The following is a 72089-nucleotide window of genomic DNA, read 5'->3' as shown; positions in this document are numbered from 1 at the left end:
TCCCCAAGAATGGTGGCAGTTTCAGGGATCAGGATAGCTTGTGACAACTAGAAGTACCCACTAGAAAGTCAAGAAAGGCACAGATATTCAGCCAAGCAGATATATACATATATATATATATATATGTACACATATGTATGTATATGTGTGTATGTGTATATATACATATATGTGTGTATACATTATGTATAATATAATATTAATTGTTATCAATCATATATACATATATTTTATATATAATATATTATATATAAATGTATGTTATATATAAATATATCATTATAATTAATTGTGATCAATAATAATATAGCTGAGAAAATTCAATATTAATTATAATCAATAATAAATATAATCAATAATTAATTATTAATATACTATGATAATCTCATATATATATATATATACAGGTCTGTTTGTGTGTGTATGTATGGAATTTAATAAATACACTACAAAAGAATAGAGGAACTTCCAGGGCCCAGAGTTGGGAGGTATCTCTTTGCCACATTTTATCTCTACACATGTCCCTAATTGCAACTGTATGATGTTCATGGGGATAGTACACACCCACCTTGGTGGGAATGTTTTATACCAACTGCTCTTGCTTCATCTTTTCTAAATTATTTTCTAAATTCCTTTTCTAAACACTAGTGGAGTTCACCTGGTTGATAGATAACGGGGCGCACACCAGCTGGGCTATGAGCCGTATTAATAGAAACCCTAAGGGGGTGATAGCTAGCCAACTTTGGCAAAGCAACCTGCCTCAGAGAGGGTACTACACTGGAATGTTACAGCAGGAAGGAATATTAGAGGTCATCCTATCCAATCCCCTCATTTTGCAGATGAGAAAAGCCAGGCTTAGCAAGGTTTATTGACTTCCCAATGTTTCACTGGCAGGAAGTGAAAGATCTGAGATGCAAACACAGGATTTTTGCACTGTACCACGCTGGGTGGTGCAAGTGGAAAGAGTGCTAGGCCTGAAATTGGGAAAACTCACTTTCAAATCAAACCACTTATTAGCTATGTGACCATGGGAAAGTCACTCAACCCTTGTCTGCCTCAGTTTCCTCAATTGTAAAGTAGAGATAATAATAACACCTACCTCCCAGGGGTTTTATGGGAATTAAATGAAATAGTATTTGTAAAGTGCTTGGCACATGCTTACTGACATGTAGTAGGGACTCAATAAAGGCTTGTTTCCTTCTCCCCCGACATCTGCATAGCTCATATATTCCAACCTCAATTTTTCACATAACAAAACTAAGGTGCCTCATTCTTCTCACCAAACTCCTTATTCCTGGTTATAACTTTTCAGAAGAAGGGTAAAACCTTAAAAAATGTTCTTGAACTTCCCACATGACAAGTCAGAAAGTGTGGAGTTAGTTATAAGAGCACTTATACAGCTGTACTTCTCAATGAATGTGTCTGGATGATCAAAAGTATAAGTGAGTAAAGCTCTTTTAATTTATATTTCTATGCTGTGTTTGATTCTTGGCTATTTGGCCATGCCAATATGATAAAAATGATAATCCTATCAAAGTTAATTGCAGTTTAGTGTTATATAAGTCAAATTATCTATTTAGATACTTTATAAGACTTGATAAAATGATAACATTCTTTTGGAGAAATTAAAGATGTATAATATCAAGCTAAGTAATGAAAAGAAGTAGAGAGGCAGCTAGGTGGCACAGTGGATAGAGTTCCAGCCTTGGAGTCAGGAGGACCTGAGTTCGAATCCAGTCTCAGACACATAACACTTATTAGCTGCGTAACCCTGGGCAAGTCACTTAACCCCAATTGCCTCACCAAAAAAAGCAAAAAAAAAAAAAGGAGGTAGAGATGGAGGGGGAATAGCACTTCCATATCTCAAACAATATTATAAAGCAGCATTCATTAAAAACCATTTGGTATTGATTTTTTAAAAATAGAGAGGTAGAGCAATGCTTCAATAACCCAATGTTTGATAAACTTGAAAACATGAACTACTTACAAAAGAATTTTCAATTTGAAAAAAATACCTGCTGAGGCAACTGGAAAGCAGGCTGGCAGAAAATAGGTTTAGACTATCATTTTATACCATATTCCATAATAAATTCAAAATTGACATATCACTTAAAGATATTACCATAAAATAGAAGAAAAACAGATCCATATACCTTTTACAACTATGGGTAGGATATATATATATACACATATATATACACATATATATATATATACATATATATACATACACATACATACAAACATACATACATTCATACATATATATTTACACAGACAAGACTGAGACAATTACAAAAAATAATTTTGATTGAATGAAGTTGAAAGGCTTCTGTACAAAAAAAATAAATCTTTAATACATTTTCTTAACCTAGACGTACTAATTTTGTTTGTGCAGAGAAGCTTTTCAACTTCATGTATTCAAAATAATCTCTCATATAATCTCATATAACATTTATATGTATGTGTATATATATATATATATATATATATTTATATATAACACCAATAACCAAAAGCTATTCGTCAATAGATAAGTGATTGAAAGATAAGAACATATAGTTTTCAAAAGAATTGTAAACTACTTTTATTATTGTCTAGTTATTTCAATCATGTCTGACTTTTTGTGAGCCCTTTTGAGAGGTTTTCTTGGCCAAGATGCTGGAGTGACTTGCTATTTCCTTCTCTACCTCTTTTATAGATGGGGAACTGAGCCAAACAGGGTTAAGTGACTTGCCCAGGATAATACACCTAGTAAATATCTGAGGCTGGATTTGAATTCAGGAAGATGAGTTTTCCTAAATTCAGGCCTGACAATCTAACCACTGTGTCCCCTAGATGCCCTTAACAAGTTATAAGAAGTGACAAGTGTGATAAATATGTGGCATATGTTTTGGAAAATTTCCATGTACTCTATGTAAAGATACCTTTCTAATTCTTTTACAGATATAAGGGATCCAGGAGCATGAAACACTGATGTATTGGTCAGTTTTGCTTATTTTTTCTTTAGTTTTCTTTAGTTACTTTTTCTTTCTCTTTTTCTTTTAAAAAATCTTCATTGTAAAAAGACAAAAGACACCAACAAAACCAGTTTTTAAAAGGATGAATTTTATTTTCAACTTGATTTGAATTTTTAGAAGTTTAGAAATAATTCTGTCAGAAACTTTGAGGCAAGGACTGAAAAAGTATGCTACTTTTTGTATTAAAATTTATTAATTAAATTTAAATAATTAATAAGCAAATATAATTACATTGACCTTTAATGTTAGGTTTGTAATAAATCGTTTAATATTTGTATTTGCCATTTAAAACTTTCTTAGTTATGAATCATATGCTCTTAAAGCATGTCTTGTTACTGGTTCTAGATGACTTTTGGACTAAAAGATAATGGGATTTCTCTTTCCTAATTCTGTTGTGCTAGTTCTGGGCTCTGCCTCTATGTCCAGAAAATACTATTTAGGTCAAAGTATGGTTTGGAGCAATGAACTTAAGGTCTCAGCTCAATTCCAGGTCAAAATTATCATCACTAAAAAGAACAGGTAGTATGAATGTAAGAATTGGAAAGGAACATAGATTTAGAGCTTAAAGGGACCTGAAACATTTTCAGATGAATTCACCGAACCCTACAGAGGAGAAGACACTTGTCCAAGGTCGCACAGTTAATAAGTGGCAGAGGCAGATTTCCAGCTCAGGACTTTGATTCCAAATCCAGGCCTCCTTTCACTATACCACATCATAAGTATCACTAAATTCAGATTCAGACTTTTTTGACACATATGATGTGCAAGGGTCGATGATAGGTGCTGAGGGGATAAACATAGCATAGTTTTTGCCCTCAAGGAGACTACAGTCTAACTAAAGAAGAAGCCTTACAATTTGCGTGTACACGTGCAAATATAACAGAGCAGGTGGTAGTAGTATAGTATAGTAGGAGAACTGTGAACAAATATTATTATTCCCATTGTACAGATGAGGATCTAGTGGGAGATGATAGTCCCCTACGGTCAGACTATATCTGGGGTATTGTGTTCAATTCTGACTATTATATATTAGGAAGAGAAATGGCACAGCATAGTGGCTACAGAACTGGCCTGAAAGCTTCGAAGACCTTGGTTATAATTTTGCTTCTGACACGTACCCACTGTGTGACCCTGAGCAAGTAATTTAAACTCTCAGGGCTTTTGACCAATGGTTCGCAAACTTTTGGTCTCAGGTCTCCTTTTACACTATTAAAAATTATTGAGGCCCCCTGCCCTCCAAGAGCTATGTTTATGTGGGATGTATCTATTGATAGTTACCACTTCAGAAATTAAAATGTCTTAACATTATTATGAAAATATTTCTTATCTCTTGGACACTGAAAAGATCTAGGGGCACCCAAGAGCATTTGGACCACACTTTGAGATCCAGTGCTTTGTACTCTGTAAGACTCTTGAGTTGCTGAGAAGATGATAACCTATATTGTCAGAGGAAGTTTCCACACTTGGGACTTCCCTATATAAATTAAATCATAGATCCAATCCCCAAAATACTAGATTTCAGTAGACACTGGCACTTGTCTAAAAGAAGGCAACTATTCTGGTGAAGGGCCTTCAGTGCACGTGATGTGAAGCTCAACTAAAGGAACTGGCTATTTTTAGCCTAAAGAAAAGAAACCTCAAGTGGGTCATGATAGTTACTATTAAATATTTGAAAGATTGTCTCATGGAAGAAGGATTAATTTGTTCTACTTAGAAGGTTTAACCAGAAGCGGTGAATTGAAGATATCAAGAGGCAAATTTAGGATTGATTTAAGAAATGTATTTCAAAAAATTATCTGTCCAAAAGTAATATGGCCCCAGGAAGCACTAGGGTTCTCTTCATTGGAAGTCTTTAAGCAAAATCTAGAAGAACAGTTGTTTGGGCACATTGTAATGGAGGTTCTGAATTGAGTACAGTTACAGTAGATGGTTTCTAGAGTACCTACCAATTGTGAGATTGTCTAATATTGCTATTGACATCTCAAAGGTCACTCCTTTCTGGAGAACGCCTCCTTAATTCAGGAGCCTAGGAAATCCTTCTCCATTTTCCCCTCCCTCATTCCAATGCTTGAAGCTACTTTACTCTTATTCTTTTTCACATCTCTCATCTTCCACAGGGATATCCCTAAGTGATGGATTTATAAGTCCAAGGCATATAAAGTAAGCTAATTTTCTGAAATCTTGGAAAAGGAAGAACCACAGTGGTTTCTGTAAGCATATGTGTCAACAAGAAAGTGAAGGGGGAAATATTTTAAAATTGTCCTCTTTGTTTTCTAATAGTGTCCCTAGTCATCAGTAACCTTGCACACAGAGGCCTTAATTAGTAGTCTTGTCTCCATTTTAGCAGCTGAATGTTAGAAGATACATAAGATTGAGAAGCATTAGTAAATCCTTGTTATACGCCTTACTCAACAGCAACAAACATGCGTGGGCATTTCGTTCTTTGAGAAAAATTTAAAAATACCAAATTGTTTTTAAATATAATTTTATTAATAGCATTTCTCTAGTGATTAGTCTTCCTAAAATATTATGATAAAAATGAACTTCTCTGTAATCCTGAAGGGTCCTGGAGAGGAGAAACTTTGTTTTGTGTACTGCATAGGACTGTAGAGTACAGAAGCCATGGATAGGTTATGATCTGAATATCTGCTTTGATGAGACCATAGATTCATTAGCATATTGCAGTTTATGGTTTAAAAAAGATAGTTTTGTACAATAGACTTGGAGGCAGAGGACCTGAATTTAAAATTATGCATCCTTTTCCAAGTGACTTAATTTTTCTGGGTCTCAGTTTCTTCACCTGTAAAATGGGGAGGAGCCTGAAATAAGTAAGCTGTAAAGTCCTTTATAACTTTAAATCTTAAGACTCTGGCATGTCTTTGAAAGCAATAGTGAGCAAACCAATACTGAACTGAGAAACTGAAAATGATAGCAACTGAGATACTGAAAGACAAGTAAACACGTAAGGATCTTTTTTAATGTCTATAGATCATGAAAATAATGAAAAATGAAGACTACTTTGACCACCTCTCTTCTCCCACACTCCCATCTTGAAAACACTGATAAGACATAATTTCAAGAGATTTCTAAGTGTTTGTGCATTTTTCCCCCTCTCAGAATTAGACATGAGTTAATAAATGAATCCTGGAAAAAAAAACCCAACTCAAGCAGTCTCACAATCTCAGCTTCTTGAATCTGAACTCTCATCCTACCACACATCCACATCTCCATCAGCACATCCAAACCACAGAAGGTATAGTGATGTGACCTTAGCCTGTCTGGGCCTCAGTTTCCTCATCTAGATGGATCTGTTGGACTAGTTAGTGTCAAGTTTTAACAGGCTAGCTCTAGACTTCCTGGAATTTCCTATGTTGGGGGTGGGGCTGGGAAGGGTTTGAAAGGGTTAGCAGCATTCACAAGGCACAAAACTGACTCTAATGACTTCCTTCCCTTCTATCAAGCTCTTCTGATCAGCTGGATCTAAATTTTACCTGTAAAAGGGAGGCATTCACAATTTGTAGCAGGAAGGTGCCACATTCCTTTTGCATGTTTTTGGCTATCTCAAAAGACATCAAAGAAATTGGGATACTTTGTCTTCTTTAGAAAATCCCTGTTTCCTGGAATCATAATAACTCTATCCCCTTTAGACAAAACTGTTTATTCACTGCCAGCCTGGCTTTGGCTCTAGCTAAGGATCAGGCATGCATTCCATTCTGGCAGCAAAGCTTGGCTACCTGGCGACTTCCAAACTCTCCCAAGTAATTAAGACCAAACATTTTCTGCCTAAAGTTTTTGGTATCTAAGTAAATTTGATGTGCTTGTTTCTAGTTCTTATCCCTAAATTACTTATCCTTTGAGCTGATAGCCAGTATCATTGTTCTAGAATCTTTACATCATCTAGTTTCTAATTCGAAGGGCTACCAAGACATGCTTCTTCCAGTCCCTGCTCCCCAGAGGTTCAATACAGAAGCTATAGGGCATCCTCAGCCCACGTGAGAAAATTTGGAGCAGGACCCCAAAATAACAATGTATAAATGCTTTATTACCTTAATCGTAGGATTAGAAGTGAAAGCCTGCCTCAGTGACCATCTAGTCTAGTTCCTTCCTTTTACAGATGAAGAAACTGAGGCCCAAGGAAGTTAAATGAGATTTCCAAAGTCGTGTTAAAAAAAAGAACAATAAAATGCCACTACTAATAACAGGAATAATAGCTAGCATTTTAATGGCACCTATTATTTCATAGGTACCCTGCTAAGTATTTTGCAAATATTTCATCTGATTGGTATAGTAATCATCAAAGAAATGCAAATTGAAAAGGTCTTTTGCCTCCAGAGCTAACACTTATTCCACTATACCAAAATAAAAACAGCTAAGCACCAACAAGATGTCAAGATATATTTTTTTTTCAAGTGGTAGTACTTTAGAGGTGAAATATGGATGTCCTCATATGTAAACGCAGAGCATCCCAAAAGTTTTAGTCCATTTTAAGCTTTATGTCAAAAGCATAAATACTGAAAACTTACCAAAAGTCATTAGAAATTTAGTTATTTATATTTCTTTAAACCTTAGTTTTGTGAATTTTCAACATTTTTCATTTTCATTTTTTTTCAGTCTCTCTTATTCAAGATGGTAGATTTTGAAGAAAAAGTCAACTGTGTTCTCTGGTAAACTGAACTCAAGTCCACAACAGAAGTAAGAGCAAAGTTCATTTCCTGTTATGTGGAGACTCCCCGCAGAAATTCAATTAACAACTGGATGAAAAAATTCAAGGAAACTATCTTAATTCACAACAGGCTGACACTTTGGAGCTACCATGTAAGCAAAGAGACTCTGGCTGAAGTTACCTAGAGCTATGTGTTGCATAAGATGGTGGTGATGTTGAATTTTAATAAGAAACATATCAGTATTTAAATTTTTTAAATAATTAATCTATCAAATGTTTTTTTGTGAGTTTTTAGCACTTAAATTTCTGAAGCTGTGAAAGCTTAAAACTGAAATGATAAAGACTCTTTATAGAGCACATTCAACTTCATTCAGTTGCCCACATTTTGATTTAGGAATTTTTTGGGGGAAAGATTAGTCCTTTAAGATTGTCTCCAATTTATTCTGTCTATATCTTATTTGTACTTTTTTTTTTTTTTGCACGTTGTCTCTTCCATTAGGCTATGAGCTTCTGGAGGACAGGGACTTGTTTTTGCCTTTCTTTGCATCTTCAGAACTCAACATAGTGCCTGGCATACAGTGGATGCTTAATAAACATTTGTTGTTCACTTAACTTTTGGTGGGAGATCACTGTTGTGAGGCAGGTGGGGAAGGTACTATTATCCCCATTTTACAGATGAGGAAACTGAATCCTTGAAAAGCTGAGTGACTTGTCCATTGGTACACACCCAGTATGTGTAAGAACTGCAATGTAAATACAAACATTCTGAATTATAGTCCAGAGGTCCTTTTCCCTAAGTGAGTCTAAAATTAGTCACCATTACATAGTGCCATAGCATTTACAAAGTCTTCTGCACACATTATTTTATTTGCTCCTCATAAATCTATGAGTTAGGTAATAAAAGTGTTTTTTTTTCAGATGAGGAAACTGAGGCTTAAAGAGTTTGTAAGTGGGGCCAAAGAGTCTGTAAGTGGGGAATAAGTCTTCTGGTAGCAGTTCCTAGCTCTTCCAATGACTGCCTGTGTGATTCTGGGTAAGTAACTTAACCCTGTCTAGAGCTCATTTTCCTAATCTGTAAAATGAAGATGAATTTCAAGGCCTTGTCTAGCCCTGATCCTTTAATATGACTTTCTCAAGGTTAATGAATCACATAGAGTCAGGAAGAATAAGGTTTGATTTATGAAGATGAAAATTTAATATAAAAATTGACCAACAAATCTACCCTCTTTAGTCTACAGGGTGCACCAGTGGTGAATTAATGTCATTGTGGTAACTAATGAAGAGTGTTATTAATCCATTATGACAAAGTCTTTAAAATTCTGAAGATTCTCCATTTCCTAAGCACTTTCGAAGGTTTCACATTATTTGCTCCTTGATTAAAAAATAAACCTGCCATTAAAGGAAGCTCCTAAATTGTCTAATCCTCTTAGAGTGATGGATGGTCTAGAGTGAGTAAAAACAGTCTGAAAACAACAATAGCTATTAACTGCTGCAAAAGAGAAGTTAAATAAAGTGATTTCTACAAGGGTCATTAATACCATACACTTGCTAATTAAATGACTGGAGCATAAAACATTTTTTTCTCTTTGCCCCAGGAGCCGGCAGGCCATGAGGTTGTTTTCTAGACATACCTCAACTGCTTTATTTGGGATATTTCGGAATAGCTCTTCTAGGGAAAGTTGCCTTCAAAGAACTGTCTATTTCCTCTTTCTGAATGACTTGCCAGACAACATCAGACTCATTCAAGCTGGGGAGAGAATCCTCCTCCTTTCTGAGAGAAGCTTGCTTGCTACTTCACTGATCACGATTAGCTGTCTACTTTGTCCAACTCTTTGTGACCCCACTTAGGGTTTTCTTGGAAAAAATACTAAAATGGTTTGGCATTTCCTTCTCCAGCTCATTTTATAGATGAAGAAAATGAGGCAAAGAGGGTTAAATGACTTGCCCAGGGTCACATAGCTAGTAAGTGTCTGAAGCCAGATTTGAACTCAGGAATCTTCCTGACTCCAGGTCTGGCATTCTAACCACTTTGCCACCTAAAAGAATGAAAAAGAAAAAAAACAACTTCATTCAGTCATAAGACTGGGTTTAGCTGTCCTTGACTGATTGGTCCAAAGAGTGAAATTCTTTATATAGTGGTCCAGCATGAGCAGTGACCCTAATACATATTTTACAGAGTCTGACAATTCTCATCTGCTGTTTTCCTTCAAGCCTTATGTTACACTGCTTCCCTTCACACATTCCTCATCGCATCCTTCTTGTCGCAGTGGCCAGAGTGCTAGACTTGGAATCAGGAAGATCTGAATTAAAATCCAACGTCAGATACTAGCTGTGTGACCTCAGTCAAGTCACTTAACTTCTCTCTCTACCTCAGTTTCCTCATGTAAAATGGGAATGATAATGGCATCTAACCCACAAGTTTGGTGTGAGGATCAAAGGAGATAATAATGCTTTGAAAACCTTAAATTGCTATGTAAATGTTATCTATTATTATCATCCTAAACTCTTCAATCTCCCTCATCCCCATTAAAACAAAACAAAACTGTTGTCTGTTTTTTTTTTCATTTCTACCACCACAACAACTCCAGAAGCAGCTCCTTCCTTTGCCTTTACATGGGCACCACCACCCTAGTTCATGCCCCCATGGGCCATTGTCACCAGCCTCTTGCTTGGTCTTTCTGCCTTCACTTTCTCTACTTTTCAACCCATCCTTCATAGAGATGCCAAAATGATATCCCTAAAGCAAAGATATGGCATTCCCCTGCTTAAAAGCTCTTCTGACTCCCCATTGCCTCCATGATAAAAGTCAAATTCCTCAGCTCGTGATTTAAAGCCCTTCACAGTCTGGCTCCACGCTGTGTACACAGTCCTCTCTCTAACCTGAGTCACTCTACATTCCAGCCAAGTGGGTCTACTTTCTGTGACCTAGATACAACATTCCATCTCCCTGCTCTGGATTTTTGCATTGGCTATTCCCCATGCCTAGAATTTACCCTTTCCCCTCCTCCTCCTCCTTCTCATCTTAGAATACCTTGTTTCCTAAACTTCTAAGGGCCAGTGCCTGGTTTCTTTCAGTCTTTGCATCCCCAGCACCTTGGTACAGTGCTTGGCACATATTAGGAAGATTATTGGTTGATACTCCCTTGATGCACAGCATTTTCTGTCTTCCCCACATTTGCTCACATTTGTGGTTCCTTATGCTTCAAGTTACTTCCATTAACGTTCCTCATCCTTCAAAGGCCCTGATCAAAGGCCTTTTCCCCATAGCATCCCTTGATCTCCCTTCACCTTCAAAACCCAGTGCAAGATAAGGCCTTTCAACCAACACCGATTCCTCCTTCTCAAGAAATCTCAGAGCATTTTGTTTGTGCCCTTTCCACCCATTCACCCCTGCTCTGCTGTTATATGTGTATATATATACATGTATATATATATATACATATATATATATATATATACATATATATATATACATATATATATACATATATATATATGTATATATATATATATATAAAAAGTGTACATTCCTTATTCCTTACTATTAGACTATAAGCTCCATGAGGGCAAGAACTATGCTATATTTATCCCTTCAATACCTAACACAATCTCTTATATATAATACACATTAATAAACATGTGTTGAATTGAATTATATTTAAAATATGGTGGAGTGCAAAGGAGCCTAGATCTGGAAGGCAAACACCTGGGTTGGAAACCTATTAGCTGTGTGACCTCGGGCTAATCACTTCAGTTCTCATCCAGCCTTCAATTTTTTCATCTGTAAAATGATGGTTAGACTAGATGACTTCTAAGGCATCTTAAGTTCTTTAAGTTTTAAGTCTATGAGCCTTTCCAATTCTTAAACTTGCATTCTTTTCAGTAATGACAATTTTGGCATGGAATTGGACTAAGACCTTATCATCAAACTTATTGCTCCGAACAGCGTTTACTAACATAGAACAGAATTACTGCAACGGAATGAGAAAAGACAGATGTTATTATCTATTAGGACCAGAAGTACTAAAAAGACAACCTTTAAAGACATGTAATAGGGCAGCTAGGCGGCACAGTGGATAAAGTGATGGGCCTGTAGTCATTAAGACTCATCTTCCTGGTTTTAAATCTGGCCTCAGACACTTACTAGCTGTGTGACCCTAGGAAAGTCTCTTAATCCTGTTTAACTCAGTTTCCTCATCTGTAAAATGCACTGGAGAAGGAAACGCCAATCCACTGTAGTGTCTTTTCCAAGATATAAAGAATCAGACATAACTGAAAACAACTGAACAACAACAATAGGTAACTAAGAATTTTGAAAAAATTGCGGTTTGAAATTTCAAATGAGTTCTATTTGGGTCAAGTTCATGAACAGAAAGAGTAATAGAGTCTTATGTTTATGCACAGTGGCTTTGTGAGGTTCAAATGAGATAACGGCTGTAAAGCACTTTACAAAACAAGGTGTTACATAAATTCCAGTTATTATTACGATGATGATGATGATGATGATGATGCTCCTATATTATACACTAAGACTCCAGTATGGTGATGACATCATTCCCTGAGCCTTCTACTAAAGTCCTGCTAAGCTCAAGAAATGTTTATAGAGTAAAATGAAGGTGTGGGGATAAATGTTTAACAACCAGGTTCCCTGAAGAGAGGAAAATAGTGCAGGCTTTTAAGTTTAATCTCCATTATTAACACTTTCTTAAGTCTAGCCAATCAAGAAAACATCAAACCAAAACTGATTTGTTTGCAGTTGCCAATTTTGGAGGTGTAAATACTCACACTGAAAATGTAATTGATTAGAGCCTCAAGGATAAACAAGACAAATTCAATTCTACAAAGTGTAATAAACATTAAATACTACCTTCTTGTAAGACACTGTGAGAAGCCCTCGGGATATAAAAAACCAATATGAAACATTGTATTGTACTTTGCCCTCATGAAGCTTCAAATCTGTCACAGAATGGGAATTAACTTATCCTTGGCAGAATTTTTTTTCCTTAGAAGGGAAATAATAATGCTGTTTATCCCTCCCCTTTTCCTGTCTCCCCTCACTCATTTCTTCTCTTTCAGTTCTTAGGGAAAATTTGGTAAATGGCCAAAGGTTATATCAAAAACTTTAGATTTTTAGGGGTCAGAGGACCTTTTTCCTGACAAAAAAAAAAATTAAAAAAAAAACCCTAGAAACTAAGTTGCTTTCTTTTTATAACGTTTGCCAACCCTGGCAGTTACATTTGACAAGATTTCCCAGTTCTTTGAGACATGTAAGAGAAGGGGAGGATACAGGCGAATTGAAGAAGTCGTAAAGAAGACAAGTGGGGAATTCTTGCAACTTTCTTTTCTACTAGGAAGAGAAGAAAATGTGCATATAAGGACGAAAAATGGTGTATGCATATAGGATTTCACTTTACTTTTCTTCTGCCAGATATTGCTTAATTACAAATCCTGTGATCCTACAACTTTGATGAATGTTTCATTAGATCAAAGATTTAGAGCTGGAAGGGTCCTCAGACTTCATCTAGTTGAATTCCCTTATTTCACATGTGAAGAAACTGAGGCCCAAACAGGGTTGGTGTCTCACCCAGGATCATACCACTAGAATATGGCAAAGCCAGGATTTGTATCCAGTTCTCTGACTTCAAATACAAGCATTGTTTCTTTTTGTCTTTTTCTTCTTCACTGTACCATGCTGGTTCCTCCACCTAACCCTATTTCAGTATAATCCATAGGTTCTCACCACCCTTAATATTGTTGTTTAGTTGTTTTTCAGTCATGTCTGACTCTTTGTAACCCTATTTGGGGTTTTTTTTGGCAAAGGTACTGGTGTGGTTTGCTATTTTATTCTCCAGCTCATTTGACAGATGAGGAAATGAGGCAAACAAGGTTAAGTGACTTGCCCAAGGTCATATAGATAGTGTCCGAGGCCAAATTTGAACTTGGATCTTCTTGACTCTAGACCTTGACACTCTAACCACTGTGCCATCAAGCTGTTCCTTTCCCCAATTCTTTGTTATTTGGGAAGATATTCCTTAAAATTTAGCTCTTTATTACAAATTACCTTGAATCCTTTAGTAGATATTAAATGGATGTTGCTATTGGTGTTTTCTATTAAGTTTATCTTCATTAGATCTTAAGCTTCTTAAAGTCAGGAGTCATGTTTAAGGTTGCTTCTGTGCCTCCCAGAGGATCTAACAATATTAACCATTTGGAAGATGCTCAATAAGTGGCTGTTAGTTGGTCATTGACTACCCTAACTAGGAATGAGGTTTTCCTCCTAAAAATAGGCAACAAGAGATGTACTGCAGAGGCTAAGACACTTGTCACCCAACTCTGAGTGTTTTTCTAAGAGGTAAATTTTAATGGCCACTCTACTAGGACCTCCAAACATGGTGGTCATGCATGAAAAAGACCATAGTACCACACGTGTTGTAATAGAATGTTGACTAGGAAGAGATCTGGACAGATAGAATTGGAAAGAATAGGAAGCCAAAGGACATAGGTCCAAATTCTGGCTCTGGGCTTAGAGAGGGAGCACATCCTACTGAGAAACCACGTGTTGTAGTGGAGAGCATGCTGTATTTGCAGTTCCTCATAATTACCTCTCCATCTCCCAACTCTGGGCATTTTCACTGGCTATCCTCCATGTATAGAAACCCCTCCTTCCTCATTTCTGTCTCTTGGCTTCCTTGGCTTCCTTGATCTCAAAGTTCCACCTTATGTGGAAAGTCTTTCCTTAACTTTGTCCCTATTTATGCTGTATATATCATTTATATAAAGTTATTTGAATGTTGCATCCCTCATTAGACTCTGAGCTCCTTGAGAGCATAAACTGTCTTTTGCCTTTGTGTCATCAGCATTTAAATCAGTGCCTGGCACATAGTAGGTGATTTGTTTTTTTGTTGTTGAGTAGTGTTGTTTCAGTAGTGTTAACACTTTGTGACTCTATTTGGGTTTTCTTGGCAGATACTGGAATGGTTTGCTGTTTCCTTCTCCAATTCATTTTACAGATGAGGTAACTGAGGCAAACAGGGTTAAGTGACTTGCCCAGGGTTACATAGCTAGTAAATGTCTGAGGCCAGCTGTGAACTGATGAGGATGTCTTCCTGACTCCAAGTCTAGTGGTCTATCCATTGTGCTACTTAATTATCCATAGTAGTTGATAAATAAATATTGACTTGACTTCTTATTCTCCACTCATCTTCCCCAGGATGTAAGTTATTTTAGGATAGGGGCTGTTTCATTTTTGTCTTTGTAGTCCTAGGATTCATCACGGTGCTTCATACCTGGTAGGAGATTAGTAAATGCTTATTAATTTGATCAATTGACTCCAAGGATGGCTTAGAAAAATTGAGTTTGATAGAGTAAGAAGCATTTTTATCTAGAGCAATTTAATGGGGAAAAAAGACAGCCAACTGTTGATGCGAGTTTTTCGATTAGCTCAAGATTTCACTTAGCTGGGCTAAGCTTTCACCTTATTAATAGACAGATGCTTAATCTTTCAGCCGTGGCTGAGTTGAATACATGTGAACTCATTCTAGGCTAAAGGTATTCTCCTGGGCTTCTGCTTTTTGCAATGTCTGGGAGAATCATTTGATTGCTAACCTTCAGATCTACATAATGACCAACCATGCTGTTAAGGGAAAAGTTTCTTCCAACTTACATTGTTGGAGAAATTTCTAAATTTGAGTTGTCACAATATAAGAATGGCCAGAGGTTTCTTAAAGACTCAAGAAGTACTTTTTTGTGCTATGCCACCAAGTAATTAATTACTTCTCCTTAATAGTTATTTGCAATGCCAGTAGCTTGAACTTGCTAACTGTCTTGGTCGGACTTGCTTAATATTTAGAAAAAACTTTTTCATTCATGCCTTTCTCTCATAGAGGCTTAAATTCTACCAATATTAGATGTTGTTAGTGGTGCCCATGGTATGCAGGGAAGAGAACTCTAATACAACTTGGGGAAGAATTGAAGAAGCAGTTATCTAATTGGGCTTTAAATCTACTTTAGGACCTAGAGAAACAGACTGGATAATTATGCCACTGAGTGCTTCGTTGGGATAACAATTAGCCCAGTGATTTCATTGGTGGAGGGAGTACCCCAAGAGAAAAATCCCTCTGCCAGTGAAGGCTGGCCCCTTCTCTGCAACTTAGAGCCTTAGAGTAGTTGTACTTAAATGACTTGCTTCTGGTCATGTGACCAGTATGTGTCAGAGGTCAGATTTGAACCCAGATCTTCTTTTAAGTCCAGTTTTCTATCCATTTTGCCTCATTGCCTGTTGTGTATGTAGCCCTCTTATTTTCTTTCTTTGGAGAACCGATGTCAATGTGGGGCAGGTCATGGTTAAGACGACCTAAAGGCTAACTGATGCATTGCCATGAAGCTTTTTGAATCTTATAAGAAAACTTCTTAGGCTAGCTGGTCTTCTCCTGACATCTATAACCTATATCATGAGCCATATACAAAATATTTTCAAATGTATATGTATCTTTTCTCAACTAGAGTTTTTTTAGGAGACGTGCTATGCCAAATTCAACAAACGTCACTAAGTGCAGCATGATACAAGTGGAAAATGGGCTGGCTTTGGAGTCAGAGGACCTGGATGCAAATCCCAGTCCCGTCCTTTACACCTTCTGCTATGGGACCTTGGACATGTCATTTTTCTAAGGCCTCCATTTCCACAACTAGATGATTTGGGGTAGACTGGAAAAAGCAGTTACAGGGATAAAAGAAGGCCCTGTGATTTCAATGGCATAGAGAGCTCCCCAAAAGAAATCCCCAGGCATCCTCGGGTGATATGATTCTAAATCCAAGATCCTCCCTCATCTACTCAAGCAATGCTGATTGGCTCCCCAATAAAACATAAATATGACAGATGATGTTCCCAAGAAGTATATAGTCTACTGGAAAGAATTAAAAATACACAAATAATTACACAGGAGTAGATATAAGAGAAAGTGATTAAGTCTGATAGAAGGTTATGGCAGTAAGTAATGAAAAATCTGAGGAAAAAGAGCCCAATTTCACCTGCAAGTTGGGGGAAGGGAGGGATTGTTTACAAGGGAAGATGTATGAAGGAGGTGGCACCCAAACTGGGCTTTGACAATAGTAAATAACATAGATAAAGTGCAAGTGTCCATTTCATTCATAGGGACTAAGGAGAGCAAAGGCAGGGAATCCAGAGAGGGCAAGATGAGAACAAGGAATAGAGTAATTTAGTTTAGTGGAAATAAAAAGCATATATGAAAGATAACAGCAGAAGAAAAGGCTGTGCAGGTAGTTTGGAGCCAAAAATAAAAAGTGTTGCCTGAAAATCCAAATCAGTGGTTCTCAAAATATGGTCCTTGTAAAGATGTGACCTTTTCAAAGGGGTCCAGGAGGTGAACACTATTTTTATAATAATACTAAGATGTTATTTGCATATTAAAATACTCCTGAATCTGGATTTTCTTCATGTACTTCAGCCAAAACAATATATCATAACTGACTGAATACAGAAATAGGTATGACAATCCAACTGCCTTCCATTAAGTGGGACATTAAAGAGAATTGCATGTGAAAAACAATGCCATTCTTCTCATTAACTTTTTTAAAGAAATTATAGCCATTTTCATAAAAATGTTATGTTGACATGTAATGGGTTGACTATTCAATTTAAATGAATTAATATTTTAAAAGTCAATCAGTTTTCATTCCTAATGTGTTAAATATTAATAGATTTAAAAATAAAAATTCTTTGGGGTCATCAATAATTTCAATTTTTTTTTTTTTTGGTGAGGCAATTGGGGTTAAGATTTGCCCAGGGTCACACAGCTACGAAGTGTCAAGTGTCTGAGGCCAGATTGGAACTCAGGTCCTCCTAACTCCAAGACTGGAACTCAATTTCAACAGTTTTAAGGGCATCAGGATTCCAAAGAAGCACAACCTATGGGAATGAGATAATTCTACTTCTCATTTGCCCCAAACTGGCTCTAAATTGTCCCTGCACTAGAAGGCTTGAGTTTTAGTTTTTATTCAGATGCTTTAATACTTCAAAAGGGCCACTACTTCTTTAATGTGGATTCTCCTTCCAACACATTTAGCATCACCCTCTAATCTAATTAGTTCACATTATGACTTTGGTCAAGTCACTTTTTATCACTGTGTCCACTTCCTTATTTGTAAAAGGAAGTGGTTGGGCTCCACCTTTAAAATCCTTTCCCTTACCAACCATTTATTTTCCTAACTCAATTTCTATGATATTTTCTAATTTTCTGCACTGCCCATTTCATTCTGCCAAGCACTTCCTGCTCCAGGTGGAGATAGGATAAGCCTTGATAAAACGTACCACCCTCTATCAAAATGGAGGCTCATCAGGAAATCCCAGCACAGTGTTTTGTGAAGGATAAAAAGGTAGAGACAAGAGGACCAAACTCTGTAGTCTCAATTTAACTTCATTCAATTTTGATTCACTATGATCTTGGTAAATCCAAAGTGTCCCTCTACCTATAAGATTAATGCATGCTTTATTATCCCAAGGATATTAGGGGAAGGAAGCAATTTGATAGTATTATATGTAAAACACTGTAGTGAGAAAAGCATTTCAAAATTCCGGGTATAATTTTCATAATATAGGATAGCCTTGTTAAATGAGATTGTGAAGCCAGCTTCCAAAACCTTCACTGGGGTTTCAAGCATGGAATAGACCAAGCAGCAGCTAACTCTCGGCAAAGCTCAAAAGAAAGGATCCCCTCATTCTTAGGAATTCCACACTGCCTTCCTTAGCCGAATGACCCTGAGGGGAAGGAGGTGGTGATGGTGGGAGGGGGGGAAATCACTTAAGCCAAGTATACCTCAGATCTCCCAAATGCTAAATGAATACAATAGTTCCATCACAGCATTGTCATGAGACTGTTGTGAGGATTAGGAATTGTGTATAAAGTAGGCAATGATTCTGTATTGCAGGTCTCAAAATAAGACCCTCCAAAAATAGTTCTTTTAATACTGTCTTCCTGAAGGTTGATGCCAAAGAACTTATTAGCACAGGTAAGCCTACTTCATTAAAGTAAGGTGTGAATCTTCCAGTCTGTCAGATTGAATGTTTGAACTTCAAAGCCTAACTCTGAACCTTTAAAATGTTTACACTTTTCAGATACTTTATCCAAAAAGGAAACACCTTATTCCTAGGTATTGCTATTTAAAACATTAGCTTTCCTCTACTTGCCACAAAAATGTTTTGTTCTAAAATGTTAAGCTTCTGAAACTACATCCTGGACTGTGCAATTGCTACATGAATATTTAACTTCTGAAGTACGAGGGTATAGAAATCTTTATCAACTAGTATTTTAATGTTGTTTTCTTATCTACATTCTTCAAAGTACTCCAGTCAAGTGTGCAGCTGGCCTAGGGCTAAGCAGATTCCCAGTTCCCTCACTATGTGACCTGGACAAATCAGCCTTTTGCTTGAATTCTTCCCTTCCCCTAACTCACAATGGGTTGCCAGGTGGCCTCTCTGGGAGAAACTTTACAAAAGTAAAATGAGGAGATACTCAACAAGAAACTTTAAATTAAAAAACCTGTACCTTCCTCTTACCACCCTCTTCCCTTTAAGAGAAAAAAAAAACAGATTGAAAGACAAATAATAATAATAATAATAATAATATAATAATAATTATAATAATAATAATAATAATAATGAAAAGACAGTGAGGCTGTTTAAAAATATATTTTATGCCCAACTTTTGTCCACTGAAGCCAGAGTGTAGATCTCATGAGATAGGTTTTTCTACTAAAAACTCAAAATGATGTTGCTTCAACAGGGAACTTGACCTCTTCCTCATGCTAGGGGGGAAATAAGAGAAAAGAAATATTCACCATTTTGGTGACTGAATCAAGCTAAAGCTTGGTCAGGGCTTAAGGGGGAAGGGTTATGCATGCCTCAGGAACTCAGACCCAATTTCCAATACCTATCCTCACAACCACCCCCTCTCCCTCTGAAAGATAGAGAAGAACAAACAAAAACCTCCAGAAAAACCAATCATTCTTTGGCTAGTGTGGCCAAGCACAACTGAGAAATATACTTTCTGCATGGTGCACTGGAGGCAGCTGTGCTATGACTCAAGGAAACAGGAGGCTTGGAGAGAAATGTATTACCACTGACTTAATGTAAATATTAGAAGACGTGGAAAAGAAATTGGCTTGGGTGGTAAAGTGAGTGTGAATGAGTCCTGAAACATCATGCTACAAGGCAGAGAATCATTCCAGCAGAGTGGGCAATGATATTCCCCATTCACCTTTCTGGCATGATACTCACTATACAGAATCTAGTTGCATCTTCTGGTTTTGAGGCAATTCCCTTTCTAAACAGGATTTCTGAAAACAGAGTCAAGTGGGCAAGATAACACAAATTCATGTTTGTATAATAAACAATGGAAAGATAAAGAAATTACACACATTGCTCTTTATACCAATATTAGCAAAGTAAAAGGTCCTTTGGCCTTTTGGGGGGCATTATTTCTGGTTCATCCATAATGCATTTTTTTAGAACCCCAACCCATCTTGTTCTAAAGTCAACCTGGTTTCTGCTGGGACCTTTTCTTTTTCGTTTTTGTTCACACCATGGTCATAACTTTTAGAGATGCTGGCTGGAATCGCCGAATCTTCTTCTTTAGGGCCTTAGAGGCCTTGATGCGGCAGATTTTGGGCACTGGATGGTGAGATGACTTAGAGGCAGCCTGCGCCCTTCCTGGTTGCTGTACGATGGCCTTGGGCCAAATCAGCTCGCTCCCAACAGCTTCCTCATAGTCTAGGGTGAGGCTGCTCTCACTGCTCCTACAGGCCCCCTCTGAGTCACTGTCCTCAGATTCACTATCCCCAAAACAGTTGGCTGTGTAGTCACTGACATCATCTTCACTGGTTTCGACTATGGTGGAGTGGAAGAGTGAGGCACACTCAGCTGAGTATTCTGAGTGGTCTGACTCACTTTTGGCATAAGCATTATGGCTATGTACCTTGGGCCTGGACCTTGTGCTCACAGTCCGGAAGATGCCAGTTCTCCTTGCAGGTGGCCTGGGCAGGGCTAAGCTGGTGTCAGCAGAAAAGCTGGTCAGGTGGGTCTTAGCCGAGATCTCCACAGTTGACTGCCATTTCCGCTGCTGCTTCTTCTTGGCACCCCCGTTGGCTACCATATTGAATTGAGCCGCTTCAAAAGAGTACAAAGGATGTGCTGAGGCTGGGTAAATCTCAGATCGGGACACCACTGTTGGGATGTGAAACTGTACAGGAAAGAGGCTAGATTCAGAGCAAGACCGACCAGTCACTTCCCCAACAAATGTTGGCCTCCTCACGAGGTTCTTTCCTCCTTGGGACCTTGGAGAAGGGTTCCACTCTGAGGTCAGTCGGGACACTGCATGCATTCCCCGTGGCCTCTCCACTAACAGTGGCTGCTGCTTCCCAAGCCTCAGCGCCTTATCACTGCTCCTTCGTTTGACCTTCAAAGCCTTTGCCTTGGGATTGCTTGCTTTCAGCCTCATCAGGTGGGCCTCTCCAGGGACAAATTGAGCATGGACAAACTCACCCGTGACAAGACTGGTCCCCTTTTTGCCCACCTTTCTGGGTGGCAGGATGACTTTAGCATTTGACCTTTGGGGAGCCATGTTGAGATGTGATTGGTGCACCTGGGAGAAGGAAGGTGGGTCCTGCTCAAGACCAATGACCCCTGGCTCTTCCTGAGTAGGGGCAGGGCTGACCTCACCAGGGAAGCAGCTATTTGTAGCCAAGGATTCCAAGCTTTGCTGGCTGTCGAGCTGTTCCACATCTAAACAGGCTTCTGCGGCTTCTTGCAGTTTTGTGCTGGTCCCATCAGGCAGCTCTCCCTGAACCCTTCCTGCTTTAGCCTGCCTATTTTCTGGAGAGCTGACCTGCTTCTCTAGCTGGCTGCCACTGTTCACTCTCAGCCCGCTGAGGCTAGGAGCAATACTGAGCCTCTGCTGAGATGGGGGCACCTGCCCTTTCGCTGATCCCCTTTCACTCACACTGCCCCCTGCGTATTTCCCTCTGTCCCGGGTCAGCTGGAGCAGCTTGTCAATATAGCCACCAGGAGGAGGAATTTCAACAATCGGTTTAGTCCTGATTAAGCTGGGTCCTGACCTACTCAGGATGGGTTTAGTAAGGGGCAAGTGGTAGTTAGTCTCTAGGGTTTCCCTAGTCAAAGAAAACAGGGGGCTCTGCAAGGCCACTGCATGCAGAGGACTTGGATAGGGGTATATATCATTGCCACTCTTGGAGATCAAGTCACTCTGATACTTAGGGTCCACCACATGGAACAGAATTTCTGTTCCATGGCAAAGAGGTGACACAGACTTCGGATCAGTGGTTGTCTTCTGAAGGCTTCCATCAGTTGGCACAATTCTTTCAAGATCACCTAGGGATAAGAGAAACAAATCAAAACAGTAAAAGAGGTGAAAAGAGTGAATTTAATACAGCATTCATGTCATTTAGTGTTTCAGCAAAGTAATATGAAACAAATATTGACTCCTAGGAGGGAAATGAATTGCTGTTTGAATCTTTGCTATATTCCCACAAAATCTTACTCAGATGGCTCATCCTGGTTTGCAGGGGACTCTTGGGTCTCCAAGGCTATTCTAGTGAATCACAAATGCTGGCATGCTGGAACACATAGCATTCTTTCTTGATGAGCAGCCTGGCTCTGCTGGAGGAAGGCTCATCTTAAGACAACTGACCTCCAGGGGCTGACATGTTTTCAGTCATATTTTCAACACACAAGGCACAAAAGGGTTGCACCCTGAATTGGCAGAAGGAATACTCATACTAATGAAATCACACCGAGGCCAAAGGAAGACCCCTCTGCATACATAGAACAAAAACTTTTAAAAATATGCACAAGGGGTGACTCTCAAATAGATGTTTATTTGTACACCAGTACATAGTTCTAGATATACCCTTTTAAAGATTTTTGGGGGCAGCTAGGTGGCACAGTGGATAGAGCACCGGCCCTGAAGTCAGGAGGACCTGAGTTCAAAACCGGCCTCAGACCAAACACTTGACACTTACTAGCTGTGTGACCCTGGGCAAGCCACTTAACCCCAATTGCCTAAAATTTTTTTAAAAAATAGACTTTTGAAAAAAGCAAATCATAAGTATATTAGTGCTTGCAATAACCTTAGAGATCATCTAGTCCTGAGGTTCTCAACTGGTTTTGTGCTATGGACCCCTTTGGCTGTTCTGGAAAAGCCAATGGACCCCTGCTCAGAATGTTTTTAAATGCATACAATAAAATATACAGGATTACAAAGGAAACCAATTATACTGAAATACAATCATCAAAATATCTTAAAAACCCAACAAAGCAAGTTCATGGACTCCTGTTCTAGTCCAACTTCTCAATTTTATACATGAGGAAATGGAGAAAATTGTATGTCTTGCCTAGAGTCACATGACTCATAAGAAGCAGAGTCAGGCCTAGAACCTAGGTCTTCTCACTTCTAGTCTAGGACTCTTTCCATCAATAGTACTAATAGTAATGATTGCTGCTAGAATTATGTCTGAGTTACAATGGCCAGAAAAGGATGGTCATCTTTCTTTTCTACTCAAGAACCTAGTTCAAAAACAGAGCAACATGTATCAAGCCATTCATGCAGGATTAGTTCTCCACCTCCTTTTAGTAATGGTCATTATGATCTAAGGATCTAAGGCCACTCAGACCTAAGGATTTATGATAATTTTAACGAATCACTTTCGGATGGGGAGCAGGTCTATTTCCTGATTATACTTTACCTGTGGAAACTGGCCTTGGTTTGAACTTGGCCAGAGTTTCACCTTCACTCTCTGGGCTGCCCTTGACCCAACAACCCTCACTGACAGGTAGTCTCTGAGGTTGGAGGTGGGCACTATGGACAGTGGTCTCATCAGCAGACTTGGGGCGGTAGTCGAAGATGCTGAGCCTGACTTTGGGGGTCTGGATGCCAGGAAGCAGGCTGCTATGAGAGGAGGAGATGGACTCGCTGTAGACAGATGTGCAGGAGTTGGACAAAGAACAGGAACCACCATCACTCAGGTCATAAAAGCCTGGATAGGGTAAACAAAATATGGAATTACCGTGGTGGTCTAGGAATATACAAGACTTGTGCTGCCAACCAGACATACTGCTATCTTCAATATAACATCTCTACTTTTTCTGTATTCTTTTATTAGGTGCATAGAATTCAATTTAGCAAACATTTCTCAATTAGTCAGGAGCTAGTTACTGTCCTTAGAAATTAGGCAACAGAAGTGAAAAGAAGAGCATAGACCCAGCTCTCAAGAGCCTCATAACCTATTAAGGGAGACATGGAATGTGTAAGCACATGTATAATATAGCATAGAGAATGTTGATGCTCTAGGAAAATGAGGAGTTATTGGGGAAGGCTTCATGGAAGAGGTGGTAGAGACTTAAGCTTTAAAAAGCCAAGGATTTTAACAGACAGGGAGGAGGGGGAGGTCAATGTTCACAATGCGCATGGAGGTTGGGTTGAGCGAATGCATGGAGGAGTCAACAGGGTAAGATCAGGGGATGGCTCATAGTTCAATTTGACTAGAATATTGAATACAAAAAAAGGAGTAGAATGAAATAAGGTTGGAGGTGGACTACAGAGGGTCTATGCATATTTAAATGACAGTTTAAGGAGATTGTTTATTAACCCATAGGCAACAAAGAGCACTGGTCTGTTTTTGAGCATTAAGCAGTATAACAGGGCTAAATCAGTCAATCAGGAAGATTATTTTGATAGTTTTATGAAGGATGGATTGGATACGGGGATGAGACTGGAGGTTGGGAGGACAGAAAGGAGGCTATCCAACAGTCCGATAAGGGCTTGAACTTAGATTATAGCAGGATGAATAGAGAAGAGGCAACAGATGTGAGAGATTTTTACAAAGTCAGTATCAATAGTACTTTGAATTTTATCATATACAAGTGTATGTAAGGTTAAGAGAGAGGGAAGTATCAAAGATGACTCCCAATTTATGAAACTGGGTTACTGGAAGTATGTCTCAGGTTTAGTGAGGAAGATAGTGAGTTTGATTTGGGACATGTTGAATTTGAAGTCATCTAGTTAAAGAAGTCTAATAAGTAGTTGGAATTGAGTAACTGGAGTTAATTTGAAAGATTAGCATTATGAATACATAAATTTGGTAGTCATCCATAAGAAACTATGGGAATATCTGAGATCTGAGTGGAAGCTGAAGAGTGAAGAGGCAAGGGTCAAAAACCTTCAATGATACTTATACTTCAAGAGGAGGATGAAGAAGCAAGAAAGTAATCAGAAGAGGAGTAGAGTATAGTGGCAGAGGAAACAAGGGAGGAGAAAGTATTATCACTTTGATGGGGTAAAAGTTACAGTGGTGAAGGATGACTGCAGAAAAAAATGGATTTAGCTAAAGGAGGTCATTAGGGCTGAGGGAATTTTCAGTAAATAGTAGAGAGGGAAGCTAGATTGCAAAGCAATGACGAATGAGTGAGTAGTGATAAAGCAGAAGGAACAATTATAAACTACTGTTTCTAATTTCACAGTGAAGGTGAAAAAGATAGGATGACAGCATGACGGTGTAGCAGATTCAAGGGAAGGTACTTTTAGGTTAGGTGCTCAGACCTGACTAGGCTAGACAGGCTAGAAGAAAAGAGTCAATAGAAAGGGAAAGACAGAAGACATAATCAAGAAAGGGGATGAAACAAAGTCCTGTAGAAGATGGAAAGGGTATGGAGGGTTTATCCTCTTCTAGAAGAAAGACAACCATTTATTCTAAGGCTGGAAGAAAAGTAGAGAGGATAATCCCCTAGTGGAAGAAGGTAATTAAGGATGCTTATGTCAGACAGTCAATTCAACCAAAAAAGGGAAAAAAAGGTCATCTGCTAAGAATAAGGAGAGAAGAGACAGAGCTAGGGGCCTGAGGAGAGAGGAAAGTCTTAGAAAGTTCCTCGTGGTGAATAAGGTAGTCAATATAATATTAATGACTGTCCTGTTGCAGGAACAACTATTAACACAGTTGATCACAGGATTTAGAATGAGAAAGGACCTCAAAGAACATTGTGGCCCAATTCCCCTCACTTCATTGATGAAAAACATCCAGAATGTTGAAATAACTTGCCCAAAGTCACATAAATAGTAAATAATAAAGCCAGAGTTTAAATCCAGGGCCTCTGACTTACAAATCCAGAGTCCTTGAATTGAATTGTACTTTTAAAAGTATTTTTTTCAATTCAATTCAACACCATTCTGCCTCTCAAACTAAACTGACAATGTCTACTAGAGATCAAAAGTTACTGTTTGCCTTCAGAAAATATTTTGAAAAATTTGAAAAAAATCATTTTATTTTGAAAATATTCACCAGTAGACAGATCTCATCATCTTGCAAGATCACATCAGTTGTGAAATCCATATCTCCTAGTACCCCCTGCGCTTCCCTCTCTCTGAGTGGAGAGGATGAAGGGTGGAGAACTTCCCCCAGACCCTCCATTTAAGAGGGTATCTGGGACAACCATTTCATCATTTCCCATCAGTTTGCACACCTCTGGATTTCACCCCCACTCCACCAACCTGTCCTTTTCACCTACTTTTTATATGTTGTCTTTCCTCATTAGATTGTGAGTTCCTTGAAAGCAGGGCCTATCTTTTGCTTTTCTTTGTATTCCATAGTGCCTGGCAAACAGTAAGTGCTTAATTAAAACAGTAGGTGCTTATTGACTTACTGGTCAGATCTTTATGGCTAATATTAATATTAAGGAGACATTTATGAAAACATTACAGCCTAATGCTCCCTAAGACTGTGGTCAGTATGACAGTAATGGTAATTTTCATAAGATGACATTCCTGGGGCCTTACCTGAACTGGGCCTGCTGTCACTATCAAGGTTTTCATTGGAAGTCTTGTTTACATCCAATTTAAGTTCACTTATCTGCTGGTCCAGTTGATCCAAGTGAGTTTTCAGGCCAACATCTTGTCTCCTTAAGCGTGACTAGAAAGTGAGGGGTAGAGAAATAAAAGAGAAGTACAAGAGAATTGAAATGAGAATCTTAATTTCTAAAAGCAATATTCTTTTTATTTTATTTTGGCCAAACTTAGGATTCCACTTGGTGAGGAAATGCAGCAATTTAGTCTTGGACAGTTGCTTTGAACTGGCCCAGAGTTACACAGCTAATAGGTCCAAGGAGGTGAGACTAAACCCAGGTCTTCCTGAGGCCAGCTCTCTCTATCTACCATTCCATGATGACTTATGTTTACATTAAAAATGCTGGTGATTTTATTGATGTGGGCATTCCTCTCACTATCACAGGTAGTGAACTTTTTGTTTTAGAGATGATTTCGTGAGTAACTTCAGCTAAGCAAATTTGTCACCTGGTGGCTAGCTTTCAGAAAATAAGTATCTCTAGAATTTACCTAGGCTAATACTTAGCTTTTCGGCAGCTTAGGTAGTACAGTGGATAGTGTGCCAGGCCTGGAATCAGGAATACTCATCTTCATGAGTTCAAATATGGCCTCAGATACTTACTAGATGTGTGACCCTCCTCTGTTTGCCTCAGTTTCTTCAACTGTAAAAATGAGCTGGAGAAAGAAATGGCAAACCACTTCACTGTTTGCCAAGAAAACCCAAATGGGGTCATGAAGAATCAGACACAACTGAAACAAATGAAATCCTTAGTTATCCTACTCTGAGGCATTTAATCTTGGCAAAACCTGTCAATGTTGAGTATTCTACTGGCATAACTTTTGAGGATGTAAGGTCTAGCCTAATTTATACCATGATGACATAACCAAATAGCACTTTGTTGGATCATCCACTCCTAACTCTTAAGAGTAGGCTTTATCCTATTACTTTCTCTCTCTCTCTCTCTCTCTCTCTCTCTCTCTCTCTCTCTCTCTCTCTCTCTCTCTCTCTATCTCTCCTCTGTACAATTTCTCCACAGAAAAGGTAATCCCTTCAGTTTATTTTATCTATTCCTAAAAGTCCAATTATTATCTTCATGAAAATGACTCCAGAATCTACAACATCAAACCCTAATCTCTGACCAGAACTCAAGCCAAACGTAGCTAACTAACTATGTCCAGGGCATCTTCACCTGGTAGTCATACTGGCATCTCAGATTCAACACAAGATCATAAATTTAGATCTAGAAGAAACCTTAGAGGTCATGTAATCTAATTTCTTCATTCCATAGATGAAGAAAATGAAGCTCGGATCTTAAAGGACCTGTCCAAGGTCACATAAGGATGGTTGGACCAGGATTCAAAACTACTTCTTTTCATTTTTCTCCCTAAATGTGTCATTATTCTCCTAGTCCATTTAGAGTAATCCTTAACTCTTCCCTTTTCTTCATCCTGCCCCCAATGCAATGAGTTTGCCAAGTCTTATTGATTTCTCTTGCATCTGGTACCTTTCCTGAATTAACATGGCCTCAGCCATAGCTCAAGATCTGATCATTACTTTCCTGAACTAGGGTCCTAATTGCTTCCATTCTCTTCTCTTCTTCAGTCTATTTTCTACATCACTCTCAAGATATTTTGTTTTGGAAGGCACAGAGCTCTACATAGCCTGCAGGGTAAAATACAAAACTCCTCTGTCTGGCACTTAAGGCTTTTCATAGTCAGGTTCCAGCCTTCCTTTTTATCCATATTTCACATCACTCTTTACACATGCTCAACTGCACTCTTGCTAAACTTGACACGCCATCTTTTTTTTTTTTTAGGCAATTGGGGTTAAGTGACTTGCCCAGGGTCACACAGCTAGTAAGTGTCAAGTGTTTGGTCTGAGGTCACATTTGAACTCAGGTCCTCCAGTACTCTTTCCACTGCGCCACCTAGATGCCCAGCCATCTTCCATTCTTCAAGAATGTCTTTGCTCTTAGTCAATCCCCCATTCCTCAAATGCATTCTCTCCTCAACCCTGCCTCAGGAATCTTTATCTTCCTTCAAGGCCTCGACCAAGTGTCAACTACTCTGAAGCCTTCCCTGCCCATCTCCCTTATCCCACCCTAGATATAGAAGAGTTGAAATAAGAATTTAAATATGTTTTAGACTGTTAGAATTCTCCTCCTCTTCAAATTATATTGTATTTACTTATTTGCAGACATGATGTATCCATCATGTTCCTTCAGGAGATTACATGCTCCTAGAGGCCAAGGATTTCCTAGAGGAAGTTACTTAGCAGGAATTTACACAGGTGAAAACACTAAGTCACATATATATATATGTATATATATGTATATATATATGTATATATATGTGTATGTATATAATACATACATATATGTATATGTGTATGTATATCATATATATAAAAGTATATATGTGTATGTGTGTATATATATATATATATATATTTATATTTATATGTCATTCTAATCATCTACTATCTCAACAATCCTTATTCCAACAGTTTTGTTGGAAGTTTAAGGGGAGGAAAAAAATAAAGGAGTGTGCTTGTGAGTACATACACCTATACCCACACTCACCACCCTGAAAACCCCCTTTTTTTTTCCAAATGAGTTCTGGTCAGCTATTTCTGCCCTGATGCCCAAATACTAGGTCCTCTTCTAGTATGAACCACTTTCAGCATTGTCTTTACAAAAATGGTAGAAGCAGCATTGACTGTCTAATCCACAGTCACATCCCAAAGGAAGCTGGAAACAAGAATCTTTCATCCTTGAAGGTGAGTGCCTTCTTCTTACTTATGCATTCTAGGCACCAGCTCATATCACCCAAATGGAGATTCCAAAGTTTCTTCTGGACTCCCAAGCACCTCAGAGCCACCACCACTAGAAAGGCACAGGTGCAAGCTTCTTTGTTGCTTTTTAATGTACAAAAAGGTAGTTAAATTGAGTCAGACAAAAAAAGTCTGTAAGCACTTTCTAACAAAACAGGTGATTTTTTTTCTCTTCCTGTCATAAAACAAAACCCATAGGACCAAGACAGCCAAACCCTTTGTTAGCTCTTCCCCTCTTTAATTTTAAATTATTTGCTATTTTATTTTATCTTTTCACTTCCAAAGCATGATTTCCCTTTTATTTTTAGGGGGGGGAACCCAAATGACTCTTCAATAGTGGGTCATTCCCCTGAAAGAAATAGGTCTTTTATTTTTCTGTAATTAATTGCTTTGTGATTAATGTTTGCCCAGCCAGTTCTTTAGACTGTGGTTTCTGATTAATGGAAGGGGGGCCACAAAATCTACCACGAGGCTCTCAGGTATTCACAGATTATTTATTACATCCTCAGGACCTGCCTGCATTTTTATAGCACTTTAACCAACATTCATGATTTACAGCATCCTCGTTAACCCTTCCCATTGTCTCTTACCATGAGGATTTTATGTCTCTGTGCTGTTCATTAACTCCTTTCTTAGCAACAAGCCAAGCTTCTTTTATTTAAACTAATGGGTAGATAGTTTAAATGATTCATATATGCAATTTGACCACTGCAGAAAGCCCCCTCATTCTCGTCTCCTTCCTCCCACAATGGCAAATCCTGATGTCAAGAGCATTTCTGCTGAAACACACATGGAATGAGAACTATTTTACTACACAGTAGCTATCAGTAGTGGGAATGCTCAATCAGTAAGCATTTATTAAGCACCTACTATGTGCCAGAGAAATGGGCTAGAAGTTAAATCAATAACAGACAACAAATTCTGTCAATACTAGGAGCCAGCGTAGATAATACAGGTTGTCTTTCTCTCTGTATAAGCAACTATCATGATTCTTCCACTGCCTACAAAGTTGCCTCAACTCCTCATTTCACTTACCTATATAGGTACTAGGCCACATGTTACTCAAGATACATTTCCACAATGTTTTGATAGAGGCGAAAGAGAAACTAGAAGACCTGGGTTCAAATACTATTTCTGATGCTTATTGCCAGTGTGACCTAGAACAGATCACTTAACCTTAACCTCTCTGGTCCTTGGCTTCATCACCTCTAAAACTAGATGGCCCCTGAGGAACTATACACTGGTCTCCCATGCAACACCTTTGATTTTATGTGTATTCCTTATAATCTACTTTTCTTCCCTTGATGAGAAAGATTGAATTGGCTTTTTCTTAGATCCCTTCTTAATTTATTTATATTCCTTCTTCTGGGGTCCTCCTCATCTAAAATCATAGTATCATATATTTAGGCTGGAATGGACTTTATAGGTGATCTAGTCCCAGCCTTTCATTTGTTGGATGAGGAACTGAGACCCAGCGAATTCAAGTGATTGCCTTAAGGTCACACAGATGGCAGGTAACAGGTTCAAAATTCAAATCCTAGTTTCCATCTATGCTTGCTTCCAAAAACCGTACCCCATTCCCCTCCTAAATTTACCTAGTCCTAATCATGACACTGTCATCCTTCAAGTCACCCAGGCTCAAAATCTTGGAGATAATTTTGATTCATCCCTGTCTTACAACCTCATGCCCCTCCTTCCCATTCACCCTGCTATCAGACCACTGCAGGCTCTCACTTCTTTTACTTTAACAGCTTACTTCTAACTAGTCCTCCTGTCTCTGGTCTCACTTCTCTTCAGATCTATCCTCCACACTTCCTGGAAGATTTCCATAACTCCACCAGCTGTGATTCTTCTCTTTCTCAAATTTCTCGCAGCGATTCTCCTAGAGCACTGATTTGTACTTATCTCTGACATCCCAGGTATTTGTGTAGTCTTTTCTCCCTTGTTTAATTTTATGTTTCTTGAGAATATATGCTATACTGAGTATTTAGTATCTTGCCTTAATAAGTATTTGTGGCATTGAATGGAAAGCTTGGGAAATAATTCTAACATGACTATTTTAAAATTCATGGCTTAATAGGAGGTGACAATTGCCTTGCCTCTCCTTACATAGGCAAGAAAGGATGGAAATAAAGCATATTTCACATTTCAGTTTCCACACATTAACTCTGAATCTTGCCCCATCCTCTCCAGAAGTAGATCAGAATCACCTAACTCCTTCTGAGTAGGAAGAAAGACAGTTCAGTCTAATTGAAAGCACACTAGAGATTGACAAGATCTGCATACTACTGCTAACTATGGTGTCTCACTGAGTGACCTTGAGCAAATAAATCCTTTCACTTTTCTGGCCTCAGCTCCCCATCTGGGAAGCTGAATAATAAACCTGCCCCTGGGATTCAAAGATGTAGACAGATATAATTGCTATGAAAGCATTCTGGGAAATTTTGAGAAAAGACAGTAAACATCAAAACAAAATTATCTTCAGTGACATTCACAGAAAAGTAACTGTGAACATAAATCAAAGCAGAAATCACTACAGAGATTAGAACCAGAGCACCAAGTTTTTAGTTACAAAGTCAGGCTGCTAGCTTGCTGCAGCAAAAGAAGTTTGAGCCTGTCTATGAAACTGAACTATTGTATTGCTACTGGCAACAAGACAGGACATGCAAAGTCAATTTCAGTAAAATCCACAAGGGCAGGAAAGACCCTATAACCTTTTATGAAGCTTTCCACCATGCAACATTGACTCCAGCAGCACCTACTGGTGAAAGAAATAACTACCAAACTATTGTTCATTGCATTCCAGGTAATAAGAGCTCGCCACTTTCTTCTAAGTGAATTTAAACCTTGTTAAAAAAAAAAGAGGAATGGAGAGAGTGCCATCTAGTTTGTAAAGAATGTTGAATTTCCTTAGAACATATAAACAATTAAATAACTCTGTATCTACTGGCTACACATTCCCAGATGGCTTTGATTTAGGGGCCAGAGGCATTTTCATTAGACTGGAAACCTCAACAAGACCATAGACATTTAACCCTCCTCTTGCTTCCCTGTGTTATATTTACAGTGATAAAATGGGTGTCCTTATTTTTAACTAATAATGATAAGAAATGAAAAGGTGAATGCAATAATCTGGAGATTAAAACATAATTTTATAAATGTGAATTAACATGTAATCCTCTGGAATACTAAAGCTAATTTTCACTTGGAAGAGTCTGTGGAATAAAGCTGCCACCAGTTAAATAAATATTCATTTGCTTTCACACCTGATTGAAAACTGATGACCAAACTTAACCCCAGAGTGGAGGTGGGGGAGACACTCTGAATTAACTTTTAAGTTATTGAAGTGTGTAATTGCCAGTGTTCTCAAGAGGGGAAAAAGCTTTTTGAGGAGTCTTCTTTATGAAACTAATATCCATCCTAATTTTTCCCTTGTATGAAAATATAAGTGTTAAATGCTGGGCTGATGTCACACAAATTCAATTATTCTTCTCTTTTGATCACATAATCCATTCCAAGAACAAAGTTGCAAGGCAGAAGCCTGCGTGTTCCTTCTGGTCCGCATATTAAAAAAATAAAAATAAAAAAAAGTTGTTTGATCTGTTCCAAAAAGCTACTTGTAATTAGAGGCTGAGTACTTACAAGTTTGATTTGTATATTATTTAAACCAAGTTAATCATCAGCTGCATTTCTTAACTCCCCCTTAACAGAATAACTCAGGTTACCATCTCTATAGCTCCTTCTTACCATAAATGCGATATTTCTATTCAGGCTATGGTATACCTGGCCAAAAACCAAACATCAATTAAAATTGAGTTCCAGGCCATTCCTCCTGCCCCTAAAGCCCACCCCAATAAATGCCATGTTCAGAATAGGCTATTATATCAACAACGACAATAAGGGCCACAGAAATTGAGCATGCACTGAATGGGGTATGCAATATACTACTGCTTTTTACCCAACAGCCCCAGCTGCTGACTTACTGGTAGAACAACGAACCAAAAAGTTAGATGTCTCTCTTTCTAGTTCCTCTCAAAGGTGTGACCCTAGGCCAAATGACAAAACCTCTCATTGCCTCAATTATTTATAATAGCTTCCACATTCACAGGAAGATGCAAGGAGACTAGATTCACAGCACTTTGAATCCCTCAAGACAGCAAGTCAAGACTGCATTGATAATGATACTGTTGTTATCTTCATCCTTGCTAGAGCAGCATAGTCCCCCTGTTTAGAGGCACCAGCCTCTAAACAGGGTTTCTGAAGAGTCAACAAACAGGATAAAAGTGGTTTTTTTAGCATATCAGATGTAAGATTTAAAAAATACACATGAAAGACAAAGAACTATATACTAGATAAGAAAACAAAAACCTGGGGGCACTACTGATGACATTTAAAATTCTTCAGTTCAAGATTATATGAAACTATCAACAAAGAGCTACATAATCTGTATTTGCACTGATTGCCAAAGGCAAGGAGTGTACTAACCAGAGACTATCAGAACACAAAAACACTACAGCATGTTGAGAAAGCCAAATATGTTTATCACAAAAACAATTTAAAAAAATGAAACGTTCTCATAATTATAAACTTTTCTGAATACTGAATTTTACAGTCTCTCTCCAAAATTGTCGTTTTAACAGTTAAGATGGTGCAGTTTAATATGGAAAAGACCCCCATTCAAATCATACACGCAGTTGTTATGACTTCACAACATTCAACCCAGTCTAGTCGGCACTTTGCAGTCAGGCGCTGTCCGCCGCACTTCAATGCACCAGCTAGACATACAAGTTGCATCCAGAGTATGTCATTTGACAATCAAAATAGAGCAAAAAACAGGGCATCAAAAGTGTTCTCTCATCACGGGGATATGAAAAATGCTCTTGTTGCCTAAACAACAACAATAATAATCGCAGCAAGAGTCTTCTCTATGTGTGTGTACACAAACTGGTTACGTGTCCATAAATACATAATTTATAAACATATCCTATATTGAACCGATTTCGTGATATACACGTTGAAGTTATTTATTGCTAGATATTTATGAGTTATTTATACTGATGTTACTTATTGCACTTATAAGTGCCATAAATTAACCCCTATTCAGAGTGATTGTACACATTCCTTATCCATTTCTATACCAATGGCTTTACTAAGGTGCAGTCTGTTAAAACACACACACACACACACACACACACACACACACACACAAAACTCTCCCACCCCTTCGTCCCCTCTCCCCCACAAACTTCTCCCTCCCCAACCAAGCAACTCCAATGGGGGATGTCGTATCAATCAATTTTTATTGCTGAATGCTACAAGATAGAAATAAATTAAAACCCGGCACAGCCACCAACGTCATTTTTAAGGCTAGACGTGCAGGCTTTTTCGTCTGTCCTTTGCCTCGCTCTCAGTCCCCTAATCCTTACCAGTTGTTCCTTGAGAGCAGTGAGAGTGGCTTCTAATCGATGCTCCTTGCTGTGCGGGTCTCCCGCAGGGACAGTCGAGGGCAGAGGCTGCGGGAGCAGTGGCGTTCGGGGAACCGGCGGCGGGGGTGGTGGCGGCGCTGCCGACTGCATGGCCAGAGCCCCTCTCACCAGCGTCTGCTGCTTGTCCCTCAGCACCTGGAGCTCCTGGAGGCCGGCCAGAGCGGCATGCAGTCTCTCGCGAACCCGGCTGCGATCCCAGCCCTCGGCCGGCCGCTTCATTCCGGTCTGACCGCTTACCACCAACATGTCCGAAGGCTAGCACAGCCGGCAGGGCATAGCCAGTGGGAGGGGAGAGAAGAAGTGTGTGCTGGGGGCGGGGGCCCGAGAGGAAGGGGGTCCTGCACCCCGCCCCCTAGCCCGCACTCAGGAGGAGGGCGCAAAGCGGGGCCAGAATGGATTTCGAAGTCCAAGGAAGACGGCGGGGTGCTGGGGGTATGGGCGAAATGAGCTGGGAGGGGGCCGGAGGGAGGCGAGACTAGAGCAAAGGGAGTAGTGCGAAGGTCCGCAGCAGGGCGTTTCGTGCAGCTCCAGGCAGCCCCCGGGCCAGCCAGTTACCTGGCTGGATGCTGATATAGAGATTGAGCCTGTGCTCAGGGGCCCTCCCCCGTAGTCTCTCCTCCTCCTTCGCGCCGATGCCCCTTCCCCCGCCTCCGCTCCCGGCAATGGGGAGGAGGTGTGGGGATTTCTAATGGCTATGCGCAGTTCCACACACCCAGAGGTCACAGTCCTTCCTAGGCTTCCTAACCCCTCCAAGTGACCCACCCTCCACTGCGGGCAATTCTTGTGTGTCGGTTCTCTCTCTATCTTCTCCTGGCAATCATTAGAAGCTTCCTCCTGGCTGGGAGTATGTACTCTCTGTCTCTGTCTCTGTCTCTGTCTCTGTCTGTCTCTGTCTCTCTGTCTCTGTCTCCCTGTCTCTCTCTCTCTCTCTCTCTCTCTCTCTCTCTCTCTCTCTCTCTCTCTCTCTCTCTCTCTCTCTCTCTCTCTCTCTCTCTCTCTTTCGCCCCCTTTCTCTGTCTGTCTCTCTCTGTCTGTCTCTCCCTTCCCCATCCCCCCTCTTTCTCTTGCTGAGTCAATCAGATAGATATAGTAAGAAAAAGCAGGACTTCTGTCTCTGAAATATTGATTCCCAACTTTTCCCTCTCAATTCAGTGACTGAAGTAGTACTTTTTAGTAGTAACTTAATGCCTCAGCAATGAAAGGGAGTGAGAGAGGGAGGAGAAGAGGAAGATAATAATATTCAGATAGGAAGCAGCTTTTAATGACTCGATTCAGTTCAAGTCAACCAAATTCAATGAGCATTTAAGTGCCAACTATGTGAAAGGCCAGGTCCCACAGAACTGAAGACACAAACAGCCTCTCCTCAAGGTGCTTACGTGGGGGGTGGGGTAGGGGCAGAAATTGCGTTTGTGTATTGGAAGTGTGGAATCGGCAGGAAGTGGGGTGAAAGCTGATGGAGATTCTAATTCTGGTTGTGATTTCAGAATGTGTATGCTAGCCACCTCCATCCCCTTTCAGTAATTGTCATTAGAACCTTCCTGCTAGCTAGGAATAGTATGCGCTGTCTGGGCTGAATCAATCTTGGACAGACAAATAGCATTAGCTTAAAGGACAGAAAATTCTGGGATGCCATGTCAAACCGGAAAGGGGCTGACATGGGTGAAGAGGATGAGAAAGAGAAGAGGGAGAAGAGGAGAGGGACATAAGAATGGAAGAGTTCTGCTTGAGGTCTATCACCTTATGAAAATGTTGAATTCAGAGGAACATGTATCAGTTTTGTAGGAATTCTTGGAGCATGAGAACAACATACCTCCAAAGTATGAATTTTTATTTAAAAAGAAAGTTCATGTTTCCTCCTTCTTCATCTCCTGTATTCAATCATTAGTGAAGTTTGTGATAGACCAAGCACTAGAGTCAGGAAAGCTTGAGTTCAAGCCTTGGCTTTTATCACCTGGAGAAAAGGGATGACTCAATTTTCAATTCTACAAGCATTTTTTAAACTACCTACTATGTACAAAGACATTATGAGATGCTGGAGATGTGAAGATGCAAAAATACAGTATGGCAGCAGTTTTATTTAGATGCAGATCCCCAGAAACACTCATGCTACAAACCCCAGATTCCTTATCAAGCAATGAAGGGGCCTGCAAGAAAACCAAACACTATCATTAAAAAAATTATTGAAGTTTTTGTTTTTACATTATAGTCATTTTAGAATCTTTGTGTAGTGGAAATTTATCCCTTTTGTCCAAATAGAATCTGAATTAGCATTTCACTTGTAGAATTAAGGGGGGGGGGGAACATGGTTACAATCCCTGGATAAGGCCTTGAAAGAATAACCCAATGTCATTCTCCTGACATTTACCCAGATAAGTAACATGAATATTGTGTTAATTGTCTCGATTTTTTGCGTGCATCTTTAAAACCAGCTGGGATAGTCTCTCCCTTTTTTGCCAATAATAACTTCATAAAGTGCCCACTTGGATCAGATAGCTTTATAACATTATAAATAAGACCATAGCATCAAAGATTTTAGAGCTTCAAGGGTCCTTATAGGCCACAGAATCTAACATTTTCATTTTACTGATGTAGAAACTGAGGCACATAAATGTTAGGTACCTGCCCAGGGTCACACAGCTAGTTTGTTTGGTTTTTTTTGAGGGGGGAGAATAAACAGATTTGAACCTAGGTCTTCTTCATTCTAAGTCCAATACTTTATCCACAATGTCATCGTTCGTATTCCTTTTTGTTAAATTAGAGATATGTGTAAATCAGGAAGCATTTTGGTCCCATACCCTCATTTCCTCAGTCAATTATTGTGTTCAAAGAACCTAAAACCTAGATCTAGAAGAAGAGGTAGCAGATAGCACCTTGCTGCCCAACAATTTCCATTTTGGGGTCCCTGAAAAGGAAGGAACATCTCTAATACATTGGACTTCTCCCATATAAAAAGGGAAAACTGAGAAGAAATCTTTGAAACTATCACACCATCACAATCCAGGGAGCAGCTTACTATTGTCTCAACCTTGGAAGCACATTTGAAGGCCCATAGTACCCTACTTCTCTCCCTAGTGGGTTGTAAAGAATATCCTTTAATAAATATCCTTTGGACACATAAACCTGGTGCATGAGTTTCCTTTTCTTCTTCTTAGTGCAGATGTTTGAGTTACCACATAATTACTCATTTGGAGAGGCATTAAAATGGGCAGGCCAAACTGACCAAATCTCCTCATTTAAAAATTCCTCAAATTCATGAGGCCTCATTCTAAACTGCTGTAGTGAGTGACTGTAATTTAGGCAGGAGCTGTAGCTATAAAGTAGCTTACCTTCTGCCACTAAAAGGCACTGAATTAAAGACTTTTTGATGACAATCTCCAGCCCTTTCCTCCTACCGCCCCCCCAACCAATTGCAAAAGACTCTGAGATCTGGAAAGAAAATTTAAGTCATCCTGTCTTACATACTCAGTTTACTTGTGAAAAAAACTGAAGCCCAGAGAGGTTAAATTATTTGATTGAAGTAACACAGATAGTTAATTGTTGTCAGGAATAGAAATCAGATCATAAGAGCATAGAATTTTACAACTGGAAAAGATATAGTACAATCAATCAAATCAACAAGAATTTATTAAATATCTACTACATGCCAAGTACTGTGCAGGGCCCTGGGCAAATAGGAGTAAGTGTTTGTATATACGTATATGTGATAAATGTGTGTGTGTGTATATGTGAGTGTTATATACATACATGTACACCTTTACAAACTATATGTACCTTAACCCTAACATAATGATGTCATTTTGGATCTCTTTGAGAATGAAGGGCAACCACAACTACTAATCATATACATACATATGTATACATATATACTCTCTCTATATATGTGTGTACACACATACACACACATACACACATATAAAGTAGTTAAATACAAAGTGGGGGGGGGGTCCTGGAAGTTACAAAGATAAGGAAAGGCTTCATGAAGAAGGTGATATTTGAGTTGCATTTAAAAGGAACCTATGAGCTAGAGGTAAGGAAATAGTGCTTTCTCAGCATGGCAGGCAGTCGGTGTCAGTCCTCTCTTTTTTTAGATGAGGAAACCCAGGGAGGTGAAACTGACTTGCCCAAAGTCACTCAATCCAATGCTCTCTCCACTGGCAATTTAGAGAAGTAGATGGAGAACCTGACTGATGCATGGTAGCCAGTAGTGGTGAACCAGGTCTGGGCAGCAGATTCATTGTGCTAATTGTCAACCAGTAACTGTGCCTGAGGCCATGAGCATTTTCTCAAATGAGCAAACAGCAAGCATTGACTAAATGGTAAATGCAGCAAAGGAAAAGGTGATTTTACTGTTCATTTTACCACCTATTAGGAGAAAAAAACCTAGTCCCACATTTCACCACACAATCGGCATACCCTCTTTTTTCAGTCCAAAAATTGGTTTCTAACCTTTCATCACATAATCGTCGCATATAATTCTATTTATAAGTCCATATAATTCTGTTCCTCACAGCATTTAAAAGGTAAACAAAGCAGCAATGTATTCATCAGTGGCATATGAATACCCATTTATGTCTGTGTATTACTAGCTTCAAGCTTAGACTTCTCAGGGCACACACATTGTCAGTATTCAATTTTAATGTATATTCATGAGTATTCCATGTATCCTAATCTTGTACCAAAGACAGTTCAGTAATAAGTGATTTTTAAGTAATACTGGCACAATTTTTTTAAAAAAAAGCTTCATACCCCATTTTTTTGCAAAAAAATTTGGCATAAAATCTGTGATGATTATGAGGTAAAATATGGTATGCTCTGTTTGAGCCTGTGGTTTAGGTCAGGGTCAGAGTTCTGTTTCAATTAAATATTTTTTGTTTCAACTTGGTGAAATAAGCACATTTATTTATAGTCCAATTTTCCTGGCTATATTGATAACATGAAACAACTTGCTTCCTCACTATTATTTCTTCAGTATTTCAAGGGTCTCTGATTTCATGAGGCAAGGAATTCCTACTCTGAAGTCTTACTTAGTAGATAGTTTAATGAGTTAATGAGGCCGAAAACAATCATCACTTGGTGACCAACCTTCTGGTGATGAGATTATTTATAACATGTGAAAATTCTTTCATAGCCTGGATTTGGTTAGGAATTAAGACCCTTAGCCCTGTATGGACCCAATCTGCTTCTGCAATGATGGTGGCAGGGACAGATATACATGTATATGTATACATGTATGTATATGGTTGTTGTTGATGGTTGTCCTCATTCTCAAAGTAGACCAAAAAATGTTGGGGTCAAGGTACATATAGCGTGCATATGTGTACATGCATGTATATTGTACATGTGTGTATGGTATACTTATATGTATCACATACACATATGTGTCTATTTCTGTGTATATATCTGTGTGTGTGCACATGTATACAAACACTTATTCCTAGAAAGACCTAGAAGGTTTAAAGAATCATGAAGCCTTCAGAAAGATTGTAAATATTGACTCCAGACTCTGTGGACTTTCTCTATGTTCCTCTGAGAGGTGCCACCCCTCTCCCCTTTTTCAACTTCTTTTTATGTATGGTCTTCCCCAATTTGAAAGTGAGCTCCTTTGGGGCAGAGACTGGTTTTCTTTTTTCTTGTATTTGTCAGCATTAGTATATGCTTAATAAAATCTCGTTGACTTTGACGTTAGTACTGTAAATATAAGTTGCTTGTTCCCCTGCCAACAAATGAACATACTGCTGGAGGAACTTGATTGTCCTTGTCTTGATATTCTCAATAGAAATGAAGCCTGAGAGGAAAGGGAATTGCAGCAAAATGGAAGGATGACTCATCAGTCCTTCTTGGAGAGACAAATAAAGAAATTGTTTTTAGGATGAATCTGAAGGCAAAAAGAAACATCATTTCATGGAACATTTAGCCCTCTCATATTGCAAAGCTCATAATGAGTACTCTCAAAAGGACTGCCATGAAAGTTATGGCAGCTGATGCACAAGCATGTGCTGGAGGGAATGAAGAGGCAGAGAAACTCCAGAAAAAAAAAAAACCTTTATGAGACCCTGCAGATTAAGTAAATCCAGACTTTGATGCTCAGTGCAACGCAAAGGTGTGTGAAAGCAAAGATGCTGAAAAATGTGTTGCAAAATACAGGTTGGGAGTAGCCAAATGCTTATTTGGTACACAAATGCTTATATATCACTAACAGTTTGAAAAATGAATCAAGAGATTCTGGACATGGAAAGCACTAAATAACAGAATAAAAATAAAAAGTGATTATATTTGGGTAGATAAGAAATGACTCATTACCGTGTAAGAGTTATTCCTGAATCAGCTGTCACTGTTTCATCAGACATCTGGTTTATAGGAATGGAGTATCCCAGATTTAAAATGGAAAGGGACATTAAAGGTCATCAGGTCCAATGCCCTCATTTCCCTGTCAAGGAAACTGAAGACTAAAAAAGTTGTTGCTTGTTCAAGGCAGCATCTGAACCTACCCCTCTAACTCTAAATCTAGCCTTCTTCCCTCTACTTCTTCTTTCAAACTTAGGTTAGAGTAAATTTTTTAAAATATATAAAACTTGAATGAATAATAAAAATGAATAGACATCAACACTAAATATGACAATCTCCTACATAAGTTTAACTGATATAAATTAGGCATAACGAGGAGACCAAAGGAGATTAGAAACAACCTTAGTGAGCAAGCACTTTATTTCCTTGACTAATATAGAGACCATAGCCATGTTCAATAGTAGTTGAAGATTCTTTTTATAAAATCTTGTTGTGAAAAGAAGATTGGTGGAAGATTATGAGTTGCATCACATTATAAAAAAAGGCAAGAAACAGTGGATTGGAAAAGCAAGTTTAAAACTTTTTGGTAAATAAATAAAACTATCTGAAGGTTGTTTAAAGATTGAAGAGGGCAACAAAAAAAGGCAAACAAGGAAAAGATCTGTAGTGATTTTTATAACAAATTATTTTCACATTGGACAGTGGAACCACCGTATTTGGACTTTGATATCACCATGAGAGATGAGCTACATTAGGTATTGGAAATATCATTGAAGAAAGCAAAGATGGGGAAAAGAGCCAGACAAAATCCAGTATAGACAGAGGGAATCGTGTTCAAGGTGACGTTATCTTGAGGGCGTTGAGGAATTGATTCTCAAATTTTGGACCTTATTACTTTAAAAAGGCAACTGAAAGGGTGTCAAAAACTATTGACTTAATATGCTTACATTTACATTTCTATGCACTTTTTTTTACACATAATCTTCACAGGCCTCAAGGACATTTTTGATGGCGGTATGAGAAAGGAGCAGGAGGCTTTCACAAATTATATTCCATAGTAAAACACGTCTTTACAGTCACACAAATAACTGAAATATATAAAGAAGATAAGAACTGAGATTAGTGCTTGATGAAATACTTTGTTCAAAGAAGTATTTAATGTGGTAGAGCAAAATACCAACTTAAAGGCTTTCTTCTTTAGAGATTTCAGCCATTAATGTGTCAAAATCATGCAAAATTCCTTTGAAGATGCAACTGAGATAACTTTGCTAAACTATCTCCTGATTACGAATTATTGAATAAAAGCATAAATTATATGTTCACCAAAGGTGTTTGCCCCTGTCACGTAACATTCTACATGACAGGACATGGTTTCCATAGATATGGTGATATTGTCCAGACAGTTTGTAGATGGTATTGTGCTAAGTGTATCAACACCCACAACATCTCAGAGACTTCTAAACTAAATAAATAATCACTCAAAAAGGTTTATCAGTTAATGAGCGTTTATCAGACATGTGCTGGGCATGGTGCTAAGTGCTGGGAATCAAAAAAAAAACATGAAAAAGAAAGATAGCCTCTTCAAGGAGCCTACAATCCAATGGGAGAAGAAAGCACATAAAAGGAAATAGAAAGGGGGAAAAAGAAGGTACCTGGAATGCAGGCATATTGGCGAGTGCAGCCAGATGGGAAATGTAGAGTTTGGCCTCTCTACACAGGAAACACACACACACACACACACACAAGTGGATGAAGAATATCTCTTGTTCAGACTATGAAATTCAATTGAATGGACAAACTACAGAGCCGGGTCCATCAGTGCTTTTATCTTTCACAAACAGCGTAATCGGACAACGAATTGAGACCAGAACTGAAAGAAACAAGAGAATAAGCTAGATTACTTCTAGCAAATTATATAATTCATTTAATGACTCCATGTTCCCCTTGAGATAAATGTTCATTTTTTTTAAGGTTCATCTTTTTAACAACTTCTGGTGTTCTTATAAACAAGATCAAGTGATTTTGTATAGCCACAAGTCTTGAACTTTTATAGTCTCTTGAAGAACTGAAGTTGTGAATCACCCAAAAGGTAAGTAGAAAATAGTGGACATGTGCAGGCTGCAGTAGATTAGAAATTAGGAATTTCATAGGAGAAGCTGTGTAAAGTATGTCACTAGGGAAATGTATGATCAGAAAAAAAAATACTGGTCACTTAGCAAGAGAGATGGATAACCAATGTATGGTCTATGTGTTCCACTGGTAACCGTGTTATTTCTTTTCCTGATGCAATTTTAAGAAAAGGAGAGGAAGGCTCTCAGCAAATTTGGTGTTTCCTCTATGACAGATTTAGGAGAAGACATGAATAAAGGACAAGGCAGGATGGGCAGACCTGGATGAATTTTGAACTGCATTATTAATAAGAGTACCTGTATTAATGAGATCATAAGCCCAGTGGAATATTCTTCTACTGGAAGTGTTCTTACAGGGCTTTTCATGTTAGTAAGATTGTTGAATGAATGAATAAATGAATGAAATTTTAACCAACATGTAATATATTTTTCCAAATAAATGTTTTTAGTTAAAAAAGTGTATTTTCTTTTCACAGGTTTTAAACTGTGAAATTATTATTACTCTGTCAATAAAATGTACTGAATTTATTAAATATGAAATTATTATTATAATTATCAAATAAACTAGACATAATAGATAAGGGATACCAGCTTCTTAATCTTTTGGAATTATAACATGCAGCTCCTCAATGGCCAACTCAGATGAGAATTTCTTCTTAGTTAAAAGGAGTTTTGTTTCAGTTAGATAATACCTCTTTTGGCATATAAAAAGAGTAATTTGAGTGGATTATATATGACATTGTATTATGATGATCTGTGCCCCTTAGTCCCCTACTCAAATGTAAGCTCCAAAAGGCCAGGGACCCTATCTAAATGAAATTTTATATCTTTCTCATAGCCTAGTACAGTGTTTCACACATTTTGAAAAAAGAATATTTTTATTTTATTTTTTCTCTATTACATGTAAAACCAAATTTTAACATTCATTTTTTAATAATTTTTGAGTTCTAAATGCCCTCTTTTCCTTCCTTCCTTCCTTCCCCCCTCCTTGAGCAAAAGCAAATGCTTTGATATAGATTATACATGTGCAATCATGTAAAACATATTTTCACATTTTTCTGCACACCTTTAAAAAATTCTGAATTGAATTAATAAACATTTATTGAATGAAGGGATAAAATTAAATCAGTAATATTTAACTCCTACCATGTGTAGAATATTGTGAAGTATAGGCAAAGAAATATGACACTTCCTGTCCCCAAGAAACTCTCGATGCAGGTGGAGATATAAATTGATGAAAAGTTAAATAACACTTTAAGACAAAAGCACAGCTGAAGAAATGTCCCAAGGCAGAACAGAATTAGTCATTGCTTCTTCAATGTACTTCCAATATTGCCTGTTTCTCCTTACCATTTGCATTGCTGATCTCTCTCTATCAGGCCTTCATTACTTTTTTCCTATGCAAGAATGAGAAGAAGGCTTCAGCAATCTGGGCAGTCTTTTAACTAGTCTCCCCACCTCCGTTCTCTGCTCAGTCTAATCCATCTTACACACTGTTTTCAGGTTGAGCTTCATCATCATCCTCCAATCCCCACTTCCAGCCATCAATCTACTTTATACAAAGCTGCTAGATCAATCTTTCTAAAGCCCAACCTTGATCTCGATCACTCCCCTGCTCAGTAATCATTTATATCATTAATGACTGTTGATTACCTACTGAATAAAACCCAGTCTCCTGAACATAGCATTCAAGGCTCTCTTGGTCCTGGCTGCAAAATATCTTTTCCCCAATATGCCACCCTACTCCCTTTAACAAGCCCTAAGAACCAGGAATGCGAAATGCTCATTCTTCTTTCATAAACATAACCAGAACTTTCCTTTTATCTTGCATCAGCTTATGTTACTTTCTTTGTCTATAAGTCCTTTATCTGCTTTTCCACTTGTCAAAATCCCATCCTCCGACTCTGGCTCCTCTTTGTAGCCTTCTTTCATTTCAATTTGAGAACCATAGGTTCAATCTTCTATAGGCAAGCAAACCACTTGACCTCTGTGATCTTCTGTTTTAAGGTTCATAAAATGGGTACAAAAATACTGGCATCCTCTACTTCATAGTGTGTAAGGAAATAATTTCCTAAACCCCTAAAGTGCTACGTGAATTATAATTATTGTTATTAATTATTATTATATCTTATCTTCCTTAAAAAAGGCCACTTCCTCCTCTGAGGAGGCCTTGAGGCCACATGTGGTCCTACAGGTCCTCAAGTGCATATCTACTAGAGCCATATGTGGCCTTGAGGCCACAGTGTCCCTACCCCTGTGACCTATACTAATTTCGTTTTTTATTTCTCCAATGGGACTTTACTTTTTTTTATTACTGGGGGAAAAAAATCACTGCACTAGGTGTCAGAATGCCTGGTTTTGGGTTCTGCCTAGTTACTTTCTAACATTTTCCAGTCAATTTGGTCTTGAATAACTCACTTACTAAGCCTCAGTTTCTTCACGTAAGAAGTAAGACCAGTGAGCCCTACTTCCCTCTGAAGTTAATAGTCGTGAGAAAATGAGATGACAGACATGGAAACACTTTGAAAACCATTGCCTTAAAGGTAAGAATAAGCTCTATTACTTTGATATCTGATGCATTCCACTGCAGTCTAAATTTAAAGAAATGAACTGGGGGCAGCTAGGTGGTGCAGTGGGTAGAGCACTGGCCCTGAAATCAGGAGGACCTGAGTTCAAATGTGGCCTCAGACCAAACAGTTGACACTTACTAGCTGTGTGACCCTGGGCAAGTCACTTAACCTCAATTACCTAAAAAAAATGGACTGGATCTTGTTCATCTTTCTGTTCCCTTTAGTATCTAGCATAGCAGTAATAGTATGTACTCAGTAATGTCTCAGAAATAGTTAGGTGACACAATGGATAGACTATACTGGACCTGGAATCAGGACAACTTCAGTTCAAATCTAACCTCAGACACTTCCTGGCTATAAAGCCCGATCAAGTTGCTTAACCTTAACCTAAGATGTCATGAGAAGATATTTGTAAAGCACTTAGTGCAGTGTCAGGCACATAGTAGGTGCTTAATCATTGCTTCTTTCTTCCCTTCCTTTTTTTTCCTTCCTTCCATCTTTCCTTCCTTTGAAGAGGCAGCCTGGTTTGTTAGGAGACTAAAGTCTAGGACCTAGACTGAAGTCCTGACTCTGCCATCAGCTTTGAGTGAGTTACTGAAGCACTCTGAATCTCAGTTGCCTCATCTGTAGAAATGGGGGGAAGTGTTGGATGGAATTAAATGGTGGGGGGACTGCTTGTTCACTGAACTGGTACTCAGGGAATGTCAGAATCGTAAATATTAGAAACTGCCCCTAGGGCAAATTCACCTAAGGGTAGGGGTCCACTGTAAATGAGCTTCTGCTGAAAGGGTGTGGTGTCTTCCCCAGAAAATCCCAGGTTTCACCTCTATGAGGGTTGGGGCAGGGAAGACAGCCCTTGGAAAAGAGTGTTATGCCAAAGGACCCTAGGGTTGTTGGCTAAGGTTGGTTATTCACTTTGACTCCAGACAACCATGATTTGAAATAGAGGAAAAATGAGTCTTGTGTAGAGGAAATGTCTCCCCCTCCCTCGGGTATAAATCACCTTCCCTCCTGTATTAGTCCCCTGGTGCAAAGTTCTCTTTGCCCCATGCTAGTGAGAGCTCAGATGCTGACTGCCAGAATTCACAAGATAAAATTTTGGAAAGTGAAGTTTTTGAGGGTATAGATCCCATCATTTAAGTGTTTTAGAAACTTTCTCCAACCCTGGTTTTGTGGAAGATCCTTGTTTTTGAATATATCAGAGACTGCCTTTACTAATCAGATCAAAACAGTTTGCTCTACTTAAAAGAATGATGTCATTTTAAAAAACCAGGTTTATGGTCTTTGGGCAAAATGTAGCAAGGAAACCTCAGAACTTTCCTGCCTGTCTTTTTAAATCAATACAGAAAGATTGACTATCTTTATCTATATGTGTTCATATATGTACACATGTGCACATACATACATGTGTAGATTTAAAATAACTAAAATGGAATTTATTTCTCACTTAAGGCTAAATAAAGAGCAGCAACTGTCTCGAAGTAAAGAAGGTGAAAAGCACATAAATGAAGTTGTAACCAGTAAACATTGACTTCTCTGTATGCTGAACCAGCCCAGTTAAATGAATAGCTGCCTCACTGCCTGAGGTGATCTGGAGTTATGCAATTAGGTATTGCTCACTGCTTAGCTCCATCAAAGAGCAGTTAGACTGTCCTTCATCCCTATACTCAGTTACAAATGCGGGCTTTATTATTTTTTTTTCATGAAACTTTGTCATTTCCTACACCTGTAGTTTCTTGGATAGAATTTTGGGATATCTAAAAATTTACACAGAAAAAGTATACATTCTCCCTGTGTAGTCCCTTTGCGTGAGGGCCTGCCATTAATTACCATGGGAGCGGTCCATCTGAGAGGCTAAGAAATGATGCCAACAGCATTGTGTAATATACAACTCCAGAAGGTTCCAGATCCCTATTCTTTAAAAGGGAGTAAACTTCAAGATAATGCAATATAAAATCTGTAAATTTACCAATTGGAGGTCCCAGAGAGTACCTGGTGGATTGTTTTGTACCTACAGGGTGCCGTTAATTGTATTATATTACCTTGAATATACTTTATACGTCTTTACTCCATTCTCCTCTCCTCCCCACCACAGAATGGAATCTTCTTGAGGGCAGAGACCTTTTCACTTTTGTTTCTGTACCTTCAGTGCCTGGCCGAATGCCTGATGGTTCTGGGAGCTTTCAAAAAGATTCACCTAATTGAATTGAGTTGATTGACTTGTCTAACTTTCACCTCATACTATTGTTATGTTGGAACAATCTACTTCACAACTATTGCTATAATTAATGTTAACTATATATTTTACTTTATAATGCAAAAATGAAGGGATATGTAAAATCTGATTACCATACTGTTAATTGAGTGTCACTGAATTCTTTGCAAATTTATCTCATTAAAGGGATCTAGAATTTTGTATCTTCTAGCTTTTCAGCTTAATCTGTGACCTTAATATATATGAAAGAAATTCTTGGCATTCCCCTCGTGGGTCCTTCCTCCACACCTCTGCCACCCAGCCTGCAGTTCCTCAGTATGTCTTTCACAAAGATTTCTTTTGGGAAGCTCTCCTTGACTTCAAAGGGAAATTTTTCCCTGTGGCGGAGGTCAGCAGGGGACAGAGCCCAGAGACTTGGACCTATGCTAATGTGCACAGCAGGAGGAAACCTTCAGAATTGATTAAAAGAGAGGGAGAAGAAATCAGTTCTGAGCTTTCCTTGCTACATTTTGAGCAAAGAGACCATAAACCTGGGAAAATGACATCATTGTCTTAAGCAGAAAAAACAGTTTTGACTTGATTTGGCATGACATGGTTAGTAAAGACAGAAGGCATTCTCTATTATGAAAATCCTATTCCCAGTGGCCAAAGAAATGCCACTTACATAATGTCAGAAGGCAGCCTGCATATTTATTGGAAGAGTTAAGATTACATAAGGTTACATACATCTGAACTTGTTTTCTTCTTTTCTACACCAAACCATTATTCTTTCTTCTTTGTTCTTTCTTTTCTTTCATCTTGAGAAAAGGGGTCTTTCTCCATATGCTCTTATGTTATGCCTTGATCTCAACCAGTTTCCTGATTAGCAAGTGGTTCATTTGATTACATTCTGACCAGAACCTTTGAAGATGTCACATAAGTTGTTTTAACTGAATCCACAAATGATCCAGTCTCACATCCTTGAGGTTTCCTTGCTATAAGAAGACCCCTTGAGCTCGACGTATGAAAAACAATAAATAAAATAAAACATGCCATGTTGTTGATATTTTTGTGGAAGATCTGTGAAGGCTTTTAGGACTAAAAAATAAAACTTCCCCTATCCAGTTTCAAATAATGTAAAGGATCTGTGGTCTTAATGATATAGGTACAATATTCCCTCCAATGATTAAAATTACATTCTATCTACCTTTGCCCACCTGGAGAAACTCTTGTTGAAGTAAATCCATTAGCTCAACACAGGTGGTCCACCTCATACACTGAGAGCCTTCTCTGATTTTCCTGACACCCCAAGAATACTAGTGAAACACATAGGCCATCCGAGGGATTTCTTTTGTTCTGACCTTGTGACCAGCCCATGTTTTTTTTTTCAATCAGACATTTCTTTGATGACACCCTTTATGCCCCTTCTTCTTCAGGATTCCTTCCTTGTAAAATGTTACAGACTGCTCATGTCCATCGTAGGTCTCTCTGTTGTAGACAATTTCAGAATCATATAAAAAAGTGAACTCTTTCTAAAGCAGGCAATGTATATGTCTGACCACAGGCTAACATTGTATTGACTAGCTTTGATTGTTTGTATTTTGATGCCCTAGGAATTATGTGCCTAATCTAGTAAAGCTTGCATAGAAGAAACAATGAAAGATAACACTGAATTACTGATTAATGTCCTTAGATGACAAAAGCTAACTGCTGTGCTATGTTTAATGACTTCATGTGGAAGCAGGCTCTCTACCATACTTACTGAAAATGAATGTTAATGATGAAGATGACATCATTACTAAATGTCATCCATTATTAGGTTGGATCTGGTTAGTAATTACATTTTATATACTTGAAATTTCATATCCTGGACTCCACTTAAATCCAGATCCTGGGTATCTGGGTGATCTGTATAAAACTTGCTGTTTCTATACAAACAAAAAAAAAGCCCCAAATATAATCAACCAGTCTTCTGGTTTGCTTTCCCAGTCTACTTTCAATGTTCTCAAGACATTTTATAACATAACAAATCTTCTGACAACTGGTGTGAGATAGGAATGATCAAGTTCTTGCTATTTTAAGGTGGCTTGATCAAGGGCACTGAGCACTGGTCCAGATGTCTGATAATTGGAATCCAAATGCCCACTCCAACACTGTCTGTGCCATTGAACAAAGCCACACAGCCTCTGTCTTAGTTGCAAGATCTGGAGATAAATACATCTGGCAATTCTTGCCTCCTTGTAAATTTCTTAAATACGAATCACGCTTTCACATATGCTATCAGGCAGGGCTGATGTCATCATCATCACTATCATCATCATCATCATCATCTTCATTCCCATTATATAGAGAAGGCAACTAAAATTCAGTTTGATGAATATTTAAAAAACAGTCAGTTGACAAGCATTTATTAAGTTCCTATCATGTGGTAGGCACTGTGCTAATTGATGGGGATACAAAGAAAGGCAAAAAACAGTTCCTGAACTCAAGGAGCTTACAGTCTAATGGTGAAGACAACATGAAAACTGTATACAAACAAGTTATATACAGGATAACTTGGAGATTATCAACAGAAGGAGAGTCCTAGTATTAAGGAAGGTTGGGACAGGAGTCTTGCATTTTGCAAGGTGCTAGGAATGCACCATAAAAGTGAAATAATTTCAGTCATGAAGTTTGCATTATATTGAGAGTATACTTTGTATGTATATAGACAAATGCAAAGTATATACAGAGCAATATAGATCCATTTACATATTTTGAGTATACAAAATAATTTCAGTGGGGAAAGAGAACTGACAACTGCGGGTATTGAGGGTAGCTTCCTGTAGAAGGTAGCACTTGAGTTATACTTTGCTGGGAAAATAGAGTTTTTAAGAGGGAACCATTCAGATATGGGGGAATCCTATGCAAAGGAAGTAGAAGGGGACATGTCACGAATAGGGAGTAGTTAGTGGCTAAACTCTCTGATGGAAACAGGGAGTGCATGAAGGGGCATAGTGAGGAGGAGCCTGGAAAGATCTGAGAATTATAGCATTACAGATCTGATAGAATCAGATTGGGAAGATACCGCAGTGGAAATAACTGAAAAAAAAATTACTCCCTCTAAAACATATCTAACATCTAGCCTTTGCTTCAATGATGTGGAATTTATTACCTCCCAAAGCAGTGCATTTTACTTTGGGATAGCTCCAGTCATTGGGAAGCTTTGCCTTACGTCAAGCCTTAATTTTCATTTTTACAATTTCTACCCATTGCTCTGAGTTTCGCCTTCTAAAGCCAAACAACAATAACAACAAAAAGCCTAATCCCCTTTTCAAGTAATAACCTTTCATATGTCTGCAGCCCGATACCATATCCCTGTAAGCATTCTCTTCTCCAAGATAAGCATCACCAGTTCTTCCAATTTCATATGGCATGAACATAAAGCCCATAACCATCCTGGTGGCTCTCCTCCAGATGCTCTCTAACTTATAGATATCCTTGCTAAAATGTGGTGCCAAGAACTAAATACAGAGTTCAAATGCTCTGACCAAGGAAGAGTATAGTAGGAGCATCATCTCCCTGGGTAGCTGGGTACCTCTACTGGTAAAGTCCTGCAGAAGACTTTTCACATCAAACTAAAGATTTTTATATTATCCTAGAAGCAATGGGGAACTGCTGAAGATTTTTCAATAGATTGTCAGATCTGTGTTTTAGAAAAATAAAATTGACAGTTATGTAGAAGATGGATTGCAAAAGGGAAAGACTGGTATGGAGTAGGGAAATCAATTGGATTATTGCAAGAGTTCAAGTAAAAGGTGACGAAGGCCTGTGTGAGCGAAGGGGAGAGGTGCTAGAGATTTTGAAGAATTGAAACTTCGTAATGGTTGGCCAAGGTAGGGGAGTTGGTGTGAAATTTCTAGAGCTTAATTGACTTGACAAAAGCTAGTAAATGACAGAGGGAGGATTGAACTCAAGTCTTCTGTCTCGTGGTCCAAGGATCATTCCACTATAACATGCTGCTTTATTCATCCATCTATCCATTCATTAAAACATTTATCATGTGTCTATTATGTACAAAGCATTATACTGACTACATATTCTAACAGATATTGTCCTAGAGTCTTTATTTTTTGAGTTTAATGAGAACTTCTTGTTCAGGGTATTCTAGAAGAGATTCTTTCTAGTTCTTTCTATTGAATCTGTGATTTATGAGACTATACCCATAGATGTGCACATATATACACAGTTATTACATGTGTCATTTTATGTATAAAGAAGATACAGTAACAATACTATATGATAATTTGTATCATAATTCTCTTGATTAGTTTAAGGTACAATCCAAAATGCCTGCAGGTCACTTGCCTAGCAGCCTTAAATATTGAAAACATAGGCAAGAACCAAAATGTAAGTACAGAAGGCTTTTGATCCAACAAGAAAAATCACCAAATTCATGTATTATTCACCTTAGTTAGAGGATAGACTTTCACATACTCCCTCAAAGCTTTTTTTATTCTGCTTTTAGAAAAAAATCTTTCTAAGATTCTAGGTTAGGAGCAAATAAGAAATTAATGAGGGAGAATAGCCATTCATTCAGTAAATATTTAAGAGCTATGCATAAGGATACAATGACCAAAAAAAAAAAAGAACAACCCCCAACAGTTGCTACTATCAAGAAGCTTACAATCCACTGGGAGATACCATATTTAAAACAGATAAATAAATGCAAAGTAATTTGAGGAATTAGAGAGTATTAATAGTTTGTAGTTTGAGGAAATACTTCCTGGAGTAGTTGCACCTGAGCTGAGCCTTAAAGTAAGGATTTTAATTGGTACAGATGGAGAGGGAGAGTATTTCTGTCATGAGATACAACTTGCACAAAGACAGTGAGATGGGAGATCAAATGGGAATTTGAGGGACAAGGAGGCCAATTTGTCTAGAACATAAGGTGCTCACAAGTGAGTAACATGTAAATTTGGAAAGTTAGTTGAAGACAGATTTTGAAGGGCTTAAATGTCTGTCTGGGAAATTTCTACTTTATACTGGAGGTAGTAGGAAACTGGTTTTTTGAGTAAGAGTGTGATATGATCAGACCTGTGCTCTAGGAAGATAATTTTGGTGGAAAGGAGAGAATGGAAGTAGGGAGTACAATTAGAAGACCATTCCAGGAATATTCATTTTATAATAATCATTTTATAATAACATTTTAGAGTTGGAGAGAATGTCTTTGGTTTTCTAATCTACACCTAAAACACAATGCCCACAAATCAACATGCGCAACAAATAATCATCCAGCCCCCTCGAATGAAGAGAAATCTACTACTTCCCAAGGAAGCTCATCCTATTTATTTAGAGCTTTAATTGATAGAAAGGATTTTCCCCCTGAGACCAAGTATACATTTGCCTTTTTGCAACTTAGCATTCTAAAGGTCACATACTCCAGCCTCATAATTTTGCAAGTGAGAAAACTGAGGCCTAGAAAGTCTTCCACAACTACTCATTGCTCCTAGTTCGCCTTCTGGAGTCAAACAGAATAGATTTAATCCCTTTTCCATGACACCTTTTCAAATATTTACATGAGGATTGCTATAATGCCTTTCTTGAATTTTCTCTTCTCAACATTGGCTTCATCCATTTTCTTGTATCACCTTGACCTGAGGCCTTTCACCAACCTGGTTAAATTCCTCTCAATATGCTTTACCTTGTCAATGTCCTTTCTAAACTGTAGCACCCATGTCTAAACACATTACTCCAGATGTGGTCTGACCAAGACAGAGAACAGTAGGACTATTACTTCCTTTTGCCTAGAATCTCTAATTTCTTTCATGCAGTCCGAGATCATATTAACTTTTCCAGCTACCACATCACAATGCAGATTGATGTTGAACTTGTAGTTCATTGAAACAGGAGTTCTTAACCTGGGTCTGTAATTTTTTTTTAATCCTTTGATAATTATGCTTAATGTAATTGGTTTTCTTTGTAGTTAATTAAAAAAAACTTTATGCATCAAAAAGCATTATTCTAAGAAATAGTCCTTAGTCTTCACCCACTTGCCAAAAGGGTCTGATACCAAAAAAAATAGGAACTCCTGCTCTAGAACATTCAGAAAAATACTGTTTAACTAAACTTCCCCCATGATGTACTTGTGAAAGTGATTTTTTGAACCCAATTATAAGACTTTACATTTATTTCTATCTAATTTCATGTTAAAAAGAGGATACTGGCATTTGCTAGCCATACAACATGAATCTACAAGTTGACTAGGGATTCTACCCTCAAGAATCTTGTGATATTGGAGGGAAGCATCAGTTTATTCTGTCAAACATCAGGGAAGTGGTGGAATCAGGTCCAGTTTCTGGCTATAACAATGCCTGATGATCTGCTCTTCAGGAACCTAATGGAAACACCTGGCTCCTGATTGAGTCAGTTGTCTGAAGTTTTATTTCTGGATGAAATAGTGTTGGTGAGAGGTCTGTATCTGAGTCTCTTGGTCTCTCATTTAGGGTCTTGGTATCAGGCCTAATTTCTGGCCCTTCAATGTTTTTCCTGATTTTTTTCAGACAGTTTGGTGAAGCTGAAACCTCAATAGTAAGTTCAGGGATATAGGAGGATGTAGATTTGGGGAAGGGTTGTTAGAGGCTGGCACACTGAAAGCAGTAAGACATGACAGTGATAACCCAACAACCAGAGAGGAGACAGAAAAATTATATAGAGCAGATACAAAAATTCTGAAAGCATACTAATCTGATGCCAATGAGCAAACAACATTATAGTTAGGAAGCTGGGTGGCACAAAGGATAGGGTGGACTAGACCTGGATTCAGGAAGACCTGAGTTCAAATCCTAACTCAGATACTCGCTAATTGTGGGACGTTGTGCAAGTCACTCATAACCTCCCTCTACTGAAATTTTCTTACTGTAAAATGGAGATAATAATAGCACCTACCCCAGGAGATGGCCATGAACATAAAATGGGATAATATTTGTAAAGAATAAAAACTCTAAAGTACTATATAAATGCTAGCTATTATTATTATAGACCTAATTAGGTTCAGAGGGCATTGCTATATCAAGTAATTGATGGCCAAAATGATGACCTTGGATTATCAAGAAAAGGTTAAATTATTTTCAGTGTTCTGTGTTTAGAAGTATGTAATACACACAATTTTATATAATTTTATTATTTTATCACATATTTTAGAAAAATTTCTATCAAAATGGTTAAAATACAAATACGTTTTGGATTTCAAAGGGGAGTAATCTTCTGTTGTTTGGCAAATTAGGGTATTTTGGGGGTTTTTGCGGGTTTTGTGCATTTTTTGGAATGACCTCCTCTATGTCACTTCTAGGTAGCTAAGGCATTACTGAACTCATCCACAAATACACAGTTACATAAAAGATACTTCCAAGTATTATTAGTGTTATTTTCTCTTGATTCCCTCAGTCATCAGTGCTCTATTCCTTCTCTGATCACCTTGTATCGATTTATCTGAATGTGCTCTGTATCCTTCCAGGAAAACATAAACTCTTTGAGAGTAGGGATTTTGGGGTTTCTGTCTTTACATCCCTAGTGCCCTAGCATAGTGCCTTGAATTTAATAGCAATGATACATTTTTATCAAATTAAATTATTGTTTTTTAGATTGTATGAAAATTATCACCAACAAGAGTAATGATAGCTGAACTTTATGTATTGCATTAAAGCTGACAAAGAGCTTTATGTACATGATCTCATTTGGTCCTTACAACAACCCTGTGTGGTAGATGAATAGGTCCTGAGCTGTCTTAGTAATTTTTTACTTGGGGCAAGTGAGGGTGGTGGAGAGTCTGGGCTCACTTAGAGAGTAACTGCTGAGGGGAGGGGAGCAGAGGAAACATATCCCAGTATAAGGCTCCTGCTGAGAGGAGAGGGGCAGCCAGGAGAGCAAATATACCCTAGAATTGACCACATTTTAAATTTCCTACCCTGATTATTCCTTGTTATGACTCTGAAAACTCTCAGATGTGGCAGAAAAGTTAAGGGAACTGTTCTTTTATCTAATGAAACAGAAAATTTCTGATAAAGTTATGTAATTTTTCAAATATGATGAAACAGGGGCAGAGCCAAGATGATGGAGTGAATGTAGTGACTTGCATGAGCTCTCCCCCAAACCCCTCCAAATACCTATAAAAAATGGCTGTAAATAAATTCTTAAGCAGCAGAACCCACAAAAGAGAGAGTGAAACAAATTTCTGGATGGTTGATCAGAAAGGTATATCGTACATTGCTGGGAGAGGAGCGCAGTTCAACGTGGGCATGCAGGCAGTAGTGAACCTGAAGTAGGTCTCAGAGGACTGAATCACAGGCAGCTGTGGCAGTTTCCAGACTTTTCAACCCATGAATGCCAAAGACAACTTAGAAGGTCAGTGTGAAAAGTCTGTTTCTTCAGTGAGAGAGAAGCTAGGTTTCAGCCCCCCAGATCTCGAGCATGACCCCAGAGTGGTGGCTGCTTCCCGAGCTTGTGGCCCAGAGACTGAGGGGGAATTGAGTGGGGATCAGAGGGAGATTCCAGGGATCTCTTTGCAAGTGCTGAGGCAGGAATCTCTTGCTTTGCCCTTGCTTGGATCTGGGTCACAGTTCTGAAGGGGTGGACCTGGGGTAAGGAGGAGCGCTGGCGTGGTGGAGCTTCTAGTGGTGATGAAAAGGAAATCCTCCTCACAGTTCCAAGACAGAAAAGAGGCCTTTTGGTCACTCATAGACCAGAGCACAGGCCAGGAAAGGAGTAAATACTTCGCCCCTTATCATACTGCCTTGGAAGAACTGAAAATTTACAGGTCCCTAGAAGTATCTCTGAAAACAGCTGTACAAACCCCTGAAGCTTGGAACAGTACATTCTCCACTTTGGAAGCAGACCTCTACCTTAATAAAGAGTTTATAACTCAAGTTAATTGGCTGGGATCATGAGTAAACCTCACAAGAAGTGTCAGACCATAGAATCTTTTTTTGGTAACAAAGAAGATCAAAACATACAACCAGAAGAAGACAACAGAGTCAAAGCTCCTACATCCAAAACCTCCAAGAAAAATATGAATCAGTCCCAGGCCTTAGAAGAACTCAAGAGGGATTTTGAGAAGCAAGTAAGAGAAGTAGAGGAAAAACTGGGAAGAGAAATGAGAGTGACACAAGAAAATCATGAAAAACAAGTCAACAGTTTGCTAAAGGAGACCCAAAAAAATACTGCAAAAAATAACAACTTAAAAAACAGCCTAACCCAAATGCCAAAAAAGGTCCAGAAAGACAATGAGGAGAAGAATGCCCTGAAAAGCAAAATTGGTCAAATGGAAAAGGAAGTCCAAAAGCTTACTGAAGGAAATACTTCCTTAAAAATTAGAATGGAGCAATTGGAAGCTAGTGACTATGAGAAATCAAGACACTATAAAACAAATCCAAAAGAATGAAAAATTAGAAAACAATGAGAAATATCTCATTGGAAAAACAACTGACCTGGAAAATAGATCCAGGAGAGAGAATTTAAAAATTATTGGACTATCTGAAAGCCATGATAAAAAAAAAAAGAGCCTAGACATCATCTTCCAAGAAATTATCAAGGAAAATTGCCCTGATATTTTAGGACCCGAGGGCAAAATAGAAATTGAAAGAATCCACCGATCTCCTCCTGAAAGAGATCCCCAAAGGAAAGCTCCTAGCAATATTATAGCCAAATTCCAGAGTTCCCAGGTCAAGAAGAAAATATTACAAGCAGCCAGAAAGAAACAATTCAAGTATTGTGGAAACATAATCAGGATAACACAAGATTTAGCAGCTTTTACATTAAGGGACCACAGGGCATGGAATATAATATTCCAGAGGGCAAAGAAGATAGAATTACAACCAAGAATCATCCACCCAGCAAAACTGAGTATAATCCTTCAGGGGAAAAAATGGTCATTCAGTGAAATAGAGGACTTTTAAGAATTCTTGATGAAAAGACCAGAGCTGAATAGAAAATTTGACTTTCAAATACAAGACTCAAGTGGAACATGAAGAGGTAAACAGGAAAGAGAAATCATAAGAGACTTATTAAGGTTGAACTGTTTACATTTCTACATGGAAAGATGATATTTATAATTCATGAGACCTTTGTCAGTATTAGGGTAGTTGGAGGGGAAAATTATATATATATACACACACATACACACACAGATAGATATAGATAGATGGATAGATAGACAGATAGATAGATAGATAGATGGATAGATAGATGGATAGATAGATAGATGGATAGATAGATAGATAGATAGATAGATAGATAGATAGATAGATAGATAGATGGATAGATAGATAGATAGATAGATAGATAGATAGATAGATAGATAGATAGACAGACAGACAGACAGACAGACAGACAGACAGACAGACAGACAGATAGATAGATAGATAGATAGATAGATAGATAGATAGATAGATAGATAGATAGATAGATGGATGGATGGATAGGTAGGTAGATAGATAGATAGATAGATAGATAGATAGATAGATAGATAGAGATAGATAGATAGATAGATAGAGGGCACAAGGTGTGCTGAAGATGAAGGGGTCATATCTGGAGAAAAAAATTAAGGGGCAAAAGAGGATTATACTGGGAGAAGGAGAAAGGGAGAGGTAGAAGGGGTAATTTATATCACACACAAACAAAACAGAAAAAGCTCTTACAGTGGAGGGGAAACAGGGGAAGGTGAGAGGGAGTGAGTGAATCTTATTCTCATTGGATTTGGCTTAAGGAGGGAATAATATACACACTCAATTGGAAATATGTCTTATCCTACAGGAAAATAGGGGGAGAAGCGGACAAGGGAGCAGGAGAATGATAGAGAGGAGGGCCGATTGGGAAAGGGGGTTATCAGAAGCAAACCCTTCTGAGGAGGGACTGGGTCAAAAGAAAGAATAGAATAAATGGGGGAGGCAGGATAGGATTAAGGGAAATAGAGTTAGTTTTTCACAACATGACTATTATGGAAGTGTTTTGCATAACCGCACATGTATAACCTGTATTGAGTTGTTTGCCTTTTCAGTGAGGGTGGGTGGGGAGGGAGGAAGGGAGAAAATTTGGAACCCAAAGTTTTAAAAACACATGTTTAAAAAAAATGTTTTCACATGCAACTGGGAAATAAGAAATACAAGAAATGTGGTCCAGAAATCTATCCTGCCCTACAGGAAATTTGAAGGGGAAGGGGATAAGAGAAGGTGGGTAGAGATAGAAGGGAGGGGAGACTAGGGGAAGAGATATTCAGAATGCATGCCATCTTGGAGTGGGGGGAGGGGCAAGATGGGGTGAAAATTTGGAACTCAAAATCTTGTGGAAGTAAATGTTGAAAACTAAAAATAAATAAATTTAAAATAAAAAGGACAAATATGATGAAACAAAGTGGAAGAAAAAATTTTAAACTATTGATATTTTCCCTCTCCAACAATATCCCTTTACATGTTCAATGGTTCCCTGCCTACTGGCTCCTTTCTTTCTGCCTAAAAATGTGTTCAGGCCTTCCCTGCCCTAAAAATGAAAAGAAAAACCCAAATTTCCTTAACCTTTTCTACTGCTAAACTAACTGCCTCTTCCACGAGCTATCAACCTAGCTTCACTTTCTATTAACAGCCAAATACCTAGAAAGAGATATTATTTATTATGTCCATATTTATTATCTCTGTTTTCCTGTCACTTATTGATTCCTCAACTCCTTGTAATCTGTCTGCCATTCCATCCACTTTCTTCAAGGTCAGGGATAACTTTCTAATGGTTGTTTTTAATCCTTAATCTCCATGAACTTCAGTAGCATTTGATGCTATTGAGCTCTCTTTCTTTGATTCCTGACACTCTTTTCTCCTGATTATTCACCCACATTTCTGACTTCTGCTTCTTGGTCTCTGTTGATGGTTCCTCATTCTTCAAGAACCCTATTCTGAGCTCTTTTCTCTCTAGACTTTCTCCCTTGGTGATCTCAAACATTCTCATGGCTTCAATCAATCAACATTCTATAAATCACTGCCTTAACCTTTTCCTTAAGGTTTCTTCTTATATTTCCAGTTACTCAGTAGGCTTCTTTATCCAAATGTGCTCTTAGTACTTCAACCTCAAAATATCAAAATCTGACCTCATCATGCCTTCCTCCCTCATCTGCCCATCTTCCCAACTTCCTTGTTCATTTTGTTGGTATCAGTGAGTCAATTAGGAAGCATTTATTACGTATCTACTATGTTCCGGGTACCAACATTTTCCCAGTCACTCAGGCTTAAAAAATCCCAGTCATCTTTTGTCCTTTCCTTCTCTCCCATTCCTATATCCAACCAATTTCTTAGTAATTCTATTCCTACAGAATATATTGTATCTACCCCCACCTTTGCTTTCATATCACCATCATACAAGTAGAGGCTCTCATTACTTTTCACTATTGTAACAACCTTCTAACTTGTGTCTTGGCTTCCAACACATTCCATCTCTTATCCTTCTTAATGGTGCCCAAGTGATTTTCCTGTTGACAACTCTAACCATGGTACTCTTCTACTCAAAATCCTTTATTGATTTCTCATTGAGTACCTAATAAAATACAAGATTTTTAGCTTGGCATCCAAGGTCTTTTGCCATCTAGCTCCAACCTGTCTTCTCGGCCTTATTTCACACTATTGCCCTTCGTATGTTGGTCAAACCATCTTTACACTTATCCATTTCTGTAGGCCATCTCTCATGACTGCTATACACTCCCTTTATGTCTCTGTCTATTGATATACTCCTGTTACTTGCACTCATCCTCACCAAGACCCAGTGTCATGTGTTTCGTAATGCTTTCCCTGATTCTTCTCAACAGACACAATCTTCTCCCCTTCAAATCTCCCATCCCTCTTCCTTGAACATTTTCTATGCCCTTTTCACATTCTCATATGTATAATAGGGTGATGTACATAACAGAACCCCATTGGCTTAGAAATTCCTTGAGGTTGTTGTTCATTTTTGTATTCCTAGTGCCTTGTAAATAGAAAGCACTCAATAAATGTGCTGTATTCAGCTCCCAACTCTATCACTTACTCCTTGTAAAATCTGGAACAATTAATTTAACCTCTTAGGGCCTCAGTTTCCTCATCTAAAAAATGAAGGTGGGGGTAGACAAGATGACCTCTAACATCCCTTGCAAATAGGGTCCTTTGATAATTTAATCATTGGCAATGAGAGGCAGAATTTTATTTGTTATTTTACCCCACTTTGGACCATATTATCAGTGGTCATGATTAAGGTTAAAAAAAAAACATAACCTACAGTGTATATAATTTTTTTTTCATATTTTTGGATTGGAACTAGAATTGGATTGGACTAGAATTACCATAGCCATAGTAACTCGTGTTATTCCCTTTTTCCATGAAGTACCCTTAGTCTTTGTTTGTTCCTGATTTTATAAATGGTTAGCTCTTGGAAGTAAGTAATGCTCCTTCTGTCTTCTGTCTTCAAAGGGACTTTTAGAGTCCCTTTGTAACTTTCCAGTTATAAAATATGTATGATTTGCTGGTTAGAAACTGCAAGAGAAGTTGTTGACTGATTAAGGAAAGGGAGATTAAGTGAGCTGCTCACAATTTCACAGCAAATGAATGCTAATGCCTGTCTAAGAACTCTGAACAATTTTATCTCCTAGACCAATAGCTAGGGATGTAAAATCATTGCATCCTACATTAATATATCAAGTCCTGCATGGACTCTCAGTGCATTCTTCATTTCCTAGTGTCCTTAAAAGCTCAGCTCAAGAGCTATCTTCTATAGGAAGTCTTTTCTGAATCCCTCAGCTGCCATGACACCCCCCATGACCTTGTATTTATTCAGTAAACATTTTGTATATTCTATAAATGCACATCTTGACCCTCTTCCCACTTCTTATCTCCTCTCTTCCCCAAAGAAATTTCTTAAAGCCAGGGACTGTTTTTTTGTTGGGTTTTTTTTTGTCATCAGCCTTGGCACAGTACCTGAACATGATAGGCCCTTAACAAAGACTTGATTGGTTGACTGATTTCAAGCATTCACATGGTGAAATTGTCAAAATACTTGGGTAGGTGGTGGTCTGGTCTGTTATTTTCTTGAAATACCAGGGGATAGGATTGAAAGGGAAAGGACTGTTAAAAGACACAAGTGGTTTTTCTTCACCCACTCTAGATAACCCCCCCCCTCCGCCAAAGAACTTAAAATCAACATTAATTTCCTTATACAGTTCCCCTTTTTCTTTCCCTCTCATATCTCCTCCTCCTTCCCCAACAAATCCATTCATTATCTGATTGTGAAAGATTGCTCACAGGTATTGGACCTATAAGCCTCTCCTTATCCACCTTAGTGATAAGTAAAGAAGAGACATTTGTGCTGGAGGTAGGTGGGGGTGGGGTGCAGAAGGACCTAAAAAGAGACGTCAGGTCTATGAGAAAACAAAGAGGGTCAGTGTTTAGGTCTGCAAAACTTGAGAGCCCCTTCAGTATTCCTCGTGGGCTACGTACCTTTTTGTTGCAGTTAACAAGCTACTTTTGTGACCCTCAGCATTATTTTTAGGTCTAGATAAAGGGTCTGAAGGGAGTGATTTAATTTTGAAAGAAGCTGTCTTCATAACTTTAAGATAAATTCTAGTAAGTGAAACTTTGTCAGGAAGTGCTCAGTGAATTCAGTACCAATGTCGGGAGTGGGGGTGGGGGAGTTGTTTTTTGATCAAAGCTTATACAGGAATCGACAGGAAAGAGCAGAGCCAACAGCTGGAGTTCCTTTAGGAGAAACAGATTTTGTTTGATGGCCCTGTTTGGAGAGAGAGAAGATGATTTGAAAACATGAGTAAAATCCTGTCTGTGGCCAGTGGGGATTAGAAAATGTCCATCTGTTTTGGTGATTATTTCTATTTAGTTTTCATAAGGTTACCGTTTTTATTCTCTTGCAACCTTTTTAACATAAATAAGAGATCAAGGTTTCCCTTACAACCAGGCCTATTTATCATTATGTTCATTATTCTGCCTAACCCTCCCATCCAAGATTGGAGTATTTTTAAAAAAATTTTATACATTTAAAATCCTCATATTTCAGTAAAATTGTTTGAATACACATTCGTGCCACAGAAAAAAACTTAATAAAATAAAAATATCTTTATTTAAAATAAAAAATAGTGTTTTTTTAAATAATGCTAATAATAGTTATTGTTCTTTAGTTGTGTCTGACTCTTCATGACCCTTTGGGCCATAGCACATCAGTGTCCATGGGTTTTTTTTGTCAAAGACACTAGAATGGTCTGCCATTTCTTTCTCCACTGTAATAAGGCAAACAGAGGTTAATTGATTTGTCCTGAAATGGAAGAGAGGATTTTTAAGAAATATAGAGCCAGACTTTTCTGTTATAATTCTAAAATGTTAAAATACCAACAAAAGAAAAAGCCTAGTGAGATAAATCTGAAAACAGCTGGGAGATAACTGGCAGAGGCATTGATGATAACTTGGAGGAGAGGAGTGAGAGGAAATCAAGTAGATTTAGGAAGAAAGAAATCACTAAATTATAGGTGTGCACTGCATCAGCATTCTGAACAGCACCATTCAGGGTTTGAGTTCCAGCTTTCTTTGGTGAACTTTCATAGAGAGAAGAACTAGAAATATCTAGTATTGTAACTACATATACACACACTGTGTTTTGCCACCATACTTGAGGATCAGAGGGAGAAGATGTGATTGGGGAACTCAAGCATAAAGTTGTATAGAATTGAGAAGGGCGGAGAGAAATGAAACAGGGGAGATTAAAAAAAAGAACTATCAGCTAAAGAGTCAAAACCAGAAGATGAATCAAGAGAATTCAATTATTTATCTATTTTTTTTAAATGACAAACTATAACATTAAAAAGCTTAAGAGATTATGGAATACAAAACTATATGTAGTCCATGGCTTTGGTCTTATTCTTCCAGCCTCAATTTCACTGTAGGATGACTCTCCAGAGTCAGGCTATATCACTCTACCTCTACTTATGGTCCTAGGAGATACACTGAAAAATAATGGAGTTCTTCTAGGCTATCAGCTTGAACCTCCATTCTAGTATGTTCCCTTCAATGTCAATTAATTAATTCATATCAATTTGCATTTACAAAGGGCTATTTATTGGGAAGAAATTGTAAGACCATAAATACCAAAATGTCCTCCTAAATTGGAGCACACTCTTCCTTCTACCACCTCAGTCCCTGGAATAACTGCTACAAATATTTCTACCACCAATTATACTTTTGGGAAGAGGATAACTGGTGAATGAATTGGTCTTTTGCTTGTAGACCATAGTTTCTCAGCTTCCAGGGATGCTCACTGCTAGGCTGAGTCAGTCAGGTCACTCCTCAGGACTAGATCAATCTTGAATTCCCCCATTGGACCTCTTGTAGCTCTTTTAACTTTTCAAAATCTCATAGGGCCTTGTACCAAGACACAGATAAGAGCATCTCTATCCCAGACACAGGCTTTTCTAGGAGACTATGTACTTATTGCTGTCCTGGCATGTGAAAAGTCACCTTCCCACCAACCTTCTGGAGTCAGAGAGTCATCCTTACGTCTCTTGACCATCAGGAGAGAAAGATATAGTTTCTCCAATGGAGCCTCTTCTATGTACTCTACCTTCCAGCTGGGATCCAATTAAAAGGCTTCACTTTACCATGCAGTAAGCACAAGAAACAGCCACAGAATACCTTCAAACACAAAAACTTAAGGGGTACAACCTGGTAGGCAATCATCATTTTAAAGATTTATTACAAAGCATTCTTTCTCAGTGATATGTTGTGGCCAGATTCTATATTAAAGTGCAGTGAAGAATTAACAGGAAACCAATCACAATTTATTCATGAGGATAAATGCCAAAAAGAATCATAGGATTTAGAGCTCATTTCCAATAAGGAATAAGTATTGTCTGTTTTGGTAGATTCAAACACAAATATCCTGGGTGTAGAAAAAAAGCGGCTGAATTCCCAAGAAAACAAAGAGAAAGAACAAACAGAAAAAAAAAGTCCTACAAATTGCAAAGCATATTTAGCTGAGTAACATGTGAAACAGAAATTGCAGATGCCCAGGAGCCAAAAGAATCAATCATGGAAGTGGGGAATGTTTTTAATATGTCTTGTGACATTTGTTGTCACTTTATATGCTGGCCTGCAAAAAGTCAGCACTCAAGAGGCTATTTATTTCCTCCTAGAACATTGCCTGCAATTAAAGTACACTGCCACCAGGAGAACAGAGGTGTTTCAGTTATGACGTCATGGACCAAATGGTCAGGTTACCTTTATGTATGTTTAATTGAGAGAGATTAATGTATTTTTCAATAACCACTTATTTCATCATGTAAGCATGTCAAGAATAAATTTAATAGATAGTCAACATTCAATAAGCATTTACTAAGTGCCTACTACGAGTCAAGTACTGTGTTAAGCTCTAGGGATACAAAGAAAGGGAAACTCCCTCCCCTAAAACCAGCAAACAAACAAACTAACAAAAAAACCCCTGGTTTCTGGTCTCCAGTAGCTCACAGTCTAATGGGGGAGACAATGTATAAACAACTCTATATGAATGGTATTTACACAGTAAATTGGAGATGATCAAGAAATAAGGCACTAGCACTAGGGAAGTGGGAAAGAGCAATGCATTTGGATTCATGCTTCCCACCTAATGGTTGATTTTTTTTTTGTGGTGGCAATCAGGGTTAAGTGACTTGCCCAGTGTCACATAGCTAGTAATTATTTAAGGCTGGATTTGAGCTCAGGTCTTCCTGACTCTAGGCTGGTACTCTGTCCACTGTGCCTCCTGGCTGCCCTCATGGTTGATTTAAGACACAAGATTAGTGTGTCTACTTTGTCTTAGGGCTCTATCAAAAAGAAGACATCTACTGTCATCCCTTTTCATGTGACAACTTCTCTCCCTTGGTGCCTGAGTTTTGAGTCCTCTTGGCTATTCCACACTTGTAAGTCTTGGTTTTCCTGTTTACCTGCCCTGTCCAGATTGGTTTGCACCTTCTGGTTGGCATTTAGCCACGTTGAATGTCGTGATGTGTTTGAGCTCTTAACCTTCCTACTCCTCTGGATTTGTAATTTTTGGCTCACTTCAAACTTCCTGTTTCTTCCATTTAAGTGAAATGCATTAGCCTCCCACAAAAAGTTTCTGCAGAGTTGCCTACGTGAAATTCAGGTACTGGCCTCTTGCAACAAGTTAATAAAATAATCTCCACCCAGCTCTGGTGGCAGCTGCAGCTGCTGGCCATTAACTCATCTCCTGCCACAACTGGCGGAGCTTTGACAGAAGGCATTAAAGAAAAGCAAACACCTAAGTACAATTTGATAACTTTCTCATTAATCTTTAACTGGTATCAATCATTGCTTAATTTCCTCCCGAGGCTTGAGTAGAATGCTTTTTTCACTTCACTTTGAATCATTATATATTTCAAATTAAAAGTCCTTATCATATGCTCATATCCCAGTGATCCAAGGATTCAGGTCAGTTTTTTATGAAATGCCTCCCCCTTTGTTCTTCTCGCAGAGAAAAAGACATGCATACTTGCTTTTAATCTATGTAAGGGGGGCAGCTGGGTGGTGCAGTGGATAGAGCACAGGCCCTGAAGTCAGAAGGACCTGAGTTCAAATTTGGTCTCAGACCACGTACTTGACACTTACTAGCTGTATGACCCTGGGCAAGTCACTTAACCCCAATTGCCTAATTAAAAAAAAGACAAAAAAAATCTATGTAAGGGAAGGAGCTAGGTAGCATAGAGTATAGAATGTTGTGACACAAGTTCAATTCTGGACTCAGACACTAGCTGTTTGAGTCATTTGACCTCTCAGACTCAGTTTCCTCACCTGTAAAATGAAGATAATAACAGCACCAACCTCACAGGGTGGTTGTGAGATTCAAATGAGATCATGTACAGCTCTTTGTAAACCACAAAGCACTACATAAGTGCTAGTTATTATTATTAATCCTCTTTTTTTTCAGATCTCACCTTCTCCATGTCTTGGAAAGTACAAGACAGAAACTGCCAAAGGAGAAAGGAAAGATTGCATTACATTAGAACCAGAGTCCTCAGGCTGGAAAAATGCTGAAGATGATCTATTTTAACCCCCTTGTTTTACAGATGAGAAAACTCAGGCTTTGAGGTTAAGTGACTTATTTAAGAATCACAAGCCTTATTTGTGGGAGAGCTGGGATTAGACATAGGCTCTCTTGACTCCAGTGCCCATTGGCTTACATCACTCCTTTACCCAACATTTTTTTTTCTGCCTCACCAAGCTTCTATGTGCCTAAAGAGAAAATTGGTTCTTCAGCACTCTAGTGATGCTAGGCTGTGTGAAACCCCCTGATTGCCCAAGCCAGGAAGAAGGCTTCCTCCGCTGTACTTGCTTAGTCTATATTCCCCCCACTGCCACCATCAACACTTTAGTCAAGTATAGTGTGAAATAAAATGCATATTAAACCATTTCTGCCCATGATCATTCCAACTCATAGGATTAGTTACAAATGACTTGCTGATGAAATTTCTATATGTTTCTTACCTCCGATCAGAATGTGAGTTCCTTGAGAACAGAGATTGTCTTGTTTTTCTATTTGTACCTTTGGTGCTTAGCTCAGTGCTTTGCAAATAACATTCAACAAATGCCTTCTCAGTAATTCGTTCATTCATTTATTCATTCATTCATCCATCCATTTTATACAGACTGTCTTCAGAAAGAGCATGGCGTTATAAAAATCTCAAAGACTGGGGCAGCTAGGCAGCACCGGCCCCCTGGCATCAGGAAGACCTGAGTTCAAATTCGACCTCAGACACTTGACACTTAGTAGCTGTGTGATCCTGGGCAAATCACTTAATCCTATTGTCTAGCAGCTAACAAAAATCTCAAAGACTTCCATTCAAATTAACCCCACCTCAACACACACACACACACACACACACACACACACACACACACACACACACAACACACACACACTCACACACACACACTAGCTTTGTGACCCTGGGTCGGTCTGAGGCCACCATGACTGAGCCTCAAACAACTCCGAAGTACAACTAAGTTACAGACCAATTATCATCTGGACTTGTATAGATCCTTAATGGTAACAAAGCTTTGGGTAGAATTTGGATAGTATACATTGAAACAAAACTTCAGGAGGATTTCAACAAATGTGTGAAAGAGTTTCACTTAACTTTCCAGGCTGTGATGACTAATTCAGAAAAAAATAATTGCAAGTAACTTTTTCAGCAAATGTGTGGAAGTAACTAACTTTTCTTAAGACAGTGTCCTCCTCTGGGACTCAAACAGTGAAAAAGTTCAGGAAAGAAATTTAGCTCACAATACCCTTCTCCCGCCCCCCAAGCTCCAAAACAAGCCCTCCTTTTTGGCCAGAGACTTTAAGGGTTTTAAAATCATTTTTCTATTTAAGCTTTCTTTTAGGAGTAGAAGTTTGGGAAATGCCTTCAAGGCTGTGATTAATTAAGTTGACTGCTCTGGTACCACTAGCATTAAGGATAAGCCTGGAGTAAGAAAAGGTTTGAAACAGGTGTTCGAGATAAAAGGACAGGATATTTGTCTCAATTATTCTTCTCTTCCTTTGAAATTTTCTATAATGACTTAACAATTACTGCAGCCCCATTCTCTAGAAATAATAGAGGAAGTGATTGTCCCATTGAGTACTTAATGCTCCAAGATACCCTAGTCAGTAAAGTCCTTCCATCTAACTACATGTAGTGAATGATTGTTGAGGGCCTCCATCTCTGTTATACCTTCCATCACTCGTGTTACCTTTGGTTATTGGGTCATGTCCAGCTATTTCAATTCTATGTGTAAGAGGGTTCTAAGCTATCTAAATCTTAAAAATAAGAGATTGCAGGAAGTAGTCCTGATCTAATAACCCTAAAGCACACTGTTGTCATATTTAAATCATTTCAAGATATGAAGCAAGGTGTATTCCCAGATTGGATGCTTCAATTGTGCATTGTTATCTTCATTCTTTTCATAGCTTCCTAAGATGGAAGTGACTTTAAAAACTCATCTAATCTACTCCTCTATTTTCTGGAGCCTTTCCAGCTAGATGATGTGTGGCAGATGACAATATAGCCCACTTTTAAAGATACCTCAAGAAGGTAATTTCCATCATCTCTTGTGCAAATTTATTCCAATGTTTTATGTGTGTGTGCACCCACATACACACACACACACACACACACACACACACACTGTGCATCCATTCCCCTCTATAGTTGATGTCTCTGTTTCCTGATCAACAGTTTCTACCTTGACCACTAACATTTGGCTTTCATACCCAACAGCCTACTAAATTAAAAAAAAATGACCAATATCTTATTTTTATCCTGCTCTTCTTCCTCCTCACCTTCTTCTCTGCAACATTACATCCCTCCTTTTTTAAAAAAAAGTTTTTAAAATGTATTTTATTTTTCATTTATGGAATAAAAAACATTTCTATAACAGCATAATTAACAGAGATGATTACACATGAAACTGTAAATCTTGTACAGCTTGCTATTTCTTTTAAATATGTAAGTATAAAAATGTTATATATATACATACATATATAATATAATAAAATTATCCTGTGAATTTCTTTTTTTTCTTCCCTCCCCCTCACCCTGCCCTAGATATGGCTACCATTAAACACAAATAGGTACACGTGTGTGTCTGTAAAATTATTCTATACATAGTTCTATTTATCAGTTCTTTCTCTGGATGCAGTTAGATAGCATCTTTCTTCATATGTCCTTTATTTTTAATTTGTATATTCATAATCGTAAAAATGGCTTAGTCACTCAAAGTTGTTCTTAAAACAATATTGCTATTACCATATGTAATGTTCTCTTGGTTTTGCCCACTTTGCTCTTCACCATATGATATGTATGTATGTATGTATATATATATATGTATATATATATATATATATGTATATATAATGTATTCACCAAGTCTTCCCATACCTTTCTAAGATCGAGTTCGTCATTTCTTTTAGCACAGTAATATTCCATCACAAAAATTAGGAAAAAAAATAAAAGGAATATAAGAAAATTATGAAAAGAAAGTTAACTGATACATATGTATCCCTCTTTAACTCTTCCTTCTCACTGCCAAACTGATACTACTAAATTTAAGAACGATTTTGCTAAAGGACTCTTGACTATGTAATTTCCCCACTCAAGAGCCCTAGAAACTTCAGTGGCTCTCTTTTGTTTCTAAGGTAAAATAAAACTCCTCTGTTGGGCATTTAAAGCCCTGTACAACCTGGCTGTAATCTATTTTTAGACTGATTTCACATTTCTCCCTCATACACCATTTAGACCAGGGGAAATGATCTGCTTACTGTTTTCTGTACATGACATTCCATCTCTCACCTCCGTGTCTTTGTATAGGCTGTTCCCCATGCCCAGAATGCTCTCTCTGTTGACTGCTGCTTCTTGGAATCCCTAACTCTCTTCAAGGCTTAGCTCAAATGTCATCTAATATACAGAGATTTTGCTGGCCTTTTCCCGTTGTTAATTTTGACCCAGTCAAAATTATTTTACATTTACTTTGTATAGAATATGTACTAATTTGTTAGTGTACTTAGGTAAAACAATTCCTATTTGCTAGTGACATGAAGATTTAACTTAGAAAATTCTAGAGTCACCAAAGATATAAAATGAGACAATACATAGTTTCAGGAAAGTTGCAGGCTATAAAATAAACCCCAAAATATCAACAGCATTTCTATATAACAGTAACAAAATCTAACAGGTAATACTGGGAAAAAAAATTCCTGTTACAAACAATTGCAAAATGCACAAAATACCTTGGGATCAGTCTACCAATCACACAAAATACTTCTATAGATTCAATTACAAGGTATTGTAAGTAAGTAAGCAAGTAAGACCTCAAACTATATTATAAAGCAACAGTCACCAAAACCATTTGGTATTGGATAAAATAGTATGGGTTAAACTTTTGATGCTCTATCAATAGAACAGACTAGAGAAGGGAATTCAATAAATCAGTACTCAATTCACTTGAAAACATAAATTATAGAGGAAAGAACTCTTTACTTGATTAAAATCTACTAAAAAAACCTGGAAAGCATTATGGGCAAAATTAGGCTTAGACAAATAGCTTATACCATATTCCAAAATAAATTCAAAATAAATGTGATCTTTATCTTGAAGATCACACCATACAAAATGAAAAGAATCAAATCATATATCTTTTGTAGATAATGGTAGGTGAAGTATTATCTTAAACAAGGGATGTAAATAATTAAAAAAAGATAAAAATAGGCCATCTTAATTAAATGAAATTGAAAAGCATCTGTGCAAACAAAATTAATGCATCTTGGACAAGAAGGAAAGTAGCTGAAAGGGAAAAAAATCTTTACATAAGGATTTGGCATCCAAGATACAAAGCCAGCAGCAGTCATCAACACCTTTTGGGACTGGACAAAAAACAGATTAAAAAAATTGGTGTTCTATCAATAGAATAGACTAGAGAAAAGAACTCAATAAATCAACACTTCCTTCAGTAACATTAAAGGAGAGACATTAGCATTAGCTTTGATGTAGTCACCTAGAAACCATGGGACATTTTCCCTCTGACTTGTAACTGAAACCTTTCATATGAACAATCTTCCATATGTACAGTGTGAGCTCCTTGAGAACAGAGATAGCCTTATTTTTAAAATGTGAATCCCCATTGCTTGAGTACAGTGCTTTGTACATAGTAAGCAATTAATAAGTGCTTCATTCTTTTATTTATTCATAACACTTGCTTATACTCTGTGACTCCTACTGAAAGTTCAACAAAGCCCACTATGTTGAAGGCCTCCCTCACTCTCTCACAACATTAGGAGGATAACACTGGAACACCATCCTTTCATCTTGCTACAAGATCAACCCATCTTCTCTTCCTGTCTTATAATTCACAGATGATGTTTTTTACTCCTAGCCTTCTTCAGAATTCCTCATTGACCACACAATTTGTTGTAGACTTCTTAAACTCACGTTATG

At 38.2% G+C, this 72089-nt stretch overlaps 1 protein-coding gene across 1 annotated transcript; it reads right to left on the bottom strand.

The window, feature by feature from the left end:
• Nucleotides 1-19372: 19372 nt before the first annotated feature.
• Nucleotides 19373-35729, bottom strand: DACT2 (dishevelled binding antagonist of beta catenin 2). Its single transcript, XM_020970444.2, has 4 exons — nucleotides 34845-35729; nucleotides 26541-26673; nucleotides 23458-23748; nucleotides 19373-22084 (listed from the first exon to the last, which is right to left on the bottom strand). The coding sequence occupies exons 1-4, from the start codon at nucleotides 35148-35150 to the stop codon at nucleotides 20274-20276; spliced, it is 2541 nt and encodes an 846-aa protein (XP_020826103.1). The 5' UTR covers nucleotides 35151-35729; the 3' UTR covers nucleotides 19373-20273.
• Nucleotides 35730-72089: the final 36360 nt, after the last annotated feature.

Source organism: Phascolarctos cinereus, unplaced genomic scaffold, assembly GCF_003287225.1.
Source record: "Phascolarctos cinereus isolate Bilbo 61053 unplaced genomic scaffold, phaCin_HiC Scaffold_5;HRSCAF=322, whole genome shotgun sequence".
In the NCBI taxonomy this organism is placed as follows: Eukaryota; Metazoa; Chordata; class Mammalia; order Diprotodontia; family Phascolarctidae; genus Phascolarctos; species Phascolarctos cinereus.
The sequence above is the reverse complement of the archived record's forward strand: the minus strand, read 5'-3'. Positions and strand labels throughout refer to the sequence as shown.

Excerpts from the sequence above, each read along its gene's own strand:
- DACT2 (XM_020970444.2), bottom strand. The coding sequence starts at position 35,150 with ATGTTGGTGGTAAGCGGTCAGACCGGAATGAAGCGGCCGGCCGAGGGC. Across the intron at positions 26,674-34,844 it reads CTGCTCTCAAGGAACAACTG|TCACGCTTAAGGAGACAAGA; the intron begins GTAAGGATTAGG and ends CTCACTTTCTAG. Across the intron at positions 23,749-26,540 it reads TGACAGCAGGCCCAGTTCAG|GCTTTTATGACCTGAGTGAT; the intron begins GTAAGGCCCCAG and ends TACCCTATCCAG.